Consider the following 72089-nt stretch of genomic DNA (forward strand, 5'->3'; position numbering starts at 1 on the left):
GCAGGGGGATTGGACTAGATGATCTTTTGAGGTCCCTTCCAATCTCTAACATACTGTGATACTGTGATACTGTGATCTTAAGAGTCTTTGAAAGATGCTTTGAAACTATAGGGGATGAGTATCTTTCTTGCACTGGCCATGAAGGCTTAATTCTTCAAAACAGTAATGGGGGTATGTATGTGTCCAAATGTATTTATATCTATATCACACTGGAGGTTTGGTGTTGTAAGAACTTGAGTGGAAAGCTTTTATTAAATGAGCTGGATCACATTAGGCTTGTATGGATTCCAGTGTATCAACATTTCTAAAGATGGACCAAATTACAAATTTTTGATCAAAGGTTAGGGTGCATATTTGGACCTTGGAATCTGTCTTATTGTTTTAATTTTAGAAACACAGATATGAGCAGAACAATTCATGTACCCTGCTCAATTCACATTACAAAAGTAGCCAAGTGTTTAAATAGATCCGCTATTCTTTATACTCTCGGGTAAAGAACTTTCTTCAGTTCTTGGAAAAGTAGAACTGAAAAAAAGAACCTAATTTCAAAGCAGTGTTCTCTCCTGAGCTCATTCAGCAATTTCTACCTGTCATAGCTGACCTTCAGCAGTCTTCCCTCTGCAAGTCCATTAAACAATTTCTGATATATGTTGTGAAAACCAGAACTGAGCTGGGCATATTTTGCATTCTGTCAAAGAGCTGAAAGCATGCAAGGCTTTAACTGTAAAAGTGGCACCATTCATTAGTGGAAAAGAATCTGAAGGAGCCTGATATCTTAAATAATTATAATTGTGTACCCCTTGAGTGAGGCACATCATATTTTGAAGGCTAGTAACATCAAAATAGAGGCTCATAAAGAATTGTTGCTGTCGTGTTTCAGTGACTATTAATCCAAAACAATGAATGCTTATCACAAATACTATTAGACGCATTCTGGTCAGATCTGTCATTACCTCAACCCTTCGTGCCCCACGTTGGGTGCCAAAAAGAGCTGTCATGGTTTAAGCCCAGCCCACAACCCAGAACCACGCAGCTGCTCGCTCACTCTCCCTGCATCCTCCCCCTGCTCCCAGATGGGTGGGGAGGAGAATCGAAAGAATGTAACTCCCACGGGTTGAGATAAGAACAATCTAGTGACTAAGGTATAACACAAACCACTACTGCTGCCACCAGTAGCTGGTGGGAATGAGAATGGTAAGGGAAATAACAAGGGAAGAGAATACAACTGCTTACCACCTGCCGACCAACACACAGCCAGACCGAGCAGTGATCTAGCCTTTCTGGGTAACTGCACCCAGTTTATATCGTGGGCATGATGTGCTGTGGTATGGAATACCTCTTTGGCTAGTTTGGGTCAGGTGTCCTGTCTCTGCTTCCTCCCAGCTTCTCCACCTCCCTGGCAGAGCATGAGACTCAGAAAGTCCTTGGTCAGAGTAAACATCACTGAGCAACAGCTAAAAAGTCAGTGTTATCTGCACTGTTCCCAGGCTGAAAGTCAAAAGCACACCACTGCACCAGCTACTAAGAAGGAGAAAAATGACTGCTACTGCTGAACCCAGGACAGTTGCTTATAAAACTGACAAACTTCAAGGATGCATGTGAAACAAAGCAGAAAAAATGTCTCTTTTCCTCTTTGAGCAATAATAAGTTGATGGAAGATGATGGCATGAATTTAATGTTTTGGGGTAAGGATAGAATATTCTATATAATATAAAACATAACATTTAATTATGTTCATTCAGGAAAGGTCTTAGACATGTCACTTAGTAGTCACTTAGACTACTTTATGACCATGCCAATTTAAAAAATGTAGAGAAAGTAATAGATCACATTTGATACCCATTCAAAGGCACAAACCAATGAAGACAATGTTCAGACTTGTTGAAAGGATCAGTGCTTATGGTAATAAGCACTGATCACTAATAACAGGGCAAAGTAATCCTCTCTTGACCCGACTCTAACAGCGGTGAAATAAGAAAAATGTATGAGTTGCCCATCAGTGTACTGCTGGGCAAAGTCTCCTGTGGTTGGTACAAGAGGCAATAAGTATCTCTATCTCCACTGGGTCTTTAGAAGGTCAGTCCTACGTCCTTCCCTGCCTGCCTCTTCCCTTGTTCCACAAAGGAAATTATAGGAGATAAATATCCCAGATTTCCCAGTCTCGTGTCTGAATGGCCTTGGCCATGCAGTTAGACTATGTTAGTTGTTGAAGTAGGTGCCTTGATAGCAGAGAATGGCACACACCCATACCTTTCTTGACCTCGCCTACCCTTTCTAAAAAACTTTTCTCCAGGAAATTCTACTTAGCTTAAGAGTCATTATTCCACTTTTTTTTTTTTTCTTAGCTCCATCAATAATTTTTCTTAGCTCAATCAACTAACAAAATGCAAAGGTTTGTATCAATAACACCTGAGAGAGCCATCCAGGCATCTCGTTACTAGCAGACTGGATAGCAAAGAGGAAGATCAATTATCGAGTTCAAGACTGTGTTTTAAACTAGACATAGGCTCCCTGTGTTGACAGACCAGCTACACAGCACCCCTGTCAAACAGCCACTCCAGCTCTAAGCACTAGCTTTTTTTTTGAGGCAGGATAGGCCATCTTGAACCCCACTGAAGCAGGAGAGCAAAACCCATGTCTGGTGTGAAAACTGGAGCACATTAGTACTGGAGGACTGAGTTGCTTCCCTCAACTGCTATAAGCAGTGCTGTGTGTGCTACGTTCTAACCCTTTCTATTTTTCACCTGAGCAGTCAAGAGGGGTTTTTAAATGAGACTGAGGTTCCCAAGACCCTTGAGTTCTGTGGGTGTTAGCTGAAATGGGCTAACAACTAAGCCTACTTCTTCTCCCTTTTGAACAAGGTTGGAGTACTGTTGAATTGTGAGTGGGATCAGGAGTCACAGATGCTTGGTACTTGGCATAATTCAGCCAATTAGTAAAATCTGACTGAAACAGGGGGTAAAAAAGTGTTTGAGACTTGGTCAGAACAGCTGAGCATGCAGTGCAGGAGCTTAACATGCTACCTGGTCTGTTGTATTTCTCTTACTTTTGTCTGACAGCTTTGAACAGTGTTTCACAGGGAAGTAGAGTTGACTTTTGGACACTAAGCAGAAAACTCCTGGATATTTGCAAGACTGAAGTTTGATTCTTAACTGTGGTACTTGATATTCTTTTCTGTAGCTACTGAATTTCTATGAAACAGTCACACTGAAAGATTTTAGACCAGAAAGTAATACATGCGCAGAATATTATGCAAAAGAGAACTCCTAGGCATTCTGTAACGGTGTTTCTGCATGTGTGAAAGCTTACTTTTGAGGGGGAAGAAGAGAGAAACCTGTCTTCTCTTCTAATATTATTGGAAGTTTAGCAGTGTGTGAAACCCAGTTTACAATTGTCATGGTTTAATTAAGCCCCACACAGCCACTCGTTCACTCCCCGCCAGTGGGACAGGGGAGGGAATTGGAAGAGTAAAAGAGGAAACTTGTGGGTGAGATAAAGACAGGTTAAGAGGTAAAGCAAAAGCTGCACACACCAGCAAAGCAAGACAAGGAATTAATTCATTGATTCCCATCAGCAGGCAGGTGTTCAGTCATCACCAGGATTCCATCACATGTAACTGACTTGGGAAGACAAACACCACCACTCTGGACATCCCCCCTTTCTTCTTCTTCTCCCCTCTTTTTATGCTGAGCATGATACCATATGGTATGGGATATCCTTTGGGTCAGTTGTGGTCAGCTGTCCCAGCTGTGTGCCCTCCCAGTTCCTTGTGCTTCCCCAGCCCGCTCGCTGGTGGGGTGGTGTGAGGAGCAGAAAAGGCTTTGACACTGTGTAAGCCCTCCTCAGCAACAGCTAAATCATCCCTGTGTTGTCAACAGTTTCCAGCACAAATCCAAAACATAACCATATACTATCTACTTTGCAGAAAATTAACTCTATCCCAGCCAAAATTAGAACAACAATCTCCTGTCATAGTTACTTAAATTTAAATTGTAGAAACAATACAGTTTTAATATTTCTGAAAAAAACCTTTAAGATAAGAACTTTTGATTTTTAGCTGTCGGTTTTGGACTGTCTTCTAACTTTCATACAAGACCTGTAGCCTGAACACAAAGCTTCAAACTGCTGTATGTCTCCTGTGGCAAACTAGCACTTTTATGAATGTATTCATTTGTCTTCCAAACCCCACACAGACTGTTAGGCTGTTATAGTTATGAGCAAAACTATTATGAGAAAAAACTTTGCTACTGTGAACTAGAAGGTACTGATGTGTAGATGTACCTTCTGAAAATCTGCAGTGTGTGAACATACTTGCTTATTTTGTTAAGCTCAGGTGTCTGGTGAGAATGACTTAAAAGCCTGTTGGCAAGTAGATTTCTGAAGTGGGAATAAGATGATGTCTTTGCATGACTTGCCAGTGAAAAGTTATCATCAAACTGTCCTGTAGCAATCAGAAAACCTTTTGAAATATTTCAATTTTGGTAATAACCTAAAAGGAGTTTATTCGTCATTTGGATGCTTAAACAAGACTTATTTTGAGGGAGTTCTTGGATGCCTGTTTAACCTGTTCATTCTCTTAACCAAGCTCCCTATTATCTATTCCACTCTGGGCTGGACTCAACCCTCCCATATTCTCTGCTGCTCTGTTACCTGTGATAGCCTCACAGGACTCTCTTAAAAAAAAGAAAACAGCTAAGGAGAGCTAATAAGGAGCAGCATGTTGAAAGATGGGAGGTGCACACTCTGGGAAGTGAAAGATGATGAATAAAGAGGGATTAAATTAAACCCAAATCCCATTTGGTCACACTGATGGGAGTTTTTGAGCCTTTTGATATATTGAGATGTCTTGAGAGAAACGTAAAGTGGTGAGTTGACTCCAACTAGCAGCTAAGCACGCATATATCTGCTAGCTCACTCCCCTTCCAAGTGAGATGGTGAAAGAACAGGAAAAGCAAAAGAGAAAACCTGTAGGTCAAGAGTATGTAAATTTAATAAATGAAGGAGAGAGGAAAAAGAAAAGAAATCATGCAAAGGCCTCCTACAAGCTGACTGACGTACCAAGCAATGATTACCTTGGAAGACAAAACTCTCCATCTTTTTTATTGCTGAGCACAGTGTCATGGCATAGAGCACCCCTTTAGCTAATTTGGGTCAGCTCTATTTGCTGTGCTTCCTATCAACTTCTTGCTCACTTCTGACCTATTCCCTTGGATGGGACAGACTGAGAAACAGAAAATGTCTTGATGCTGCACAACAACTGTTCAGAAATATCCAAAACCCTGCTCTGTTACCAACAGTGTTTTGGTTACAATCCAAAGCACAGCACCATACGGGCTGCTATGAACAAAGTTAACTCCATCCCAGCCAAAGCCAGTACAGCAGCAAAATGGGGTCTGCTGATAACAGAGGTTTGGTGAGCAAGTCAATGGCAGGTGGATTTGGTTTTGGTTATTTTTGTCTTTTCCAGTAGTCAGGAGGTTTCGCATGAGCTGAAACAGGCTTGTTCAGCACCCATGCCTTGTACAACACAGCATATACAGAATTGCTAGAAAACAACAGGCAAACTCCTGTTTTTCTCTAGAATTCTCACCTTTCAATTTCCCTTTTTTAAAAAAAAAAATCTCTGTCAGGGTTTCTCACTCTTTAGGTCTCTAAATTTTGTTACTCTTGATTTAAACTCTATGCTATATTTATACAAGCATGCTTTCAAAATTCCCATGTGTTCCATATCAAGTACTGATGAACAGGTCTGGCAAATAGAATTTGAATTTTCTATCTGTTTGTGTAAATGTGAAGGATCATAATACTTTCCTTTAGGAAGAGGGATAAGGCCGCCATCTCACAGTTATTTTGCATTCCTGCTGGTTGTTTTTTGTAGATTGCTGTTTAGGACAATGATGTAGTAAAATGTGATTATATTTACTGAAATCACAGTGCTGACCTCTGGCTCCTTCTGTAAACCCTGCTGCAAGGAGACTTACTTCCAGTTACTGCTTCTTGCCAAGTAGTAATGAAATTAGTTCATAATGTGATGCTCTAAAGCAGTTTGCTCCACAAAGCCATTTGGCTAATCACTATAACACAATAAAAATGAAAGCCTTTCAGTATTTAAGAGTGAATTTGGAAAGCTATTCACATTGAGGTGATTGCCCAATGTTTAGAGATGGGCGGAAGTGGAGAACCTAGGGACAGAGCACTCCTGGGGTGTGGAGGGGGTCTTCCTGCTCTCTTAAAGGCCAAAGAGGTTTCAATAAGTTTTAATGGCCAGTGTAGTACCCAGTCTTACTGCTAGCTCCAGTGCAAAGGACACAGCTTGGCTTGAAGTTGCAGGCCTGGCGGAACACACCAAGTGATTGGTGTGGTGAAAATCGAACAGGTTAATTTTGCAGAGTCTTCATTTCACAGATGAGGTCCTGGTGTCCATGAAAGTTTGCCTTTTAAAACCCACAGCTTAAAATCCATGCCAATACAGAGGCTTACACATAGCCTGAAGACTGAGAGAGGCTAAGTGGCTCATCAGGTCGGTGAGGATGACTTGTTTTCCTTGCTTTCACCTGTTCTTTTAATTTGTATTGTTGTATCTCCTGCAGTGCTACAGACAACTGCATGGCCCTTCTGCCCAGGCAAAGGCTTCTACTTGTGCTACAGAAAGTCTGGGAAAAGCAAAGGTTGGAAGGATTTACCCCCATTCAGAAGCACTGGAATCTTCCCTTAACAGTGTATGCAAATAAATGGCAAATCAACTTTGACTTTGAGCATGCCACTCTCTTTTTGTCACCTCCAAATATGAATATCCCAAAGGGACTGACACTTTCTGGACTTCCCTATGATCTCTGTCTGTTTATCACCTCTGCAATTAAATTAAATTAATTTCTTAGGAGTGTTAAGTTTTAATTCAGTGTCCAACACAACCCAGCTCCTGAAACAGCGTCTTGAGGCATGTGTACATGGCCTGTCTGTGAATAGTGCATGGAATGACTGAAAATGAAATTGCTGACCTTTCAATCCTACATTAACCCACTATAGAGGGAGCTTTCTGGGAGATGAGGAAAAAGTGTATTGGATCATTACCCCTGCCACCTTCAGAAGAGTGAACTATCCTCTGAATTACTGCCTAAGGATCTGCCAACAACTTTTCACTTTGTAGAAAGGGTTTTATAATTCCTTTTTGCAGTGTCTTTGAAGCAATGGACTTTACATGTCCCATGGTAGAAATGAGGCAGGATTTAAGACAAGGCAATTGTCTCAGCATCCTGTCATACCTACTAGTTGAGAGTGCCTATTGCTCAAATGCTGCATAAGCAGTTACCTTGTGAAAGGTATGATATCCAAGGGTGACTTTCCGCTACACATGGAAACATTTCATTGTCATTTGTATGATGCTATTTGAGCTCCAGGTTGAGTGCTTGACCTCTCCACAGCACTGTTGTTAGGACAGTGTCCAGCTGGCTATACAAAACCCAGCTATCAACTGTGTCAGTAGGCATGCTCCTCTAGCAAATATCTTGGGCATCATTTTTATGCTGAACCATAAGTAAGAGGACTTGTAACTGTACCAATTTTCAGGAAATGTATGCCTTTCCTGTGCATAATTCCTTTGAAGGTTCAAGTTCACAGGAGTTCCTAGTTCTGCAAGCCATTTTTGTCTCAGCTATTCCAAGGATACTTTTAAAGTGAGCTGGAAGTAGCCTGAAACAATGGGTAGGGCTCATGTGCCCTGGATTAGCAAGTAGGGTTTATCAGGTAGACCCCCAACACTTCTTATGGGAGATCCAGTCTAGATTAAGCCCCTTAAATACAAGAAACTACATATAAAATGTCTTAGTTCTCATTACCATTAATGAAGATCTAGTAAAAGCAATCAATGAATGATTCAGCTGACCAGCCACTAGGTACCTTCTCTATGGTAAACTGAATTGTTCTTCAGGCTCCAGTGACTGCAATGGGAGCTTATGAACCTAGAGCACCTGAAAGTACCTAAATTTAGGTGGTTGTGTCAAACTAATTCCGTACCAAATGTTCCCTAGTAAATGAATAGCAACAGGCAATTTTAAAAAAGTGCTTCATTTGACCCATGTTAGAAGTCTGCTTCAGGGAATACACAAATTTCCTCTTATGTAACAGGCAAGTAAGGCTATAGCTTTAAGATAGCTATAAAGTTAAGCAGTCCTACAACTCTCTGGTTGATTCATTCTATAACCAGAACCTAAAAAAAAAAAAGTTATACTTCTTGATATATGCCTGTTCAGAAAAAAAAAAAATGGGGGCAGGGTGGAAGAGGCAAAGAGAAGGAAGGGGAGGGGGGAAGAATATACTTTCAGGCTCAATAATCAAGGGCAGAAAAGGCTTTTTGTTTTTCTTCTATGTCCATATTTAAAATATTGGGTGGTTTGGTTTAGTTTTTTTTTTTTTTTATAAAATACATAATCAGGGTTGTGCTCATTTCTGTAAGATGTTTTCCAAAGTAAAAATTTAGTAGAACAAAAATGGTTGATTTTCTATATTGTGTATATGTAGAGTTAAAAATGTGTGTCTCACTTCTCTGTTATTAATCAAAACTGCCATGTTTAGTTCTAATATCTCGTTAATTCTTAATAGGAAAATTAATTCTTAATAGGAAAGCAAGTCATTACACAAATTAAAGCTGTGAGACCTGCATAGTACTATGAATAGCAGCTGTTAAAAAATGAAGGACTAACAAGGTGTATGTCTCTGGACAATAAGGCAATTCACCTTTAACTGAGAAATCCTTTCTTTTCTGTATAGGCATGGAATATTCTGTCTTCTCCATTTTTTCTGTGTACATTAATTTAGCATCACTTTCATTATTCTTTTTTATACAAGTAGTCTTCAAGATACTATAAAATGCCTTTTTTGTAATTCTAAACCAATCTTCATTCTTCTGAAATCATGACTGCTTGAGCAAAAAGTGTGTGATCAGTAGGACTTTAGTAAGGCAGTTAATATAAATGGAAAAGCTCTGCGTTTAATGCAAAACCTGTATCTATGTCAAGTGATGCAATGAAAATCAAACAACCTAGAGAAGTAAAAACTCTTCACAGTATATCTCTGGTGTTCACTCACGGAACTTCAGTCACTAACGAAATGATGCTGAAGAATCCTTTTAAGCAAGCTCTAGTTATTGACATCCACTTGACATTAATTCCTCTTTATTATCTATTAGATGCACAATTACTTTTACTGCTAGGCTTTTGCTTGTCCTTACAGTTTAAGGACTGTTTCTTCTGGAGTGCACATCAGAATGAATCAGTCAGTGAAAAAAACCCCACAAAAACTAATGAGCTTTATAGGAGACTAGATTTAGGGAAGCAGAAGTCAGGTCCTCTGGTAGTTGTTTCCCACTGAGGGTGCAAACTTTGTAACCAGCGACACAACACGGATACGTAAATCTTGAAGGTTTAGGCAACTCACTAAGAAGCTGCAGTGATGCTACTTGTTCTGTCTTAATCTTCATCTTCTATAACACTCCTGATTAAGAATTCTGACATTTCAAAGTGACACCCTATCTCAGACCTGACTTTCCCACATTTTAGGACCTCTTAAAAATAATTGGTTTAGAGTCATGTCAGGAATGGCAGACTTTGTTCTTAGAGAAATAACAATTTGCCCTATCCCCTTTTTTTTCTACTAAAAGGAAAGTGTTGGAAAAAGAATGCATTTTGGTGCTTGGCATGGGGGGAGGTTCTCAACTGATTCATTTATCAAGACTTGCACATTTGTATGTTGTGCACGTACACACACATGAATCTATTTTGGTATTGAAGCAAGTTCCTGATAAACATTTTTAAATTCTTATTTTTAGCTAAGATTCTATTTATATAGCACTGACAATGTGAAGATAAGCCTGTAGGCAAAATGAGACTTCCAGCAGAATAATTAGTTTATTTGGAACAGCAGGCAGTCCACTTGGTAAGAGGGTGCAAAAGGGTTGTAAACTACAGGCCTGCAAAAGAAAATGCCTCCTCGCTCAACGGGTGAGGCAACACACTCCAGTTCCCTTTGTAATTTGGATGACTCAGGAGGACATTGCACTACCACTGTGTGTTTGTCTACTATTACTTCATAGCTGTTCAGTTATGAAGGACCTCATGGATTCAAAAATCTGCTTTAGAAGAGATGTGATTGCAGATCTTTTTATAGACACGGGTTTACAGTGAGCAATCTGTGTTATCAGATGGAGACATTTTTAGTGCTTGTGCTTCTCAGGTGGGCAGTGTCACTAGCACTGATCTGTACTGTATCATGTTTTCAGAAGTGGAGAATCCTACCATTACAAGGCTCATGCAGTGTGGTGTTGGCAGAGAATGGGGATCTTTGTGAACATGTGTGTGTGCTTAAAAGTGTTTAAAGAAATTCGGAGTTTGTAAATATGGAAAGAGTAAGTCTGCATAAGCTTGGAGATGATAATGCTGCACGTTGCTGTTGTACATGTAGGTTAACTCCATGGGTTCACAGTGATTTTTAATCTGGGGCTAAGACTGAAAAACAGGAAAAAAGAACTCAGCTCTAGGCTTTGACATCATTGCCTGTACACTTCTTTCACTGATCACATCTCTGTCAGTCAGTACTGGGACCAATGCTGTTCAACATCTTTCTTGGTGACATGGACAGTGGGATTGATGCGCCCTCAGCAAGTCTGCTGATGAGACCAAGCTGTATGGTGCAATTGACACACTGTAGGGAAGGAATACCTTGACAGGCTGGAGAGGTGGCCCAGTGCAAACCTCATGAAGTTCAACAAAGTGCCTGCATTTGAGCAACCTGCTCTAGTGGAAGATGTCCCTGCCTGTGGCAGGGAGTTAGAACTAGATGATATTTAATGTCCCTTCCAACTCCAACCATTTTATGGTTCTACGATTACCCAGATAATTGTTGAAGTGCAGAAAAATATTTTAGAATAACTCTACTCTAATTAGCAATGATATTTTGTCTCAGCAAAATATTTTGTCTCTTTTGCTAAAGATCAGTGCCAAGATTTTAGATGTTAGCTTGCAGTGAACAAGCACTGATTAAAGAAATCCTTTTGTTTCCTAACTAAAAAGAATGCATGGATTTTTATGAATGTGGAAAGACTAATATTTTTCTTTCTCTGATACAATTTTACACCTACCTTAACTTCCACTTTTGCAGGCTGGATTTAGCAAGTGAGCTTTTACTCATAAACAATATTAACTTCTCGCAAAAGGCCAGGTGCCCCAGAATTGGATGTGATGCCTCTTCTCCTTCATACGGCAGCTCAACAATCAAACAATCAAAGGCTAGCTGATGTTTTTTTCTTTATACCTGATAGGAGCTGTGAGTCCACCTGGAGTCACACTGCTTCAGATATAGAGTGGCTGGAAGTAATTCTTATTAATGAAATTGCCAAGAGCTCTTGCAGCTAAACCTCACCAGAAGCATTATTTTAGCAGCTTCATTTCAGGAGCAAAAGGACATTTCTTTTACAATATGACCTTTTTCTTGCTTCAGCACGCTCTATATCTAGGAATTATTCAGTCTTTTCATTTATGAAATGTGTTACGACATGCACACAACTCTGTGCATTGAAGCTTAAGCTCAAGGCAGCTTTGCATATGTATAATTAGGAGCAATCTAATGTGGAGAAAACAACCTGCAGCTCCTATTGGCACCAACAGTTGATTTAGGAGATACCAGTTTGCTAAGCTTAAGGAGAACAGGACCTTAAATACCACCCAGTTGTAACTTCACTTGGCAGCAGCTCTTGCTGGGTTATCACACAGGAAGAAGTGGAACAGCCATTCCCATGTGCCACCTCTAAGGGTCCATGTTGCTATGCAGTGAACTGGAGTGGGAGGTGACCCTGTCCCCCTGGCATTGTAGCACATTTCCACACCTTACTTTGTCACCCAGCCAGGCAAAGCTCTGCCATCTTCAGGCACTGGTCAGAGCTGGACAGAAAAGGGCTGGGGAGATAGGAGTTCACCAGCTGGTTTTGGATTTGGACTGGTTCATGTTGTCTTAAGCAAGTTTTGAGCAGCAGCCTGAGGCTATGGCTCTTGAGAGCAGTCCTTTTTCTTCGCTGGCTCCCTAGAGGCCACAATGCAAACAAGGGCAGGGAGCAGGGAATAGAGGAGCTGAAGGTGTGTTTGTGTTTCTGCAGAGATCTGCAGCACAGCTGGGCTAGCCACATAGGGGATGGGAACAGATGGGGCAAGAGCCCTGTATGCTGGTGCTGCTGCAGGAAAGAATGAAATGTGGAGATAAACCTAAATTTTGGAAGTGCATACTCATGAGCTGTGTCCCTGGCTGAAGAGGAACTACCTGTGGGCAAAGAGATGTGACTATCAGCAACTTCTGCTTCCTTTCACAGGGTCTGGAGAGATGACAGGTTCAGGAAAGTAGCACCTTGATGACCACTACCCAAGGAGCATCTTGCCTGTGAACTCTGTTTCTGCAGAACTTTTCCTGCTTTGCAGGAAAGCTCTCCATCCAAATCACTGGAACAACTTGGCTGAGACTTTGGGACCCCTTGTCCCAAACCATGGTGAAGATGTCCTAAAGCATGGTGAAGAAGGGCTGCATCTGTGACAACTGCAGGAGCTGGTCTCTGCCTTTGATAGGGTTTTTCTATTTCCCTCTCAGATCATCCTCAGTCACATATATGGCACTATGCCTGACCACTGCTGCTGGTGTTGCCTGCAGCACTGAAGTTGAAGCAGTGTAGAGCTGCTGCAGACAGCACAAACTTTGCTAGGTGCATTCTCTTGTCACAAGGCAGGGGCAAAAGCCAGTGAATTATAGTGAGTAGCACACCACTGCAGCTTCTTTGGAATGGATCCAAAGCCCATTAAAGGCAATAGAAAGACTCAACTTCTCCACTGTGCTTTAGAAACTATAACCCTTTATTTTTTACAGAAGTCTTGTATCACAGTAGATGGCATGCACTGTCACAAATCACTCAGAAGCAGCAGCACTTACTTAATATAGGGTACCTAAAGGTGCACGTTCAAATGTATCTTATCTGGACAAAGCAAATAAAGCTATTTCTGGACAAAGTTTTCTGCTGCAGACTACTGCCCTGTGTTTCTCTCGATAGTCTACAACCTTTCCTGAATTCAAAATCTCAGACTTACTGGCACTCTGAAAAATGTCTGTTATGCTATGTATATCCTCTATCAAAGTAAAGACTAGTGTGCTGGAAAATAACCTTCATTTAAAGGTATTTCAAACAGGTCACAAGCTAATCAAGTGAGTTGTGACTCTTAAGTGTTAGTTACCTCTCAGCTAAACAGAGCACAACTGTGTATGGGGTTTAAGATGAATAAAGTTGCTTGTTGCTACATGTCTAATCACCAAAGAGAAGGATGATCCCAATCCTGTGCATACAGTCTCCCTTCCAGCTGCCCATTGAAGAGCTTTGTACAGTAAAAGTGTAAGTACTATGCATAAAGGTACTTGTTCTTTAGGAGCTCTTCAAATCATATTGTACACGTAATGGAAAACTCCAGCTACCTTAAATATAAACTGTTCTGGAACATAGAGCTAACTTTAATCAACCCAACAGATGATACTTTTAGCTAGAAGAAAGTACATAAAGCATGGGCACTAAGATGAAGCTGTCCCTGCTGCACTGAGCTGTGTGATCTTAAGGGGGCCCATTTGCCATGTGAGCAGAGGCAATGTCCTTGGTGTAAATGGCCCAAATTGTCTATTTGCTCAGTCCTCTATCTGAGTGTTAATATTCCCCCTTGTCAATTGCTCACGTGAAAGTCAACAGGACAGGCCTCCTTCTTCAAGCAAGTAGTGCCACTGGTGCTCATTCAGTGTTATCTCTCTCTCTCCCAGATTCTGTTACAGTTCCACTCAGAAGAAAATCATCTCTCTGGTTAAGTGATAATCCTGCTGGTTTTGTTAGGAGAGCAGGAAGCGTAGTTCTTGTCTGCACTGCATGCAGTCACTTTGCTGCCAGTCATGATAAAGATTAATCCAGAGGGACAGCTGAGGATGTTCTACTGATAGCACAGGAAAAAATGTATTTGCTATTTCAGACAGTGAGACCAACTGCTGGATTGGGATCCCTTCAAGCCCCCAGTCAGCTTGCTGTTTGGCCTCCAAATGCTGGTTTCTACTGTTGGGTACCCATATTTCTTCCAGGAATGCAGTTTTCTCTCACTTCTGATGAGGGAATAAAATATTGGCACAAAATTGGAGAGAGAAATGGAGAATAAGAAAACAAAACCTGTGAGAGGATGACAGATCACCTGCAGCTGGCGAAAATGTTGCAAGGCCAGTGTCCTTCCTGCTGCTCTGTGTACAAGGGAAGGGTGAAGGTCTCCCTTGTGCTGCTGGGCACAAGGGAGCGGTAGAGATCCAACTTGCTGCTTAGCCCATTGCTGGGTCCCCTGCATGAGGCAAGATGTTGCTGAAGTAATAAAATATGTCAGACTGAAGGGTCAGACCTGAGACTGGCACGGGGTGATGGCCACTCAGGCAATATGAAGTGAATAAAGTCTTCTGAGCATCTTGCTTCAAGCCTGTAACCTACCTGTACGTGATATGTTGCTGCCTGTTGCTCATAGGGAAGACAAAGCCTTATTCATATAACAGATTGATACAGTCCAGAAACACAGTTTTGAATAATTTACTTCTGTATCTTAGACTAATAATTTCATTTTGGGGTTCCCACAGTAAAAATGTAAGGAGAGAAAACCTTTGGAATAATCTTTGTAATAAATGCAGATTTTACTTTCTCCTCACAAAACAGTACCTTTTGGACTTCAGTTTTCTTCATAGTCCTTCTGGCTTTCTTGCATTCACCAAGAACCTCTCTTTACTACCATTCAGACTTTAAACCAGAAGGTTTGCATGAGGTCAAGTCAATTAGCTGAATAAATCAAGTAAGGAAATGAAGAATCATCACTCTTCAAAGCAGGCCTGTGACAGAGAACAACATTTCTCTTCATTATTTGGTTCTTATAATCAAATACACTCAAAATGCTAATCTTGAAAAAAAAAATCAATCACGTGTAAGTCAAGCTAAGTTTCTGCAGCTATTTCATTAAATGTACTTGCATGGGGTGAAGGCTGGATACATGTGGCTTTGAGTCTTTACTTAACTATATTAGCTGTGGTGGTACTTAGAGGCTGTAAACTTGCAGTGCTAACAGACAGGTCTCCAGGGGATGGAGAGCTGACATGGGTGCTTGCGATACCTTCTGAAAGAGTTGTGCACTGGCACAGAGCTCTCGGAACTGGAGGCTGTTTCTGCATGTCTCCATTCCTCTGAGAGACACAGCTGATACCTTCCACAACCCCTGGATGTGAAATAAGCAACCAGCTCTGGGATTTGTGCTGTCTCCCATGCAGAAGTGGGAGGAAAGTTGGCAGTACGCAGCTGTCCCAGTGCAGGAGCTGCAGGGTCTATCCAGCCTAGATGTTGCCTTTATATTTGAACCATAGCTGGAGAACTATCTTGACCCAGTTAATTACAGTTTTAAAATTGACAAGGTGAGATTGCCAGGAAACAGAATATAAAATGTTGGAAAATTCACTTTCACTTATACCCTGGCCATAGGGTTGGTTTCACCTTTCTCAGGCATCTGACTGGTTATAAAACTTTAATTATTTGATAAGTCAGAGACACTTCTTGTACCAAGAAACCTGAATTTTAAATTGACAGAACAGAAAATAATTAGAAACTAAGGCCCAGAGAAATTCACTGGTAAAGAAGTACAGGTGTTAGCTGAAAACTAATGACAAGAAGCTCTGTTGGCTGCTGTAAACTCTGTGTGTGCAGAAGGGAGTTTTTAGGAGGCTCTTGGAAAGAGGACTTCTCCTTCCACAGATATTATACATGTTGACATTCTTCAGGCACAAGTAAAATGTCTTTGTTGTTGGATTTCCATATGGTTGCGTCATGTTCTCATCTACTAAAACCATTGGGTTTGGAAACTAATAGTCTTATTATTTGGAAATTTTGGGATTAGTGAGATGTATCAGGTGTAGTTGCATTGCTGCTGGCAATGCTCTGCTCTAGAGCTGCCTTCTGTGAAGGAATGAGTGGTGCCGAAGAAAGGAGTTGCTGCTGTTCATCACTTTATACTGGGCATTTCAAGTGAAAAATGAATCATAACAAGAAAGGAAGCGTGAGAAATATTCATTTACCATTAGATCAATAACTTGTTAGAGTTATGGGAAATATATTGAGATGTAAAATTGAGGAGTTCCATTTGATCGTGTCTGGACTTTGTATATTTTACATTTATAAAATTTCTCAGCTGGGAGGCCACACAAGTGTTTTCCTAGTTTGAGTGATGAGTTTTTTGTATGTGACATGAAGATAAAAGTTGCATTGATCTGCACAGTCAAGGAAGTATTGAGTACTAAGCTGAGATCTCTTTCACTGTGAGCAGAAGTGGGACAAGCAGCCCAAAAGTTTCTACTTATTTCTTTTACCATAGTGCATGCACACAAGTGACAGGGCACAACAGGCTGGCCAAAACCCACCTGTTAAATCGCCTGTTCGGTAATTAGATTTTTATTGTATACTTGGACTACAGATGGCTCAAAACTGTCATCCACAATCTGGAATAATGGCAAATTTTCCCTTCCCAAAACCGTCAATACTTTGGAAATACTGTCTAAATTGTTCCCATAGCAATCAATCCTGTTTCCATTGCCCTTTTTGAAACTAACTCCATGACAAGCAGGACAGGGCTTGGCAAAAACAGTTGCATCTAAATACTGCATTCCCTGGCAGCAACAACCTCTCTGCTATGACCTTAAGGAAGCCACTTCCCTACCTCTTTGAAGAAGCCTTTGGACCCTCAAGAGTCTGTGCACTGTAGACGAGAAGTACCTGTCCTTGGCTGTTGTTGGCAAGCAGTTCACACTGGTTCCTAAAGACTAGAAATGCAATGTGTTGGAATAGTACAGCCCATCCTGTTTGATGTGTTGTTGTTATTATTATTATTATTAATTATTTCAATATGTATTATTAAATGTTCTTCATGTTGCCAATTGTATTCTCAGTAATCTTACCATCTGTTCTTATAGTCTTCTTTTGATTTACTGCTGAATGATGAGAGTTCGAGCATTTCACACAGACCTGGCACCTTGTCATTATCAAATTAGGTATCTGTTCAAGTTTAATTGTGCAACTTTTTAATATGTGAGTCCACTCCTCAAAGGTCTCTCAGGAAGAGACCTTGAGACCCCCTTTGTATCCATCACTACTCTGGCATGTCCTTTTTCTCTAGGGAACCACATTTTTCAAGTAATGTACATTTTGATGTGTAGCTGGATGATGAAGCTCCCAGCACTGCATGAGCTCACTTAAAAGGATAATAATCTTTTTAATGTTAGGTATTAAATTAAAATTTTTCCTTGACTGCATTAAATACAAAGTTTCTCTTGATTTCGATTGGCTTACTGCTAAAAGTTGATCTTGATCTCTTTTTTTTTTCATATTCTTTAGTCTCATTGTATTCTGAGTAATCAAATTTCAGGGGGTAAAAGTTTCACTTTCTCAAGTTCTGTGTGCCAACACTCATGGGTGGTTTGGTGCCAGTAGCGTGAAGCTGCCAACCACACAGAAATGCTGTATCCTCTGAGCACCTTCAAGCAGTGAAGCTTTGCTCTCCATGATGACAAGTGACATATTGCTTATTAAAGATAATATCTTGCCAGCTCCCATCCCTCACTCCCTTTTCCCCCTGCAGTTGCAGAGCTAGCGAGGCCAGGCTTGTCTCTCAGCTAGGCAGTGTTTGGGTTTGTTTGGGGTTTTATTTTTTATAATCTGCTTAGCTGTGTATCAGGAACTTTGAGGGTGCAGTTACTATGCATCAGAGGGGCAGGCCAGCCAGTCCTGCCATGCAGATAAAAACACCACCAAGACCTGGAGGCAGATGCTAAACCATGACTGCCTTTTTGGATAAACTAATGGAGCCATCCCTAGCATTTGGTACCTTTGCAAAAAGGTGGTTTGGATGCAGCCACCTTACTTTGAAGGTTAAGCCTGTTTAGTTGCATGGAGATGGCCAGACCATAGCACCAAGCCACAGAAAAGTGTCTAAGTAACCTGAGTTACAGGGGTGACTGATCTCTTGCTCAACCTTTGGTAACTCCTTAGGGCTGTGCACAAAGTTAGTCCAGCATGTGGGACCCACTCAGAGGTGAGGAAAGCAGCTGAACAGAACTCATTCATTTTAAAGCCTGCTTGACAATAACATTTGCTTTCCCATGTTGACATCAGGAAGTTTAAGACCTGGATTCAGTTTCTACTTCTTCGCAAACTGGAGAAGATCTGCATCCTACTTCCAGCTCAGCACCTGGCAAACTGGGTAGGTACAACAGAAAGCACCTTTCTTGCTTCTGAAGTAAGGTGCCTATGCACAGATCACAGCAGGAGAACTAGTGAGACAGAGGTGACACCACACCAGAGTGCTTCAGCACTAGGTTGACAGTGTGGAGAGCAGGGAGAATTGAAATCTGCTCCCCAGTCCCACCTTCTAGGAAAGAAATCATCACTAATGGCTGTGCCCTCTTTGGGCTGGAACTTAGGCTGTCAGCATGTAGACTCTGGAGGATAAACAAAGTTAAAGCAACTCCCTGCATTGTTCACAGATCCCAACACATTTCTGGCAAGAGGTGGCTTCTGGATCCTTAACTTGCATGTTCTGGGTTACACATACCAATACCAAGGTGGCCACTTCATTTTTCATGTTGTGTTTAAATACATCCACATTCTGTCTAAAGCATTGAAGTGGATTGTCTGAATGTTGCTATGAAGTAAACGGGAACTTTATGTGACTTGCTTGAAAAAACAAATGTGAAAATTATTGGGCACAAAGAAGCTCAAGTAGGACATTAAATGTCATCAAAGCAGGAAGTCCTTGAACTCACCAAACCTCATTCTTACCCCATGCAGGTCTCTGGCTGCTTCCAACATGAGTATGTTTGCTGCTGTTACAATAAGCTTCCTTAACTTAGGTGTAGGAAATATTTATTGCCTGCTACCTCTACTCCATATAGTTGTAATTTTGAAATAGAGGAATGTATTATTAATTTGGGTCATGAAAGACTCTGCTGAGACTATAAAACACAAAAGCCATTTTGGAATTGAGCTAATAAACTAAAAGAGATCCTACCAAAACAAATTGAATAATACAGAAACAAATGTCAAAGCCAAAAGTCTGCATATTATATATTGCCAAAATTACTGTACATGTTTACACAGTTGATTCATTAAGAAGTACTAGGAAAGAGTTGAAAAGAGAATTACGAATAATGTATTTTGAATTTTTTTCATAGAATCACAGATTCATAGAATCATTTAAGCTGGAAAAGACCTTCAAGATCAAGTCCAATCATTAACCTAGCACTGCCAAGTCCACCATTAAACTTAAGCACCACCAAGCCCACCATTAAACTTAAGCACCACATCTATGTGTCATTTAAATACCTCGAGGAATGGTAAATAAACCACTTCCCTGGGAAACCTGTTCCAATGCTTCACAACCCTTTTGGTGAAGAAATTTTTCCTAATATCGAAACCTAAACCTCCCATGGCACAACATGGAGCCATTTCCTCTTGTCCTATCACTTGTTACTTGGGAGAAGAGACCGATCTCCACCTCACTACAACCTCCTTTCAGGTAGTTGTAGACAGCAATAAGGTCTTCATCCTGTCTCTCTGCAATCAGACCCAGTAGCACCAGTAAGCACGAATTCAGAGATCAGAGAAGATTACACTGTGCCTCTCTCACCATCCACTTTCCTCCTCCTCCAGCCCTGTGAACTTCTAAACAACTTAAAGCATAATAAAACGTGCAAACAGAAGTCCTGGCCAGTTCTGAGCTCTGTCTAGACTGGGTTTCCTTCACAGAAATTTAAGTTCTGATACTGTCAACCTACTTATTTCTGGTGAAGAGCAGGAAAAACTTCTGTGAAAGATGTTACATATTTTCCATCAAGGAAGAATGTTTTCAAATAACAAATGAAAAGAGCACAGGATAAAACAACCCCCCCCAAAAAATGACAAAAGAAGAGCCTGTCACTAAGAATTGAAATCCAAAATGAACAGCAATTCCTATAGTTCCTGGGAAACCGATTTATGATTTAAAAATTCATTATGAGAATAGCTGTATCTGGTGAATAGTAGAGGGAAAAAGGAGACCTGTATATATGCAGCATTGGTCTTCATTCTAGGAGAAATTTTCAACACTTAGAAAATTCAGGTACATCATAGAATCATACCTAGAGAACTTGTACCTACCAAAGCGCTCTTCTAAATTTTACAGGGTTCATAGAATATTTTTCCTTATGTTGTCACTCCTTACCACTCGTAGAGCAATGAAAAGTTGTTTCTTTTCATTTTGAAGAGGTAAAACTAGGGACTGAAGGAAAACGAGGGAAGTCCAGTATTTTTATTGGTCTTGCAGTTTGACAGATCTCTCAGGAGAGAAAAAGTAAATAAATAAATAAACTAACTATATCTTTCCAAAATGTTTCAATAAAAAGGCTCCATTGTCCTACAAAATCTGTGCACAATAAAGGAAATATGTAAGGAAAACTATGCTTCTTAATTTTTATCTTCTGTATTGACTGGGGAGAGATATAAACCTTTATAGGTATCATCTACCTATCTGCTAGCTGTCTACCGTGAAACAGTGTTAGGCACCTGTTATTTGTTTAGATTTACCCTCATAAGGGGTACTTGGATGGCTTTTTAGAGGGCTGATAATTAAGAAAAATAGCTTCGTGCTTTCACTCTGGAGACGGGGAAAGTAAACAGTTCAAATGTTATATTCCTTCCTTCTAACAGGCTTGATATCATGCAGGTGTTTCCCTAACTGGCTCACAGATGAGAAAGCTGTGACTTCTTTTGTCTCTTCTGAAGTTAATGAGGCTGCTCCTCCATTTGCAAGGGTATTCACTGCTATCACTCTGTAGTTTTAAATTTAGCTGTAATTATACTTTTTGTGGTGATGGAACTATTGCTTACCTCGGGGAACAGAGAAGCATTTCCACATCAGCCTAACCTGATAAAAAAAAAAACAAAACCTCCTTCAGAGAGAAATAGTTGACAGGAAAGAAGCAAATATTTAAAATGTTGATTTTGGGACTGGTTCCATGTCTGGATAAAAGTTTGGACCATTTTCCAGTGTGGCCAGCCTGGTTTACACAGTGCTTCTTTCTTGCCTCAGGGAAGCTGATATTAGATCCTGCTAAAAGAGGGCAACTTAAATTTAATTCAGGTTTATTGTTAACTAGTAGTAGTATAATTGATATTTATCTAAGATGAGAGAGAAATGTGAAGAGTACAGAGACCAATTTATGTCTTGGCCATCATATTATTATAGCATTCTAAATAGCAAGAATTAATGATGAATCTAATGCTCTTCTCTGACAAGAGAGATGCAAGATCAGTTTATCCGAAGAAGTATAAAGGCCAAACAAGAAAATATGTTCAGTGAAAGTCCCAGGAGATATCTAATTACTCCTGGAATTAAAAACGGGTATTGCAGACTGCACAGCAAATTACTGAGACAGTTACAGTGTCATGAGGGCTCCCAAAAATTGCTTTTTTAATTATGTCAGAAAAATGTGTTTAAATCATCAGCATGCTAATATGTCTGGTGGGTTTGGGAACATTTATTTGACTTTCTATGATGAATTCATGTAGCCAGTTAATCTGTTATTTCTAAAGACCCTTATACTCAACCCCTGTTATTCCTAGAGACCCTCATATCCAAACCCCTGTTATTCCTAGAGACTCTCATATCAAAAATCCAGTCCTCCTCCTTTCCAAGGGATGAGAGAAGTCTCTGTACCATTCCATTCACATGGCATTCTGGAAACAGTAGAGAGCTAAACATTACACTCAAAAGCTCTGAGAAGATGTGGGCTTTAGTGTTTACTGTAATAATTCCTCATTAAGTTGAAATAGGGTTATGGAAGCATTGGACAAAGGAAATGCTGTGTGTGGGATGAAGTCATAAGATAAAATTAACCAAGGTAAATACTTTGTTTCCTTGGTTTCTTATGTTATTAAATTTGTATGGAACTTGGAAAATAATGCAATATGCAATGTGGATAAAAAAATATCCATCATCATTCTGTAGAAGCATGAGTGATAGTAAAAAGGGGCTGCTCCTTCCACATGTGAAGTAAATAATTTGTTTCCTCACCTACTTAGCTTTTTTATGTCTCACTAGCAAAAACGTTTAAAAGAACTGAGCATTGTTTGGTTTTTTGCATTTACACAGGCAAATATGCTGGAGAAATGAGGACAATTTGTCAAAATCATATCAGGTAAGAGTGAAAGCTGACAGAAGACAGGATTTTGGATCATGGTTATAGATATGCTTTCCAGCAGTTGTACTCACTGCTCTGTAACTGATTTTGACTTATTGACTGTAAATGCAATAACTTTCTAAAACAGCTTTAGTTGTAGGTAATACAATAGCTCTTCCTTTGGTGGAAGCAGAAAACCTGCCCAAAGCCTTTTGATATGGAGGTGGCTCAGATTAGTCAGGGCCCTGTCTCATCTTCAGCATCATGCTCTGAATGAATTTTCCCCAGACCATATTACCTAGAAATTGAATTTACTTTTTTGTTTGTGCATGATCCTATCATATGGTTCAACTCCTCCCCTTCTTTCTACAGATCTATTGATTACTATTTTTGTCCCACATCGTAATTAAGACATCTGGCTTCAAGCAGCTACTTCTTTTTTCCATCACCTGAGAGCAAAGTGGTGTAACTTTAAGAAACAGTGTATTGAGAAAAGTTGTAATGAAAGATTTTTTAATATTTCATCTAATTAATAAATTTTAATTAATACCTTGAATCAATAATTCAAGATTGAAAAAATTACACATAGCATTAAAAATATAATAACAGTGGAAATCCCATTCATCTTGTTAAACATAGGAGAACTTGGTAGCAGTAAATCACAGCTTGTTCTACCTGGGCAAGGAAGGCATTCTGAAAATTGTGGTTAAGAAGTAAACTTCTTGGCAGTGCAGTTAAAATATGTGTAATCCGTCATGAAACTGTGTGTAGAGCCACCGTCTATTTGGAAAAGATGGTTTTTTTAAATTATTGATTTTGCTAGCAGGGACAGGTCATTAACTTTGTCTTGTTGGTAACATTTTGTTGTGTCACATCACAGTCACCTTCTGGCTGTAATTTACTCTTTAGCCTGAAAATATCTCTGAGAGAGCAAGCAAGAGACTAAGGTCTAACCAAAACTCATTTAGGCATGTGGCTGCTGTCGGTCGGCAGTCAGGTACCTCTTTGCTGGCAGTGTACTTCTGCCTCTCTGATCACACCATCTCTTTGATGATGATCCCTCTTCCCAAAAGGCTGGGCTGAGGCATTGGGAATAAAAAGCAGAAATGAGAGCATTGTCCAACGGAAGGGCAAATCACAGCATTTTGTATTCTAGTTTAATAACAGTAGACATATCCGTTTGAAAGGCTTGTGTTATTTTGTCTGAGTATTTGTTTGATTTCTTTCTCTCCACTGAGACTTCTGCAGCTAAGATTTCAGCACAAAGTTATTTTTTCAGCATGACCCCTTGTTACAAAAGCAGGAGTTAGGAACTGCAGGAGCAGGCGTACAGCCAGAGGATAGATAAGTTATTGCAAGGTAAGTGGAAAGGGCTGGACACACAGAAGAAAGCAGATGTGTGGTTTCCTGCTCTGATAAGGGCTGCTAGAGGAATAGCAATGTGGATGGTGTGCACATACAAGGGAAGTTGCTTCCTGAATCAGAGTAGACATGCCAAGAAATTTTATAGTCTGTAATAAGAAGCTATGGAAATATGACTGAAGAGTCTGGCTGGAGGAAGAGACCAAAAAAATTTGATTTGTCATGGGCAAAATTTGACCTGGATTTGCTGTGGCAATTCAGCAGCTGCAAAATATCAGTGACTGTTTAAAAAATTATCTTGATGAAATCTTCAATTGAAGTTTCAGGATGATTCAAAAAAGAGGCACTATTGACCATCTCTTGAAATCTGCAGGATATTTTTCCACCTTTCCCAGGTCCTGCTCTTACTCATCAGGGAACATTTTGGAAATGGATGCTTGATTTTTAGTAGAGACAGCAATAAGAGAGGTGAAGTCAGATAAAATTAGTTTTTATCTTTTTCTCTGCTGTTGACATTGAAACTTCTGACAGTTCCTTTAACTGGTCTTTTTCTGTGTCATGCATAGGTAGAATGGGAAAAGTAGAGCTTTTCTCAGCAATGCTTTCCATGTGAATTTTATTTTTATTTTTTTTTTCAGCAAAGGATGAACACATGAAAAGGGGCTTTTTATTTCCCCACACTCATAAACTTTCACCCTCTTCCTGCTTTTTTAGAGCTGAGAAATAGTAATTGAGTCTGGAGAAGGAGAAAAATACGTTTCATTGTTAGAAGTAACAAGTTCCCTTTTACATGCTTGACAATGATTTCCAAACACATCACCTTCTCTTGAGAAGTAACACTACTAATCCGTTCCTACCATTTCACAGCTGGTAAGGCTACAGGTGAAGCCCGTGTGGAGAGTGCACATGCTTCTCAATTCTGCAACATGAAACTTTGGCAAAAATCTTCCTGACACTTTTTAACTTTTTTCTTTCCATTTTTACAAGCTGTGGCTCTGTCTGGCAAATAGCTTCTCCTTTAAAACACGGTCTTGATCCAGTTATACTTTCAGATGAAGAGTATGTCGGAAAAATGTTTGCTGTCTCTCATTGTGGATGTGATGGTATTCCCTGAAGGTTCCTATAAGAGCCTTGTTGGTTTTAAACAATTCCTCTTCCCTGGAAGAGAAGATTTAACCTCAGAACCCAAATAGCCACAAGATTAGAGAGTCGTATTATTGAATCAGTAGAAAGCACTGAAGAGCAAAAGCTAAGACTTGGGGTAAGATACAGGGTTTTGTACATGGACCTCCAGTGCATCACGGACACAGTTTGAGTGCCAGCGTTCAGGGCAGTAGTCCAGCTTCAAGCCCTAAGCCTGATTAGATTACAAAATGCTATTTAAAAAAATAGAAATATTTTAAGTGCATGAAGTTGTTGAGCTGAGTTTGCCCAGCAGTGCTTCTGCCTTGACTGGCCTGGTTTTGTAGACAAGTATCACCTACCTAAACCAGTGTGTGGTCCACAAACAACTTTTCCATGACTACATTGTCAAAGGACCCAGTATGCTGGGCTGAGAATGGTGTTTCTACGCATCATCACAGGACCGTGATCTGCTCTGAAGCTGGCAGGTGCTATTAACCACCTGATTTTGGTCCTACCCCATCTCACTGGGTAGCTGAGAAGCAGGGTAAGCCCTGCTGCTTTGAAGTGCCTGGCCATTATGCTTCCAGCTGGAACAATGCTTCCCACTAAAATAAAAAGCACATCCCATCTCCCTGATACTGGGACTGTGCATAATGCATGTGAATGTGTGAACATGTGGGCTGACCTGTGCCTGCACCTGGACACACTAGGAGTGCCTGTGGTCTTCCCGAATCATACAGCTCTCTCCTAATGCAGGTAATAACATGCATGTAATTCGTTTCCTTGTCGAAACTGACATATCATAATTGAATATGTGAAGATATCACCTGCAGATGCTGCTTTAAACTTCCTACACTGTATATTGATAGAGCATTTTGGCTGTGTTGCCTGGATATGTTAGAAAAATGCCTCCTTTTGCTTATCTGTGTAATGAATATCTTTCTTGCCAGACAATGGCAAGTGAACGTCTTTCTTCTACACTGGGTTTTACATAATAATTTCAGTATTCCATTTTAAAAAGCCCGTGTATCTATGGGTGAATCTTGGTTGTTCTCAAGTGAAATATTGTGAATCAAATCACGATGACAGAATCTTGACTATTTAATTAATGTGTTAACATGTATCTGTAATGCCTGATTCCTACAAATGCAAAATTAACAATTTCATTTAACTATGTTGTTCTCAGTGGAAAAGAGCACACTCAAATGCTCCAGGGTGCTATTTACACCTGCTTAATTACTCGTATTTACAAATTATCTAAATTACCTTGACACAGAGGAGGATGGGGACCACAGTCCATGAATAAAATTAAAACTTCAGACTTCAAAAGCCAATTTGGTATGATGTCTATGTCAGAGGTGATTTGGAGTCTGTTCCTGTGAGCGATAATCCTTGGTTGTTTACCCATTATGTTGTCTTGGACCCGAAGACACCTCAGTTTAGATCAAAACTGTCATTTTATGTCATGCCAGTAGAGAAAGGGGGAGTGTTATTATGATTATGTTTTACGGGAGTGAGTTAGAGGATTTGAAAATTAAGGTCCATTGTCATCTTTGGACTTGGCATACATGTCTCATGGTAAAATCACTCATGCCCATCTATTTCCAAGCCCAGTGCTGAAATGTGTAGTTTGTTCTACCTGTTAGGGTGAGCACTTTTATTTAAGTAAGGGCTTAATATGAATACATTTTGGACCTGTATTTTAAGTTCCTGAGTGATTCCATGTAACTGGCCAAACTAAACTGTAGCTGTACACTGCTGAATACCATGCTGGGATCCAAATTTCATGTCTAAGTTTGTGACCTGGTAACCAGGCAGCCCTGATCCCCTTTCTGCACCAAGTACAGGATTAGGTCCTATTTATTGCCTATGGAAATCAATACTTATGGCCTTTGGAAGACAGTAATTTTCTATTTGTTTTAGAGAAAGCATCAGTTTTAAGTGAGGTGCTTTGCATAGCTCACACTTGAATTTCATGGTGTGTTTTATAAAAGGCTGGATTCCCCAGTGACAGTGGGAAAGAGAGCTAGCACCTGCGAAATTGTTTCAGTGGGAAAAATGAAAAGCATATGTCAGTATTGAATGGAATGTTTTATGTACTATACGGATTTGGGAATTGGGCTAGAGGCATATAAGAGATTGACCAAATACAATGCAGACAAAAATTAAAACATTGATGCATTTGCATAGAAAGTAGTAATAAATCTCTATACAGTTTGTTATTAGTTGTCCCATTAAGTACCCCTGCTTCCTTCTTATTTCTTTCAGTAATTCTCAACTGTTTCTTAATAGCTTATCTGTAAAAGAGTGAAGAACATTGAACAAACAGGTTTCAATTACCTTGGTGAGAACAAGAGAAGTTCTTTAAAGTCAGAAGTAGAAGAATAGCTATCCTTTTATGTCCTTTGCTTAGAAATTACATAATAAACCGTATAGCTCCTCTTCGTGGCTCATTAAGAACAATTAGATTTTGTAAGTGTATTCCAAGACAAAGTTCTCATATATTTTTAAAATTTTATTAAGTCCTAGGTGAGGATACTGCTTTATTGATTGAAATCCCCACAGATACAGAAACCAACTTACGAGCTTCATGAAAGAGGAACAAAAGAGCACTAAAGGAGCAAATTATTTTCCAAATTTATTTTGTAATTATCAAAACAGAATGCATATAAATAAAATGAAATCACATAAAAACGAAATGTAAAAATCGCAGTAAAAATCTTGTACTTTATTAGATTATTTTTTTTAGGAGTTCACAGCCACGTTCAACATAGGCTGCACAGTATTGCCTTTTCTTCCCACTCTGGTGAAAAATTACAACTATAAGATCTGTGCAAATAAAAAAAAATAGTAGAATAACCAACTCTGAGGAGAATAAATGAAATGTCTTCAGATGAAGCAAACATAAAAAGCATAACTTTAGTTCCTGAAAACAGATAACCAACAGATTATAAGTTTATGAAATGGTGAAGATGATTAGAACTGGGTTATTAGCCTGTAGTCCCCAGTGCTGGAGGCAGTTCCTCCTGCACTGTTCTCTTCCAGCCAGGACCGTTATCTGCAGGAGGCAGAAAATTCTTGCTCAGTGAAAGTTTCTGGGTGCACGATAAAGAGTGAATTAGTAATGCTTAGAGCTCATGCAAGATGATGAAGCATTCAGAGTCTTTTCCGTCCCTTCATTCATCCTTGCAACAACCCTTGCAAGAGTCAGGAAGGTGTTACTGTCTACTTTTCAGCCAAGAAAATGAGGAAGCAGGGTGTTGTGGTGGAAATACAGGCAGCTCTGCGGGAGAGAGTTGGTGCCAGCTGGGTGAGACAGCCCTGTCATCCCTCTGAGCAGTCTTGGCTCCCAGCAGGAAGCTGTCCTGGTCAGGGCGTAAGTACTTAGCACTCCTGTGGTTTTGGCAGCTGGTGTCAACCAGGCAGAGCCAAATCTCCATGGACATCACTACTGATTCTTCTTTCTCTCTTTCATCTAGAACTTCATCTCTGCATGCAATGTTATTTTGGGTTTATCTTGTCAACGAAGTACCACATTCAAAAAAATAACAATAGAGGTGTCTTACTCTAAGATGAGGGAGTCTGTTGTAATTACCTGTGTAATTTTGCTGGTTTTATTCCACATCTCTTCCTTGTACAAACAAACTCGTAGGTGCTTGTGAAAGCGCTGTGGCACAACGCTTAGGACCTGAGCTCTGGGACTGCTTCTTTTTTGTTTCTTTCCCACTGAAGCTTTTCTATTTTGTATAAAGCAATTAATATTTGTTGGACCAGCATGGAATACTGTTTTGGAATAAGAGACTGACTTGATACCTACATGGTAGACTGGGTTGTACAAAGCACAGCAGCTCTTGGCCCCTAAACAAGCGAAGTGCCACTCTCAGAACTGATGCTTCTTGTGCTGAAAAAGTTCCTCAGGACAAAGACAGATCAAAAGCAGAGAAACCTGCCTTGACATAGCCTGTAGCAAAGTGGTTGAAGTAAGGGTGTGAGTTTGAACCTGGATCTTCTACAAGCCTAAGTACCTGGCTGGTTCTTGGATTTAACCCTCCTGTATCCAAGGTCCTGATGAAAGATTTTGCTTTCTATTGGCATACTTGTCCCAACAATTTTGGCAAAGTACAATTCAGAATGAAAAATATTTCAGCAAGAACTCTCAGATCAGGTCATCTTTAAACCCCCTCACTGAGGTTTATGGCATTTGGGTTAGGATGTCCTACAGTAGGTCATTTTTGCTTCCATACTTACAGTTAATTGTGCAGTGCTTTTAAAATATTACCACCCAGAAAACAATCATAATAAATATGTGCTTCATCACAAGCTCCAGAAATTACCTGCTTTCAAATGAAAGTATTTTTAGAGGCCTTCATGTAGATGACAGGTGGCAGTACTTGGCAGAGCAGGCAGCATTCAGCACGAACAAGCAAGGTCACAGCAGAAGACATGGTTGGTGGCATGAAAGAGAATGAGGCATAAAATAGCTTGATTTCACCTTCAAAGTCTCTGCCCAGCTTCACTGACACTTTTTTTTCTGACAAGCCTCTAAACTAATAAGCTATGAGGAGTAAAATAAGGCTAAAAGTGTATAAAAAGTAGGTGTCCTGCCCTGGCACACAAGGTAATCCCTGCGGACAAGTCCCTGGAGGGTTTCATGTACAAGAAAGTACACAACATGGTGCAGGCATGACGTAGCCTGGCAACTCTAAGCAGAAGCCTGTTGCTGCTTCAGGCAGTCACAGTAAAAAAAGCCAGCAGCAGAATAAATTACTTACTGATGTGGAAAATGATCGTGAAATTACATGATATTAAAGCCCCAGGTCTGGCTCCAAGCATGATATGGTGCTTGTGCTTCACTGTTTTCTCTCTGAAAGCCAAACTGTGATCTATAATAATATTCTGAGAAGGAACAGAGCAGACAGATTATTGCCAGCCCCATTTAATTCCCCCAGCCATTAGCATGAGGGGAGTCCCTCCAGACTCCCCTCTTTAGAAGTATGTTGGATTTCCATCAGCAGCAGATGAACTGTGCAAACCACTTACATAGAAGATGTCTATAAATGAGCTAAAATAATTTCAAATCCTGTGAAGAGGTGGTAAATGACAGAAAAACATTTCTGATAAACAAATGGAAATCCTGCAGTGTATCTCATGTGTTTCTGAACTCCGACTTTCTTTAATATTCCTGTAGAAACACTGTCTTTGTATTAGTATTAACTGAAGGTTTAGAGTATGAATCAAATTATCCTGAAAACCAAATAAAATTGTTTGTGGAAAGAACTATAGTGGTGCATTGGCCATCTAGGAATGCTGGGCTGGAGGTTTGATCAAATAGAAGATGACAAGTAGAGGACCATGTACCAGGTCGGGGAGAATATTCTGGCACCTTAATCATTAAGAATTGTAAGCTGAGGACAAGTAAATACAAATTTGATCTGTGCATTTTCTTTGTACACAATATTATGGGAAAAGCTGGATCTAAGCAAACTGTTTTCCCTCCTTGCTTGCTTTCTACATAAACATTCTAATTAACAAAAGTGGACATCGCCATGTATCAACTCCGCTGTGTATTTTTTCCTGACAAAGTGAGTTAGTTTATGTAATTAGTTAAAACTCTTCTCTGATATGCAAACAAGGGCATTGGCTGTGTTTAAAAACAGTAGCTTAATTATATCTTTTAAAAGTGCTAATTCATATTTGGGTATTAAACCTTGCTGCTAGATGCAGTGTAATTACATTTATCAAAAGCTTTCTGGGAGCCAGCATAGCTCTCCAAGGCCAGGTCTGTTGTTTTTTTCTGTCTCAAATTTAGGGCCTTCCTGGTTAATTAGCTTTTCTGTTCCTTGTTGGGGGTTTCATTTTCATTTTGGACACTCCTAACTGATCCTTCATCTCTGCCATTATTACCTTATATCAGGATCTTTACGTAGTCTGAAATTTATTTCTGGACATTCATATCACTTGGAATGGACATTCTTGGTGCTCCCGCTTTGACACTTCATGGGAAATGCATGTATGGAGCCTATTTTTTCTCCATAGACCATATGATTTGGCAGCCAGGCTTTTGGGGTGCACAGCAGCTGCTCATGCATCTGTTTTGTCCTTGTTTTCACTGGAATGCAGAAGGATTTCTCCTTTTGCAATCCTTTGAAGTGAAGCCTGACTATTTCCCCTCCCATGTTCCAGTTCTTAGATAAGTAAGCAGTTTGTATCATGGATTTAAAGACCCGAGGATGAAGTGGGAAAAGAGAAAGGAAGGGAAAGAGGAAGGGGAGAGAAAAGGGGAGGGAAATGGGAAAGGAAATGGGAAAAAGGAAGGGAAATGGGGAGGGAAATGGAAAATGGAAGGGGTAAATGACCATCCCAAGTGTTTGTACAAAGAGCCTGAGTGAATAAAAATTACTCTCTCTATACATGGGACTCTTCATGCTGGTTTTGAGTACTGTGAAGGTCCAGGTGCCACCCCTGTGCCACTTTGAACCTGGCTTAGCAGCTAGTTTTATAATAATCACTCCAGAAGTGCTCCTTTGCTGGATCCTGAAACTGCACATGGTAAGTGACATTCTGTGTCCCCCTTCCTGCAAAACCCCTGTGGTCTCAATAGGTAAGGCAGGTGAAAAAAGCACAGTGCTCCTAATTTTGCTTTCTGAGGGCAGTCAGGAAAGAGAGTCCTAAATTATGCCTCCTCCTTCCTTGTGCGTACCTAAACACCCCAATTCTATTCCCTTTTCTTTAATAAGGAAAGACATTCCCCATGGAAGAGCAAATGAAGCAATAATTAGCATTGAAGGTTGGTTAAGTGCCAAGCTTCTGTCAAAAATAATCACGTCACTGCTTAAAAGCCGTTTAACAATGATCAAACTACTTTAGTCCAGCTATTAAGCACATTTTAAACAGCTTTTAAAAAGTTATAAATAACTTAAAACCAGGCAAGTAAATGCAGAAAATGGGAGTAGAAATCAGGATAAGGCCATTGTCTTCCACATATTACTGTAGAAGAATCAAGCTGCAAGTGTTTAACTTCACATCCTAAATTCTTTTAATAAGAAGCATGGCAGGCTTCTTTAGCTTCACTGTTTTCTGCTAACTTTAAATAGGGTTAGCTTTTTTGATTAAGTTGTATTTCAAACAGCCATTTAACTTTATTTTTCTATCAATCAGTTTTCATTAAAATACAAAAAAAAAAAAAAACAAAAACAGAGAAGATCAAACTAATAAATAACAGTTGGCTGTCCAAATTTTAAAATTTTTGTTACCAAATTGTTGCTTTTAGCCTCATTCAGGTGCCTGCACTCCCATATGATTGAAAACTGGCATTGCTGTTGCTACCTTTACAGTGCTGGTTTTATACCAATGAATCCTCCTACATAATAAATACGCATGTTGTGTACATTGTGACACAGAAACAGCACACTTGCGGGAGTGAGCTGTGGGAGCAGACCAGCTCTTCAATCCACTGGCCAACCAAGAGTCATCACTTTTCAGTGTCAGTCTCTCTTTTTTTTTAGTAGTTGTACATTCCTGGCTCCTTTATGTTAACATGACATTTTAGTCATAGGTACCATTTCATTAGTCATGGCTATAATAAGCTACAACTGGAGTTGTCTGAAGATGCAGGGTAAGCCTTGCACCTGGGATAGCCTGCAAAATAAAATTATAGTATCATAGAACAGTTTTTACCAAGCACACGTCCAGCAATGTGGCCATTCCCAGACAAGCAAGTTCTTTTTTTTTTTCACATTCATACATTTTCTGCATTCAGAAAATATTTAGCTGATAGTCTGTTCTGAATACCCTAGAAAGTCAAAGAATGATATATTTGTGTATATCTTGAAGGTGCTGATGTACTGCCTTGATTTAGACTGGTCCGACCTTACTGAGGTCTCCGGAAAGAAACTCATTTTTGTCACTGGGGCTTCATCTTGTTATCGAGGCATTATTCTGCTGCCTGTAATCTGTCAGCTAAGCAAATAGAAATACTGGATTCATAGTGAAAAACATATTTCCATAAAAGATGGGGGTGTCTGTGAAGATTTTCTTTGCGTCCTCCAGTTGAAATCCTTATTATTGTCACTAATTTCCAAAAATTTCCGCAGCAAGGTTTGACTTCGGTGATTAGGAGGGAATAAGGGGGAATGGCTTTAAACTGAAAGGACGTAGATTTAGATTAAACATTAGGAAGAAGCTCTTCCCTGTGAAGGTGGTGAGGCGTTGGCACAGGTTGCCCAGAGAAGCTGTGGCTGCCCCATCCCTGGCAGTGTTCAAGGCCAGGCTGGATGGAGCTTGGAGCAACCTGGTCTAGAGGAAGGTGCCTCTGCCCTTGGTGGGGAGATTGGAACTGGATGAGCTTTAAGGTCCCTTCCAACCTGAACCATTCTATGCTTCTATGATAGTCAGTGCCAAATAATTCCCCAGCTCACTGCCAGGTTCTATTCCCCAGTTCTCTGTACCATGTGACAGGCTTTTCAGTTCAGGGTTTGGTGGAGTTTGTACGTTCCCTAATACCACATGAGAACAAGCTGTGGATGGTTTGGGGACAGTTCATAACGACTGAGCCCACACAAGATCTTCCTATATTGTCCTGGCAGGCCCTGTAGCTTCATGTATCTCAAATCTCTATCAGACTGTGCCTTAATCCATGTATCACACACTTTCAGCATTACAGTATTCGGTTTTGCACACAAGAATTCAGTTTTGCACACAAGAGCTATCAAGTCATCTGCACAGATCCCTTCTTTCAAGGAGTTTCACTGATATAAACACCTACTGCTGGAAGTATAGCAGCTTCATAGCAACGTTTTTTCCCCACATACAGCTATCATCCAAGTGTATCTCTAATTCATAGTTTCAAATCCCTGCTGATGTTCTGTCACTCCCTGATCCAAAGGTGAAAGAAGCAGAGATCACAAGCTTAGTACCAAACTCTCTTCTTCCTCATATGTCTTCTTAAAGAAATCCCCACAATTTATTACCTCTGCTCAATACTACTGATAAACACTACAGATTTATGGCTGTGTGGTACTGTTTCCAGAGGAATTTAGGAACATTCTGTTAACTTTACTGTGTAAGTACTCACCGGTGATTATACAGTGATCATTCATCAATTTAGCAAGCACACTCATTTCTTGGAGAGAATGCAGGAGCTCACATTATGTACAACAAAGCAATTTGAGATAGGAAATAGACTGTACCCAATTGAAATTAAAAACATACTTAGTCAGGAAGAATGCAATTACCTAAGATGGAATTTGGCCAGGAGATGAAAGCTAATCTCATTCTACCCAGTGTCTACTTAACCTTACATCTTTATAGAGAGATATGTAAAGAGATACAAAACATTTATGAAAAAATAGGATACTATTCCCACCCCTCCCCACATGCACACACACAATTTACTCTGTGATATAACGATTTGCTTTTTTTGACATTGCAAGTTGCTTTGCAAGGTAAGATCAGGAAACTTGCAGATATAAAAGATACAGTGGGTACACCATCCAAGACTGCGGAGGCTGAAGCAAGAGTGAAATGCAGGAGACAGTGCAGAAATATGCTACAGTCTGGTAGAACTATTAATCACAGACTCCTCTGCTAGAAAAAAGGTTACAGCTTTTCACCCTTTCCTCATTTCCACATCTTTCTGCATCTCCTAACCCCTTGAACGTTCATAGACATTCCCAAGGCAGCTGGGCTTACCAGCTTACAACTCCTCACCTCTGTACAAGTTACCACTTGACAGGAAATGGGACTCTTCATCTCACCATGGACATAGACGTCCTTCTGTTAGGAGAGCTAAGGTGCTAGTTCAGCTTTGCTCACACCAAACTTTTTTTGTATTTCCTTTGAAGTTAAAACACTGCTTTCCACAGCACTTTCACAAAGGATTTAGAACTTTGAAATTTTACTCCCCTCTACAGCACTGAGTGCCTCAGTTTCCTTACAGGGTGAGACAACAATATGTACCATGTTGTTAAAACACAGTTCTAGCTACTAGCCTTTAATTCTTAAAGTTTTGCAACAGTTTTGAACTGAGTTTTCAGAAAATAAGTTCCTTTTATAATTGTCAAATAGATGTGCATGAGAAATTTTCATATATAAACAAATTCATTTATTTCAACCTTCCTGACTTCACAGCAGCCAGAATCAAGGTGAAGAAAAGAACCTAATATCATGCAAAACCATTTCCAGTAGAGAAATAGACCAAAATTTGAATAATTAATTAATTTTTCCTTAGATACTTATGGTTACAATAAGGAATAGTGAAAGAATATGGAAGTATTAATAGCTTTACCTAAGGCAAATGAGTGACTAAGATGCTTATTGTTATGTTAAGTAGTCAGAAGTAGCTGCAGTCTTAAAAGAGTGGCAGATCAGTCCTATTTAGGCATACATTTTAAAATGGGTGTTCATCAGCTGTTTTTTTGTAGGAGGAATCAATTTGTAGAACCAAGTTGTAGCACTGAATAGTACATCAACAAAAATAGATGAAATGATCACAGCGTCAGCAACTGTCATCTCCATGGAGAAACAAAGGCACTTTTTAGCATCTTCATGGGCTGCAAGTGACAGTGGGGAATGGACTGATAAATGTATTTTTCTATATGTCTTTTAGCCTTTTCATATTAGCACAGCAGAACTGAAATCTGATAGTAAATTGTTCTTGCACCACTGGTTTTCTCACTGATTACAGAGTATCACTCAAAGTTTTCTGCAATCAGAGCATTGTCAAAGAGTATTGACTACACAGTAAGATATATTTTTATCATGCCAGTAATATACCCCTGCTTAATTAAGGTGAATTTCTGAGGGACATCAACTCTTTCTTTTGGAGACATGAATTTATGAAACTTGAAGTGATTTGTCAGAACATCTTACTGTGGATTTCAGTCTGACAGTAGGAGCCTGCTCCACTTTCACTGTTATCTCCTCTTCATCAGGAGCAGGCGAATCGGGAGTTTCCCAGTATTAGGCTCCATTGGAACACAAGTTCAGGTTCTAAAGAGATTAGGAAAAACTAATTTAGGCCATCACAGTCCCAAGACAGAAACAAATGCTATCTTATTTTTCTCTACTCCTTTATGCAATGCAGTTTTAAACCCTGCAGGCAATGAAATTTCTTCACTTCATCTCTGATCCTACATTTTAATTTTCCATTGTCTCCCCCAAACCCAGCCTAAAATCCCACTTCTAATGCCCCTTCCTCTCTTGGCTTCCTACTAAAAACCTCCAAACCCTTCACAGGTTTGAGCAGATCCCTGCCATAAGACCTTCCTTATTTTCTTGTACTATAGCTACTGCATAGTAGAGTCTTTCATAAAGGGGGGAGAGTATGGCACCCCAAGGGCACTCTTATACACCCAAATACTGACTGCTGCCCCAGGGAGTGGAGCACACATCTCTTGACCTCTGATAAGCTTTATGGAAGGACCACACTTGAACATGGAGAAAGAACTATAGGTGTGTATGATGATAACATGCCCTCATATCTGCTTGTTATTTATTTTAACATAGGCATTGCTCTGTGTTACAGTTAGACAGAGGTAAGGAGCAAAGCAGTGACAGTGCAGACCATGTCCTCCAGATCTCTTACCAAACATAGCAAATGCAGTCAGGGTGAAGTTTATTCTTATATGCCACTCAAGTTTATTGAAGACATATCGAGAGCACGTGAACCAGTGAATGTGAAATGTATGTTTTAATTTGTAATTAATCAAAGTATCAGCTTATGATTTCCCATACCATGTGTAAAAGTGCAGTCTTTGATATGCAAAGATGCTGTTTAAGTGTAAATCCATTACTGGATAGATTTAGAAAGCCATTATTATTATTATTATTAATTATTATTTTAACATGAATTTGCCCCTTTTTTCTGAGAAAGTTTTGACACTACAGGTTCACATGGGCTGTAATGTCCTTAGACAAGTTTTACAGCATGCAATTGTTTTGCAGCATGCAATTTGGAAACCATTCATTATACAACTATCAATGTTGGAACAAGGGAAAGACAGGCTTTTACTAGCTTTTGCTAAATAGCTAGATGCAACGAGCAATGAGACAGTCTGGAGGACAGTGATATGCCTGATAAAATCATACTCTTATCACAGGTCTCTGGATTTAGGGCAACCCACCACAGATGATTATAAGGTGAGCTGCTGGGATGAGCACAGAAGAAAGATAACAGTAGCTAAGCTTGATGTAAATGTACCCCAAGTTACCTGTTCAGCAACATGTATCTCTATGTGTTCTTCCCCATGGCAATGTAAACTAGATTAACTTTATTTTATTGAAAGATGAGTAATCTCACATTCATTGTGAGACAGGAACATAACAAGGACAGCTACTGAAAAAAGACTTGTCTGCCTCATTGTGTGGGTCCATTGTATTTCCACTGGTCAACAGTAATCTCTTTTATTAAAAGCTGATGATAATAGGATAATGCAAAGATCAACTTTTATAAATGTTTATCTTGGTGCTGAAAACACTGCAATGCCAGTACAAACAGCAAAAGATAATGAAATATTTGTAGTGTGTTTATTTAGGTAGCTCAAACAAAATTGATAAAGTGAACTTGTGCAAGGAAGATGGCTTTGTTTTGATAAACTAGTCACAGAAGCCTTGTTCTCTAAAGGTTGTCTGATCAGTCAAGGCTCTCTGAATTATGTTGTGTGTGCTGTGCATTGATACATATACAGTCACATAAGAGCTACCTCAATAGCCAAAGCATGCTTGCTCTTTGGTGTCACTGCTTTTTGCACACTCTTCCCCTAAATCCTCCAAAAAGTTTAGAACAATAATTGCTCTAACGCCAGGTTTCCCCACTGCCAGCTTTGCATTTTGTAATTAATTTACTATCAGTTCATATAAATACAAAAAAGGGCCAGCTCTTTTCCCCAAACTCTGCTCATAGAAAGAGTCTGCGCTTTATGAGACTCATTGTTCCTCCTGGCTAGAATGCTCCAGACACAGGGACCTTCCCTGGGCTCTGTGAAGGCCTGGGATGTGTAACCACTAGAGAAATAAGTCAGAGCTGGCAGAGGAGTGTAGAGGGACCTATTCAAAGCACCTTCTAAGTACCTAAGATAAGCAGTATGACTTCCACGGCATCTAAATTCAAGCAAACGTTAAGAAATTGAGAGGATCTGCTCTGAGACATCAGCTCCTGTCTCCTTGCAGATGCAATGGAAAGAAACGGTTGTAATCAAGTTGTAAATCAAGTCTATGACAGACTGAGCTGTCTACGCTCTCTTGAGCTCAGACACCGTAGCAGTCACAGTGGCTCAGAGAGCTGCCTGCAGATGGAAAGGTGCCTGCATTTGGGCCAAAATCTCCAAGAAGAGCTCTCTAATTCTTTTTTTCTGTTTTCTTAAATCCTATTTGTGAACCAGGAGCCTGTGCACTGCTGGTGTGAATGGGTTGTGCTGTTGTATTTATAACTCAGTGAAGAAAGTTTGAGGTGTCTCTGGGTGGAATCTTGCAAGAAGGTAACCTCCTAAAATCTGTGAAGGTGATAGACAAATAGCAGCTCAAACCATCTTTTATTCTTGAAACCGAAGAGAGCTGTCAGGAGGAAAAGCTGATGCCTTGGGGACTGCAAATGGCAAGCAGATGCAGTGCTTCACTAATTGTCAACTGGTTCAACTTTTTCTGTCAATCTCCTAAGTGCCAGTCTCATCTTTGTAACCCATACACCATAGGAAATACTTTTCTGCATAACAAACAATTGAGAAAATTGATCCAAATTTAATTATGAGTCTCCAGTTGAGCTCTTGTTTTTGACTACTGCTTTATCACTCACAATTCACATATGAAGACAGGCTGAGAGAGTTGGGGCTGTTCAGCCTGGAGAAGAGAAGGCTGCGTGGAGACCTCATAGCAGCCTTCCAGTATCTGAAGGGGGCCTATAGGGATGCTGGGGAGGGACTCTTCATTAGGGACTGTAGTGATAGGAGAAGGGGTAATGGGTTAAATCTTAAACAGGGGAAGTTTAGATTGGATATAAGCAGGAAATTCTTTCCTGTTAGGGTGGTGAGGCACTGGAATAGGTTGTCCAGGGAGGTTGTGAATGTTTCATTCCTGGCATTGTTCAAGGCCAGGTTGGACGAGGCCTTGGGTGATACGGTTTAGAGCGAGGTGTCCCTGCCCATGGCGGGGGGGTTGGAACTTGATGATCTTGAGGTCCTTTCCAACCCTAACTATTCTATGATTCTACGATTCTATAAATTGGTATATTCATTTAGGGCCTGCACTATTCAGGTCTGAGTATTTTATTCTGTTGACTATGTTCTGATCTGTGATTTGTATTCACAAGACGGGCCCAGAAATATCTGAGTCATAGCATGGTAAAACGTTTCTTTACAATTACTGTAGGGTTACATTTTTTTATAATACTCTCCAAAGTGAGGAAATGAAAATTATACTCTTATTAATGTTGGTAACTGTACATACAACATTTGGAAACACAAATGCATGTATAGTACATGCAAGGTGCAAAACAGGCTGGAAAAAAAAACTATAGGTAGTGTAAACCCTATTATGGATTCTTAATGGGAGGTGTCCCTGCCCATGGAAATAGTACAAATAGTACAAATCTCAGAGAATAAGTAAAAAGCCCAATAGCCAGTTAGTTACTGGTCATTAGGCAAATTAATTGTGTTATCAGTGTTCTGGATACTACAATTGCTTGTCCCATAGTAAATGTTCTGCAGGAGTGGCAAGGATTTTTCTAGCAGGTGAGAGATTTTTAGAAGATCAAACTTTCCCTAAGCCAGGTAGACTGTTTGCTGTTTCTGCTGAGCTGGAAAGCTCACAGCAAGGACGACATGCTGCTTTTTTCAGATGTGTTGGGCAACGCTCTGTATATTTACTGCACAGAATCCGTCTGCAGGGTGCTGCAGTCAGCCAGTATACCATCCTCAACAATGTCCCTCCATCACAGATACTTGCGTGTGACAGGCGAACTCTTTAAACTTAGGTATGTCATCTTACATTTCTGCTCTAATAAACACTAAAATGACTAAAATTGAAAAAATAAAAAATTCTCCCCTTCAGGAAGTTAATTTCTGAGCAGTAGATACTTTTTCAGACTTGCTTTACTGTAACTTCCCCTGCAGGAAGATCTCTAAAGGCCAAAATAATGTATAAAATCTTACATTAAAAAAAACCAACCACTATTGCCTTCAAAGCAAAAGCAACAGCAAAACAGACTGTTACCTCTCATTTCTAAAATCTAAACATTTCTTGAACACTTAAAGCCTGGGATTTAAGGCTCTTACCCTGCACTAGCGTCAAACATTGACACTGTATCCAGTGGAAATATCCCAGGCTTGCTCTGAGTTACTTATGATCAGAATCTCACCTGTGATACCTCCAGATTCTTTAAGCCTCTATTAGTTTGTGAGAAACGGTTTGAACTTCAGAAGTTACTATGTGCAACCAGTGCATCCCCCAGTTTCCCCTGACTAAATGCTGAAATGTGTTTATGTGGAAACTCAGATGTGTTTGTTAGCTTATGAGTTTTGTACAAGCAGATACTGGGATTTATGTTGCCCGTCTAAGCCAAAGAAGTTCAGCACATTCTACACTGTGCAGGATTGGGTCCTTACACCGCATTCTTTCCTGTGCATGTCATCTAAAGAGAAAGAGTACTGCAAACAACCTGAGATTTCCCTGAGCATTTTGATCAAATCCAGAGGAAAGACATTAAAATAAGTATAATATTATACAGTATTGTATACTGTATGTATACTGATTGTATATTTATTTTATAATTTTATAATTTAAAAAAAAAACCAAACAAACAGATTTGTATTTGTAGCAACCCGGTAACAATGACAATTTAAGTTTACTATCATTCAGTAAAAACAAAACCAAAATGAAAACAAAACAAACAAGGAAGATGAAAAAGACCTACTACTTATTTGAATATGGAGTACTGGAAACTATTTAGGCAACCCTTCCTTCATGCTTGTGGAGCCAGGCTCCCTCAACATCTCTGCACCTTAACAGCTCAGCTGCAGAGATGGCTTGGGCAAATCTGCTGGCTGTGGGTGGAGTGTGGGATAACTCTGCTCCCAACAGCAATAACATGGAGACAAAACTTGGACTCCTTCCCTCCTTCTAGGATGAGGAGTCCCTTTCCATGGCAGGTGGGTTGGAACTAGATGATCTTTAAGGCTCTTTCTAACCCAAATCGATGATTCTAAGATTCTATGCCTGTAAGCATTTAGTAGTCTGCTTACAACTTCCCAAAATTATAGAGGTCTCTCTGGCTGCTGGGGAAGTATAAATGGGAAAAGACTCAGATTTTGGGTGTTATTCACAGACTTTTCCTGTCACCAGCTCATACAAGGGGAAGGTACTTCGGTGCTAAACTTCTTTGCATCAGAAATATCAATTGGAAGGATTGTAGTTCTTTGTATCCACTTGATTACATCTTGGGGTAGTGTTTTGCCAATTTTCTGTATGGCTTTGCAGGTTTTTCAATGTGTTGGGCAACTCATATGCTTGTTGAAGGGTAAATACGGGAAGCAACTTAGTGCCCCTGTCCCCTACATGGGGGGCCTAAGGCTCAGCCCAGGCTCCAGGGGTCAGAGGCAGCACAGCAGAGCTCCTGAACCACTGTGGCAATGAAGGACCAGATTTAACATTAACATTAAAATCACTCAATTCTGCATGTACATTTGAGGTTCTTCCAACTTTATGTGTATGCCTCAGGGGATTCTGCAGAATTAAGACAACAAAATAAATATAGGGAATGAGGGTCTAAAATTGCTAAAAAAAACTTCACTATAAAACAGATGAAAACTTAAAAAAAAAAAAAGGTCAATAAAACCCTAGTATAAAATTGCTATTTATTTAATTCTTTCTTCCTCCCCTCCTCACAACTAGGCTGAGAAAACTCCCTTACAGCTGTGGCAGAGAATTATAGCAATTTAGTTCCATCTATTTTGTCCCCTAAATTAATTCCTTAATTACCTTCACCAAAGGTCCTAAAGGTTGTTTGCATCGGTTCACTGATCTCATGAAACTGTGCTCATCTATGTCGACAGAGTATTTGCTTTTCTCTCTTTGCACCTGAGGCTGTATTTACAAAACATCATGAAATTTCCAGGTAAAAATGGCTCTTTTGAATGCAAATTCAAATAGCAAGCATGAGGGATAGATGAAATTCTAATATAAAGGCAAATGATTGAGAAAGAACTACTGACACTGAGGATTGTTTTAAACCAAACATTTAATCAGATTAATTAGTCAGGATTAGTTTTTACTGCAAATTTATGCAGTGCCTTGATCATTGAACTTCACTGATAATTACTCACTTGCATCCTCATAAAAAGAGGAAATAAATCATAGTTGATGAAAGGCTCCAATTTATTGTTGCTGTAGAAATAAAAACAAAATTACTGCTTTATACAGAATGGTCACACAGAGAATTTCTAGTTTCTTTGAAAATAAGATTGTTATTAACTGAAAGGCATTATTTAATACAAAAACTGTTCTCCCATACTGGGATCAAACTACTCACTATTGCTTTGATAAACATTTTTAATAAAATGAAAAGGACTTGTTCTCTTTAAACATTAAATGTTTAAAGATGACATTAAAGTAAGCTTTAAAGAATAGCAGAAGGGAAATTCTGGTTCTTTCTTTCTTCCTTTCTTTCTTTCTGGCTGAGAGCCTACTCTAATCATTGGGAATATTTTATTGACTTCTCTGGATTTTTAACTGAATCCTAGATCTTTTGCGAAAAAAATAAAAAGAAATAAAGGGCATGGTTTTAAAATGACAGCTTCAAGGTTGGCAGAGCTGTCTCTGCGCCCATCTTCTTCAGTGTTTTCTTGTGGATTGTAAGCTTTCTGGCATTGGGAATATTGTTTGTTTGCATGTACAACAGCTAATGCAATAGATGTTCAACTCAGTTTGTCTCCAGGCATTTCCATGTTTTGTCTGTTATTTAATAATGCAGCTGACCAGCCACGCAGATTTAATGATCACAAGAGGGAAGGGAAGGACTCCATTAGGCTTCTTTTCTATACAACTCCATAGGAAAATAAGCTTCATTAATTCTGTTAATGGAAGAAAAGATGTTTTAAATTGACAAACTCTCCTTCCCAATTCTTTTCAAATCAGGGTAAACAAGTCATACCTAAATTTCCAGTAACTTCTTACAATTTATATTGGCCTGCTTCAATACATCTGATGGATTACACAGCACAATCTGTTTTGAAACACTTATCTGAATTCATGGAGCAGTTACTTCGCTGAAAGTACTGGACATTTTTTGCTTTGGCTAGGATCTAGCTGTGGAAGACAAGTGTGGAGGTTTTGTACCTGCATTGTGCTGGGGACATTTAAAGTGCACACTGATTAAGTTACAAGATGTAAGCTGGAAAATATAGTTTAACTAAAATCTCAGTTAAATTCAATATTAATGAACCACATGTGATCCCTAAGAACATAACTGATAGAATATAATTAAACTTCCACACTGATTCTCGCACTGTTTGCAGAACACATGGAACAGCACTGCTCAATCTAACTGTATTCTGATTTACAGGGGAAGGTAATACTTATGTTTGCCTCTTTGTAAAGTCCTTACTCCAGCCATTTTAAGGGAAATTTAAATATATCTACCATGCTCCTTTTATTTTTCAATACAGAAGATACATCTTCACCATTCTCTCCATTCTCTTAGGATGGCTGAGGTGCCTGGAGGTGCTTGTTAAGGGCCAGCCTACAGCTTTTAAAATAACTGAAGGGAAGGAGAGGGATCTCAGTTTTACAGCACCTTTCCCAGACACCCTCCACTTTCAGAGCCCTCTGGATGATGATTATGAATCTTTAGGAAATCATAAACTCAATGCTCATTTGGGGGAACAGGAGAACATTTCTGCACATTTCTTTGAAAAGTCATTTACCATTTGCAATGCAGGAGAGCCCAGGAGCTGTGACTGGCTGTATCCACAACAAAAGGTATTACACAGATGCATGGTAAAAAAACCAGAAGCTTTTAGTCTTTCCTCCAGAGAATTTCATTTCGTGTTCAATGGCACCAGTGGAACAAAACAAGCAAAGCAGAAGGTGAGAGAGGCAACTCCCGCAGGCATGGTTTGCGTAGCATATACTATATAAATGTAATGAGTAGTGGTGGAAGTGGTAACTGTATTTGCCTCCAGCATGGTTAATTTTTGTTACAGCCTATGCTTCTGTGAGGCAATACCAATTTTTAAGGCCTGATCATGAGCCATTTATTTAGTCAGGTTTTCTTTTGTTTTCTTACTTGTGAATTTATGCTTTTGGACCCTTTAAACATACAATCATGGCATGAATTTTCCCTCCTGTTCCAGATGAAAGAGAGAAAAAATCCATTTTGAAACCTCCTTGGTAGCTGAATTGAGCTCAGCACATTTTCAGCAAACACTCTTTCCCTTAAATGTCCTGGTTTAATTTTTCAAGCATGTATTACTGCTGCTTGTATATAAAATCTCAAATTATGTTGCCCCAGTTAATCACCTCCAAGTGGAAGGGGTGACAAAAAAATTGCCATGCTGCCAGGGCAGCACGCAGAGCTTGAATCCTCCTGGATGGGAGACAGAATACGGAGCCAGGATAAAAAACTTCAAGCAATTTCTGGGAACAGATTTTGTCATTTTCAATTAATTTTTTTTTAAACAATAAACCTCTGAATGCAGTGGAGGAATGGAATATCTTGTTTGTCAATTAATGTAGAGTGCTTTACAAAGGATGTTATGACATTTGCCTCACTCTGCCTACATCAATATGACAATCCTGTTAATAGTTCAATTTATTTTTCCTCATGTTTTTACCATGAGGACAGGATGGAATCACCATTCTTTCTGTGATACATATTTATTTTCTCCCATGCAATATTTGTCTGGCCTCTTGTGATTTATTTTCAAACATTGCTCAATGTCCGGCTGAGGACCTGTAACAAGTGGTGTCCCCTCAGGGATCGATGCTGGGACCGGTCTTGTTTAACATCTTCGTTGCTGACATGGACAGTGGGATTGAGTGTGCCCTCAGCAAGTGTGCCAATGACACCAAGCTGTGTGGTTCGGTTGATACGCTGGAGGGAAGGAATGCCATCCAGAGGGACCTTGACACGCTTGTGAGGTGGGCTGATGCCAACCTCATGAATTTTAACCATGACAAGTGCAAGGTCCTACACCTGGGTCGGAGCAATCCCAGGCACAACTACAGGCTGGGCAGAGAAGAGATTCAGAGCAGCCCTGCGGAGAAGGACTTGGGGTACTGGTCAATGTTGAAACTTAACATGAACTCGCTTCAGTGTGCACTTGCAGCCCAGAAAGCCAACTGTATCCTGGGCTGCATCAAAAGGAGTGTGAGCAGCAGGTTGAAGGAGGTGATCCTGCCCCTCTGCTCTGCTCTCGTGAGACTTCACCTGGAGTACTGTGTGCAGTTCTGGTGTCCTCAACATTAAAAGGACATGGATCTGTTGGAACAAGTCCAGAGGAGGGCCACGAGGATGATCAGGGGACTGGAGCACCTCCTGTATGAAGACAGGCTGAGAAAATTGGGGCTGTTCAGGCTGGAGAAGAGAAGGCTGCGTGGAGACCTCATAGCAGCCTTCCAGTATCTGAAGGGGGCTTCCAGGGATGCTGGGGTGGGAACTCTTCATTAGGGACTCTAGTGGTAGGACAAGGCGTAATGGGTTAAAACTTAAACTGGGGAAGTTTTAATTGGGTATAAGCAGGAAATTCTTTCCTGTTAGGGTGGTGAGGCACTGGAATAGGTTGCCCAGGGAGGTTGTGAATGCTCCATCCCTGGCAGTGTTGAAGGCCAGGTTGGACAAAGCTTTGGGTGGCATGGTTTAGTGTGAGGTGTCTGTGCCCATGGCATGGGGGTTGGAACTGGATTATCTTAAAGTCCTTTCTAACCCTAACTATTCTATGATTACTTTAGATTTCTGTTTGCCGCAGAGAGTCGTAAATATGGATTTGTGTAACTTACTGTTTATTTAATGAATCCAGTGCTCATTACACTGGAAGTTAACTGTTAACTGACTTTTCTGAAATGATGTTTAAAATAAGAGCCTGAGTTAGCAAATAGCTTCATGTCTTTCAGTTTTGGGGTAGCTGAAAATGAATCTATAAGACATAGGTACTAGTGAATATGCTCTGCACGTCACACCAGCATACATGCAAACATGAATATTCAATATCACTATTATTTTTTAGGTAATAAGAAGCAAAAAATTTTCTCTTGATATGACCTTCCCTGCTACAAATGGAGGAGAAGACAAACATCAGAAGGACTGAGGTTTCGCCTCCTGTGAAAGGCTGTGTAAGACAAATGCCTTGAACAGTAGAAAGTGCCTGTGTATGTGTCAGCTCTCATGGGAGATGGAAATGCTGTGCATTGCAGAGGAGACTGAGCACTTTGTCTAAGAAGTTAGAAAAAGAAACAACTGGGATGATTTGGTTAGAGAAACATGTTAGGAATTATTTTAGAATAACAATAATGTTTGTAGGCTCCTAAGCGCTAGAATAGGAAAAGATTTATATGCTGTTAGGTTTAGTCTTGGACTGTATTGCTTATATGCCTTATTGAATGGACTTCACCTCTATCTGCTTATTTAGTACAATAAAACCAAAGCAATAATTCTACGAAATAGTTAACTATCAGAGAGAACTGGATTTAAGTCCATGTTTACTGCTCCATAGCAGAGTGGAAAACATTTAAAATTTCCAGTAGGAAGAAAGAGAATTTATTTGCACAACAAAAATGTGATCTGAGATAAATGCCAAGAAATCTGTGCAAACTGTATTTTAGGGATGAAATGGCAGTGCTACGGTTAGTATGCACAAAACCTCTTTCCCAATATTTTCTTCAGCTGCAGGATTTGCATTTGACTATTGAATGCTTTAACTGATTTTGTGAGAGTTCCTAGGCTGCTTATTTTCCTACTTTTTATAGAAGACCTCCTTTGATCTGATTCCTGAAGAATTTCAGGGTCTATTACAGTGTTACAATGTCCATTGCCAGCTGTGCCTTCACGTACTGTTTCCCTGAGACACTCCCAAACTTAGCAGGGAATGGAGCCTGAATCTGAATACCCAGATCCTCCTGCTGCTGAGGAAGTTGGTCTGGCAAAGACCTCCTATGACTGATTTGGCCAGTATAGGACCTGGCCTGTGAATTGCAAAGGATGCATGAGTGTATGTGAGTTCAGAGTTTCTCCTCAGCATTGCCTAAGGAGGGAAAATTTGCCAGCTCTAGATTTACCAGGGGCACTAAATAGGGCTGTTACAAGGTGCAACCCCTGCCAGTTTGTTCAAAGTGACAATGAACAGAGATCCATAACGCTCTTCTAGTCCTGCCTGCAGGGAAGAATAGGCTCTGAGCAACTTGAGAGCATCCTACAGCTGCTCTTTAATGCTCTCATTGACGTCCCCCTTGTTCCAACTGAGATGAGCAAACCACCACCAGAAAAAAAAATAAAATCATAGATTTTTCTTTTTAATGTCTTCTCTGTCTTTGCGTAGAAGTTCAGACAACACAGACTTGAATGAAACGGGTTCAGCCACTGAAGAAGAGAGAAGCAAGAACAGATCTCTGTGATTTCAGGAGAAAATTTCTGTCTGTGCTCACTTGAATTTGGGAGAAATCACTCACCAAGAGATTAGTTGGTGCCTGCAATCAGTGTAAGAGCAATACAGATAAAGAAAATGCACATTTTCAGCCAGGAGGTGATGGATAGTTAACACCAAAATACACTTCAATATGAAATACCCTCACATTACTTAATAGCGGATCTGGGTGTGAACTTTGATGCTTCGATCTCTGGTGGTGCAAACTGAACTCTGGCTTTTCTGACCCATACAGGCACTTGTAGTTTGCCTGAGAATACAATCATATAAAAGCCTTGGGATTTACATAATCAACTGGATGTAGTAAGAAAAGGTCCGGATTCACATTGCACTAATTCAGAGCTTGTAAAATGCTGACGGCCCTGCAGGCAGGCCAGTGATTTCAAGCTGTCTTTGAGAGGCAGAAGCTCCCTGTGGGGCTGATTTCCTGTTCCACTGAAGTCTCCACAGATGGTTCACTGCCTGTTCTCTGCCTAGTAAGAGGTAATGCCCTGCTATTCCTCAGGAGAGCACTGAAAACTGCAGCTCTGGGTTCTCCTAGCTGGTTTAGACACAGCTCCATAAGCACAGCCATAATCAGTTGTACTGCTCAAAGGCTGAAATAGTCCAAGCCTGGGGTTTTTTTCCACACTAAAAGTGTCTGTAAATCAACTTTATTTAGCACAAACACTAGCTGAACTATTTTTGTGCTCTCTCACAGCTGTCTTTAGGGCAAAGCATAGCTCCATGTTATCTGTTGTGACTGCCTCCTCATCAGACTATGTGGCAGAAAAAATAATGCTAAAATCAAAGCCATCCTAGTGGAAATAGCAATTTTCTTGAGCCCCCTTCTGTGAGGAGAACCGAACTTTCCACACATTTGTGCATTGCTTTTCCACATGCAGCCTTACACTGCAAGAAAGAAAACTGAGTTTTTCCTTCTGCAGCATAATATTTGAGAAGGATACAGCTATGCAATATTGAGATTACCTCAGGAAAAAAAACCTTCCAATTATTATGCAGAACATTAGATAATAATTAGAAACTAATATCTATCTATCAGAAGGGACTATTTAGCCTGACTTCTATGTCAGTGAGGACTGGTAGAGTCAGTTCAAAATGGCTCATGCCAAACCCCCTTGAAGTCAATTCTACCCATCTTTTCCTTCTCCAGGTGCAACACAGAAACACACATCAGGTCACCTGGACCACCTGTTGAGATTTTGCAGTCTTTGAAGCTTTAAAAATCTGAATATAGATGTAGCTCATATTCCTTTGTAAGATAACCTTTTCAGGGGACAGGACAATGATACATAGATCCAAAAGTATGATAGCAGGTTCATTCCACAAACTGGGCACAAATACAACTATGAAATGATTCTCCCTTACCCAGTAAAATAGCAAGAAGGCAGAAAAGACTTGTGCTGATTCTGAAGATGTTAGAATGGTAAACTTTATTGTTGTTATTGTTGTTACCGTTATTATTGGGAAAAAAAAAGAGATAGGAATAGACCCCCAAGACAGACAAGTGATGCACAATACAATTGCTCACCACCTGCTCATGAATGCCCGGCCCAACCTGAGCACTGATCAGTTCCTTCCAGCCAGCTCCCCCAGTTTATATACTGGTCATGATGTGCTGTGGTATGGAATACCCCATTGGCTAGTTTGGGTAAGGTGTCATGTCTCTGCTCCCTCCCAGCTTCCCATGCCCCTCCTCAAGGGCAGAGCATGAGACTGGAAAGTCCTTGATCAGAGTAAGCACTACTGAGCTAAAAACATTGCCGTGTTATCAATGTTAGACTAAATCCAAAACACAGTGCTGTACCAGCCACTAGGAAGAAAAGTAACTCACCTTATTCAAGCTTAAACCAAGACTATCCAAGCTTACACCAGGATAGGATGACTCTGCTTTAAGTTGCGTCATTAGCTTACCTGTAAAGGCAGGTAATTGTAACTAAAATCTTCATTGCATCTGGCCCCAGATTTCTAAATTTCTTGGCTGATACATGTGATAGAAGTAATCTTCTTTTGTCCCTATCTGGTGGTAGACTCTACAAGCATGCTTTGCTGTGTGCTGTCCCACAGCATCCTTCATCCTTCTACATCCATAGCAAAGCTTCAGCAAGCTTGGCTTGTTTCCAAAAACTATTCTTTGTGACAATTAAAAGAGACAATTCAGAACAGCATATAATAAAAGCAAACAGAATACAGCAGAAATAATTTCCGATCTGAGGCAAGAGCTGAGAATGAAAATAAAAAATGACCAAATGCTGTTTACTGAACTTTGTTTGCAGTGAGCACAGAACAGAAAACGAAATCATTTTGTTGGTTCTGTTAACATTCTTGCAAGCACAACACAAAGCACTGCTGATATGGTACAGGTCCATCTGCCAGCCAGGGGAGAAGAAAAGAAAAAGCAATTAAGAACATTATGAATTAGGTTTGTTGCTCTGGGCTGGAAAGATCCAGTTAAGCATGCTGTGATTCTGAACAAAGAATAGCAGATGAGCTAAGAGAGAATTTCTCATGGTTTCATTTTTTTATTACTATTATTTATTTTTTATGTATTTATTTATTTTTATTTGTCTTGACCTGTTTACCCTGTCTTCCCCAGCTCCCCCAGTCAAGGATATATCTGTAGCCAAACTACCTTTGGCTCTCAAAGCTAAAATCAGCTACTCTGTGTAGAAATCCACATTCCTAGGGTGTGGGGCTAACTACTAGTACGTACAACTTATTGTTCCAGTATGACCGTGTGACAGAAGGATACCCATCTGTGCACCTGAGTGAGGCCACCCAGCCCTGATTGCCAGAGCAAGGAACTAGGTAGCCATTTCAACTTGCCCTCTTCCTGCTCCCATCAGTCCCCTAACCCAAATTTGCTTGATGTCTGAAACTGAGGCAGCAAAAGTAATCCATGCTTTATGCAGACAGTGAGAAATTTCTACCTCCTGAACAAAGAGGGTTCAGAATGAACTATCTTACTGGTGGCCCTATGCATTTTGCACATTTGTCACACATTTGTCAAATGCAAAGCCTACACTGTCTTTGCATTTGGGGACAACACTGGGAAAGAGCTGTTTTTGTTATGCCTCTCATACTTTTGTTTTGGCAGCCTCAGGATCCTTTCTTGATGATTCTGCACAGGACTCCTCTGGTATGCATGTAAAACAGTAATGGGAAATGAGTCTCTGAGAAGTGAATCTAGACCACATTACTATCTTAAGTAAGTACATCAGGCAGCTGGTAGAGGTCCAGCCAGACACAGTTCCCATGAAACTGAGTCTTATCTTTATGTTTCACTGTAATCTGAAGGAAACGAACACAGAGCCCTAACGTTATGTTTGCTTTATAGCATGTGTTCTTGCAAACCGAGGGTGCAGGATAGACAATTTTTTTTCTGGTTCCCTTGTTTCCACAGATATTGAGACCTGTTGCCCAGCATGCGTCTGGGAAGCACATGCTCATAAACCTGCCGCTACTGCCCCAAAATCGTTCCTGTGCCATGTGCAAGGCACTCCTGAGCCTGCACTAGATATACTAAAGCTCCAGTTATTTTTATAGGCAGCATCACATGTTTTTCCATCCCCTTCACATCTCACACCTGCTTGACTTGCAGCCAAGCTGCCTCCTGCCAGCAGCTTGCACATGGTCAGCTGTCCTATGCCAGGGAAGCAGATCAGCCACATCTGCCAGACTGTCAGCAGGCACAATTGTCCCACTGATGATGGGTCACAGTTTTGGACAGGAGCAAAGCGATCACTTGTTCATATTTAAATAGCTCAGGTCCTTGGAATAATGTCAGGCCACTGTGGGCTTGGTGGTGGTTTCACAGTTGGACTCCAGGATCTGCCATGGGCTGACTACTAAGTCTTTCTTGTTTACATCATTATGTACATTACAGAGAGGCCAGCAATGGGTTTACATGTGCCAGCAGTGATGGCAACACTGCAGTGAAGATGCAGGAGATGAGTGACCACCTTCATCACCCATCAGCCACCCAAATCAACGACTGCTGGGAGAACATCATGGGCTAGGGGCTGAGGATTCATATGCCAGCACTCAACTGAGCAGCTGTGGGCTGGGCACAGACTTTGGGACTGATACTGCTGCAACCTGATGCAAAAAATGTGCCAGATTATCCCCATTCATCAAGTGAGAGAATAGAAAAAATTGCCATTTTAATACAGTCAGAATTAAACTTGAATAGAAAAAATGAAACTAGCTGTCTAAACAGAATAAATTTTTTATAACTTTCACAGTGATTTATAAATCATCCCCAGCTAGTTCATGTCTGAGTGGAAGCTTTTTGTGGAAAGCTGATCTTATCTTAATGCAAACATTTTGCTCCTGTTCTCTGGAAAAATGTTTGATTCCGTTTGTAGAAAGAAATACAATCTTGTTGAGAAACTGTGAGATTTATGAGACAGTCCAGGAATAAAAAAAAAAAAAACCACAGAAAAATAAGGTGGAAAAAGTGTTATTAGCTCTCTGGTAAAGGATCAATTCACTGTTTGAAAATGTTGCAGGAATTTGCTCTTGTTTTGCATGGCACATGTGAAATAAGGATTGACTTTTAAATATAATGTTATAAATTGGAAATAAGTTTCAAGGGCAGACTTAGAAATGGATATTTAAACAGTAATGTTACCCCTTTATACTGATGAGTACAATTACGAGGCAAGTAGACCCATAAACATTGTAAAAGAGCAAAGCCCTGCCTGGTGAGCACTCATGTACTGACTTTGTGTGGCCTGGTAGTGAGGTGGCTACAGTGGTGATAGCACCTCAGGGATAACATATTTAAGAAACAGGAAAAGAAACCATGGGGTGGAGAGAGGAGTGAGAATGTGTGAGAGCAACAGCCCTGCACACTCCCAGGTCAGCGAAGCAGGAGAGGAGGAGCTGCTCCAGGTGATGGAGCAGAGATTCCCCTGCAGCCCATGGTGTAGTCCATGGTGAGGCAGCTGTGCCCATGCAGCCCATGGAGGTCCATGGAGGCGCAGATCTCCAACACAAGGCTGGGGAGGACCCCATGCTAGAGCAGGGAAGAGTGTGAGGAGTCCTCCCCTGAGGGGGAAGGAGCAGCAGAGGCCAAGTGTGATGAACTGACCACAAGCTCCACCCCCCTGTGGCATTGGTGGGGAGGAGGTAGAGAAGTTTGGAGTGAAATTGAGCCTGTGAAGAAGGGAGGGGTGAGGGGAAAGTGTTTAAAGATTTGTGTTTTTTCTCATTATCTGACTCTGCTTTGATTGGTAATACATTAATTTTCCCAATTCTGTTTTGCCAGTGATGGTTATCTCTCCCTGTTCTTATTTCGACACATGAGCCTTTTGGGTTGTTTTTCATTCTGTCCAGATGAGGAAGGGAGTGATAGACTGTCTTTGATGGGCATCTGGGATCCACCCAGGCTCAACGCACCAAAACTCACAATGTCCCTCAATTTTGATTTATTCCTGACACTAGAATAGGTGAGCTTTTCCCATAAAAGTCTTGCTCCTACTCTTTTCTTTCCAGAGCTTCCTGTTTTCTGGGAGCCTGGGGAAACCTATCTCAACATTTATAATTAAAACACTTTAAATGATGCAAACAGAATTGTGGCAGGATTTTATTTCACGGTCTGTTTTGTAATTTTGCCTATTCATCCCATTTTGAATTTAAAACTTGTTTAAACACACCATTAAACATTTCAGTTTACTTACAGGAGGAATGCCACTATTTCTCACTTAGCAAATTAATGAAATGAAGCACATAGAAACTGGGTCAAATCACCACTGTCATGGATTTTCCCTTGTGTACTCTATGACTGAGTTCATCCCATGTAATAATGGGTAGCTGAGACAGGTGATGTACCTAACATGCAGGTGATGCATGAAATAACCTGTGATATTAGCTCCTGAGTTAGAGACAACCTGACCTATGGCTGGTACTGTCTTCAGAGGATGAGAATCACATTAAGAACAGGTCACCAGAGTAGGTGGGAATGATCTCACAAGCTTATGTGTTGGGTTAAGGGCTTGATCTGAAGGCATCTGAAGAGAATACAAATATTCCAGTGGCCTGAGTGCATTGCTTGCGGTCCTCACAATTTCAGCCTTTTCATCAGTTCATAATTTAATAGTTTCTAGTGCAGTTATCTGAACGGAAACAAAAGGATTCTCTTACAGCAGAAATCCCTAAAATAATAAGCTTAACAAACCAATGCTTCAGCTAACTTGCCATCCAGTCTTGAATAATATTTCACCTGGAAACAAATGAGATGATTTCTGAAAGATTGTTTGTGTGGAAAAAATCAGACTATTTAGGATGATGTAAGAAAATTGTGCTAACTGATGCAAAGATACAATTTTGTCTCGAGATTGTGAATATACTTCTCCTTCTGTTGCTTTATTAACTCTCATTAGATGTTGGTCTAAAACATGGTGCTGATTTAGCTCTTGGAATTTAGCACAATGAAGAACAAAATAAAACACCCCAGTTTTGTTGTCTCCCATGTTAACATTACATTGGTTACTTGAGAGTTTGTTGTTTGAACAGGTTGTTACAGTGCATCACTTCGGTTACTTTAATGTTTTGATTCTGATGGGATTTGTATTCCAAGAACACTTCTATTTTACCCAAATCTGTGGATTTTTAAAAATTATTACATTCAAAATGGTGTCTCAGTTGAACAAGAGATCAGTGACTAGAGAGCGAATGAAAATCAGTTACTGAATACACAGGTATTCACATCCACATTAAAAACCTAAGAGTATATAACAAAGTAAAATGTTCCAATATAGCTGTGAATATTGTGAGTAGCTACAGAGTTTTTCATTGTTTTTAATCTCATATGATTATTTCAAACATGAGCTTCTTATCTCCTTTATCCTTTTCCAAAATCCAGTAAGTGAAATAAATTCATGTTCTAAAAAGATATTAGAAAAAAATGGCCAGAGATATTAGTGGATGCTTATTTACACAGGTGATGCTATTTTCATATTGCCACAATGTTGGTCCAGATGCTCAAGTGTTAGGTTTAGGCATTGAGTAAGTGTGTTTGGAGGCTCTAGCAATCCAGAAGCAATTGCTTTTGGCAGGCTCTGGAGTGACTATAGATCCATGAGATTATTTATGACCTATAACAGCATCTCTACTGTCTATTCCTGCTATGCACTAAATCCCACCCCCACTTGCTGTCTGAATGTGATCCTCTGCGCAAATGGGCTATGTGGGCCTCATTAGGGATTTATACAGACTAAGGAAACATCACTTGAAACTTTGCTGTTTAATTTAAATGTGATCTAATATCGCAGATTGAGTGTATACAAAATTTCATTAATTTTGAGGATTGATGCTTTCCATGTGTGGTAAATCACTCTTGCTCAGAGATGGGTGTATTAAAGTGCTTGGTTGATTTAGGATGTGGATGTAAATGGCAAAGCTTAGTTTATGAGCTTCATTATTTCTGGAGTGAGGCTTCCCATACAGTCCATTAATCTACCTGATTTTTATTATCTCTTTCTCAACAACAGCCACTTTCTTAATAGATATTTTGACATTGAGGTTTAATGGCATTGAACAAGATGACAGACTCATGCACAAAAGTTATAAAATTGTTCAGTCATGAGCAGATCATTCAACCCCAGAAATGGTATCTCTACTTTTTTCATTTAGGTTTTAGGATTTGCTCTGGTAGTTTAAACATAATACTCTGTATAAAATAATTTACTTCTGCTTTCAGGTGAGGTTTCTTTCTCCATGCTTGTGTACAGACTAGAAGAATGAGAGAGACAGCAACTAAAGGATCCCAACTACACTTACATTTTTTGAGCATTTACAAAATCAGTATAGAGTAATTTGATAAAGCAAAGATCTCCAGCATCCATGTGCCTAATCTTAGCCACTCTATGGGCTGCTCTTCCCTTATTTGTACAAGTCACTCTGCCTTTGGAAACACATTGCGCCTCTATACTTCTTTAATTCAACAAGCTGACCTTTGGAATCACACTGCATCTCCATACCAGCATAAAATTTGAGTAGGCGGCCTTCCAATTCTGAGGCAAAACTAGGTCAAATTTCTTATTGACAAGATTCTTCCGGCTAATATGGTTCTTTGTCTCAGCAGCCTGGGTCAACAATTCAGATAAGAGTTTCTTCTGTGGATTTATAACAGACCATTTTATCTTTAAAATTCTATTCATTATACTTTGCATTTGCAAAAAGCTCTCTATATTTTAAATGTATGCATATATTTAATCTGCCACTAATTTTCATGATGAACATGAAAATTAATATACATAGCCAGCTCAAGCCCATTACTTCACTATTTTAATAGCCTTCATAAGCATATTTGTGCTAAAATAGGAGGCTTTTTTTTTTTAAACAACCTGCATTACTTACAGGCAGCAATATGCTTTTTCTGCAGGCAAAGGAAGCACCACCTTTTCTGATGGCCTGAAGCTCTCACCCTGTAGATTTACTTGCAAAAGGTTTAAAGATGTGGTCCTGCAGAGAACATAGATTTTTCCGCTGTGTACAGAGCAGTTTAAACTTCATGCATGTGTTCTTGGAACTGTCTATATGGTTTAGCACACGTTTTTAGCTCTGAAACGCAGTACTTGTTCAATATGTTCTCAACATAATTCTGGACCAGTGCCTGTGTGAATGGAGGCACCCGCAGTGAAGGAGTAATGTGATCTTTGGAATAGATTAGTATGAATGGGAGTGCTTCAACAGCAGAGATCGGACAGACGTGTGTGGGATTTTCATTCCACTTGCAGGAATTGTTAGGAATTGTTGTTTGTAGCCATTACTGTACTTACAGGGTGTTGCACCTCTTAATGTGAAAACCTGTCTTTATGATAGGGGACAGACTCCAAGAAGATTTAGTTTTATGCAGGAGGTAGCGCGCCTTGCTTTCATTGCTTGGTGGTTTTATGGTTGTCTCTGGGTTCTTATCATCTGTATTTATGAATATGGATGGGCAATTTAGCTTGTTTCATTTTAAAGACAGATGTGGTTAAAGTGAAGCTGAAGTGGAGATAAAATATTTATCTTTAAAGTGATGATCTCCTTTAGAATTCTTAGCAAATTCCTATACAAAGGAAAGAAGAATCACAGAACCAGACATCTTGGAATGACCCCCAGGTACCCCCAGTCCAAACCCCTGCTCAAAGCAAGGTCATCTGTGAGATCAGACCAGCTGCTCAGGGCTTTATCCAGTTCGGTCTTGAACCCTCCAAGGATGGAGACTGCACAGGCTCTCTGGGTAGCCTGGCTGGTCTCAGTGACATTTCTTTCCTTATATCCACCTAGGATGTGTCCTTTCAATTTATAACTCCTGACTCTTGTTCTCCCGCTGTGCACTGCTCTGAAGAGTTCAGATCCCTAATAATCCTCCAGGCAGGAAGGGCCAGGTTGCTGTGAGTCCCTCCTGAGGCTGTCCTTCATCTAGCTCCCTCCAACCCTGCTTGCAGAGCAAGGGCTCCATCATTGACCATCTTTGTGCCACCCACTGGACTTCCCCAAATTTGTCAATGTCTTAATATCAGGCCCAGACTTCTGGAGGAATAACTGTAGAAACAAGGTCTTAAACTTGTGTTTCTCTTGTGCATTTTTATACCATTATACCTTTCTCTTGCTATTCATCGAGCTAACCTCAGCACTGTTAAGAAAGCAAAATCTATTGTCATTCCTAAGATGCATTTCTCATAATAGCTATCCTCTTGGGATTTCATTAAGAACATTATACTCGGTTTTCCTACAGGGTCTTCCTTTCATTTTCTTTGCTAAACTCCATGGATGGATGACAGTCATTTTTCAGGATTAATTAATTCTTTAGTGATAACATCGTTAGTCACTATCTGAAGATCCAATAATCCTTTAAAGGAGTGATGTGAAAGTCAATAGGTGGATGAAAAAAGGCACTGAAATCGTTTCCTGTTTCTAGCAAGTCAATAAAGGCCCTCGGTGGGAGGCTGAACATCTCAGTATCCCAGTGTAATGGCAGATGGCTTCGCCATCCCTGCAAGTGTTCAGAAACCATGTAGGTGGGTCCCTTAGGGACATGGTTTAGTGGTGGACTTGGCAATCCTGGGGTAAAGGCTGGACTTGGTGATCAAAATGGTCTTTTCCATATTATTTGATTCTATGATTTTCAGCACAGGACACAAGCATGCATGCAAAACAAGAATGTTTAAAACTACTTTCAGGCTCATCTGCAAAAAAGGTCTCTTTCTGAGGCCCTCAGGGTGGCAATATGCAGGAAAAGGATACCGTTTTCTCTGTCTTTATTTCAAAATGGCATTTTAAAAGTTACCTGTAAGCTCTACTTTCCCTTCATCATTGAAGGAGGAATTGCAGATGATAACACACTGGGAGGAACAGTCTGCACCGGAGGACAGGGCTGCTGTTCAACGAGACCTTGACCAGCCAGAGAAATAGGCTGGGAGGAACCCCTTGGTGTCCAGCTAAGGCTTTTTGATACTTCACAATCCTAGTTCATCTCCTTCAAAAATGGGGTGAATGAGACTCACCACTGTGAGAAGAGGTGGGCAATAGGTGTATGAGTTGAAAAGCTGAGCTGGTATTAGGCAATTATTCCAGCAGTATGCATGAGCTCTCCTCATTGTGGTTCTATAAGTGCTGTATCAAGTAGGACTAAAACATCATAAAAAAGAAAAATACCTTGATGGCATAAAGAAATATTTCTTCTTGTTTAGAGGCAAGGAAGGTTTCTCACAAGCATCTCTCTCTCCAGGGCCTTCCTTTAACAGTTTGAAGCAGGATAGCTCCATTATCCCATGCTGCTGTGGGTAGTGCCATATCACACCCAGGGCTCTCTCCTTACAGGAAAACTTGCCTTTAATTTCTGTCTGTGTCTAAAGTGAGAAAAGTTAATTAATAACCATCTTTTTCACAAATGACTGCCAGAGTTGAATTAGCAGGACAGAGTGTCAGGATAGTTTTTTCCTCATCTTCTTGTCTAGGGTTTCTGTTTTGACTCAGTGTTTAGCTTTTCTGGAGTTGCCCAAAAGTAGCTGTGCAGCAGAAAAGCTGAGACATCCCTGAGTCCAGCTTGAAATGCAGTATGTGTCAGTGCAGCTGGAAGAATAGCTGAACAGGGGGCTGACCCCCTTTGTAAAACAGAGATATGCTGGTGCAAGTGAGGAGGCTGGATTTAGCTAGGACAAATCTGCTAGGCATATGCCTTTGCTTAGGGAAAGGAGATAAAAGCTTTTACAGCAGCTTATGTAGCCAAGTAGCCACTTGCCACCTCCTTTGCTTGCGCAAGGCCAGGCATCATGCGCAGGTACCAGCACATGCATGCCCATGACAAGGCAGGGAAGGGAAAGCTTGGATCCCCCTTCCAGAACAGGGACAGTCAGACATCAGAGCATTTTCAACACTTATTTGTGAAAATAAATGATGTGTTTATATCAAAGATGGAGAAGCTGCACTTTTCTTCAAGAGAAAGAAATAATGCTTATACCTAACTCTTCCTTAGCATTACATCCATGCATTTCAGAGCACTTGGGATCAATAGCTTTTTTTTTATTACTGATTAAATAAATGAACAGAGGTTCCTCTACATTTATTACACAGTTCTTTTAAAACAAACAATTCTTCTCTCAGCTGCTTAAGATCAGAAGCCAGAGGTCAGTTGCTATTTCACAGAGATTTTAAAGTGGACATATTTACTGTAGAGATTTATACTGCCATCCCAGACCTTGGATTCCTTGGATTCCTTGGTAAAAACAAAGTGTTTAAGTTGCAGGAGAATTAGGAAATACTTTAGAATGGAAGAGAACTTTTTCACCATGCCCTGTACAGAAGTATTCTTTTGATTCACAACCCACAGTCTTGCTGCTCTTTCTTTGGTTTTCCTGCAGGTACCTATCAGAAGCAATCAGAGGAAGAACAGTATATCAATGAGAATAACACGATTTTATTTCATTACAAATTATTCATGTATTCAGTTTCATTGAGACTTTTCCTGTAGGACTCACTAGAAAGAATTACCAACTGGAAATAAAAGGGACAAGACATACAGCCATTAATTTTCAGAAACATTCAATATCTTTTTTGTGCTGTATTTTTTCCTATTAAGTGAGTCAGTTCTGTGCTGGTTGTGGAAAAATAAAGTAATAGCAAGTTCATTCGCAGGGAAATGTGAATAGGTTGAAGCTTGTTACTGAGTTGATTTAATAAATTCCTATTTGTCAGCCTCTGGATTGCAAACGGGTGGCACTGTGCAGAAGGACCTTTTCAGCACCATGCAAAAACCAACTATTAATAAAAATATTTTGTACATAAACACAAACACAATATATATATGAATATGTGTTAGTTTATAGATATACCCCATAGTAAATCTGTTTATTCAAAGATTTTCTGTTATGATTGCAGCAAAATTTTCTGACACTGCTTACAAATATTTTTTATTAACTATGCAAGTCTGACTGTATTTATACATATATATGTGTATGTACAGGCATACTCATACATGCACTCCTGAATGCACCATCCCTGTTCTGACTGGATTTGTCTTTAGCAAATGGCTGACAGTGTGAAGAGTACTAAAGGGACTTTCGTCATATTGAATTAAAGTCACTCAAAGGAAATTGAAAAACAGAGCTTTGTGTGAAGATGGAAAAGTGTAAAAATGGAAAAGGTCTCTCATCCCCTTCCCTTTTGCCTCTCTCTTCTGTAGTTTTTCTCTCTGTACTGCCTGTTATTCTTCTGCTCCCTATTACCCTTCTAAACCCTGTGCTACTCCCACTTATTCTGTTCTTTTGCTTTTATACTAACTAGCAATACATCCTTTCATGTTCTTGCCAAGCCTGGCCACGTGGCAATTGCTCGCTCTCTCATGCACATTAACTTTTCTCATTGTCCTTAGCTGAAAAGGTGCAACTGTGCTGGATCTTCAAGATCGTTTCATTTTAGATGGGATTTTTCAGGGTGATGAATCAGGTTCATTTTGTTCCTCAGTCATTGCACTGCAGCTTTGATGTTTCTGTTCTTCCCTCTAACATGTCAATGACAGTATCTTTTCTGCAATATAACACCATACCAGGCAGTCTGATGGAGGGATAAGTTCATAGGATTTTAGTATCCAACTACTACCAAGTGTTAATGCTATTTTGACAGTAGTAAAATCTGTGTCTGTCACTCCATCTGTAATAAACGGGAGATGAAGTCACACTGTTTCTATGCAGGGGCACAGTGAGAACTAGAGAATGTGATGCTAAGCTTATGTGTGGCACTAAACATCATGGAACTACACCATTAGCTGAGCTTCATCTGATCCATCTTATGATGAAAATGAACATACAATAGTGGAATAAGTGTTTGCAAATATTTTGCCACAAATTTAAATCACAGATATATTTCAATAATAAACATAGGAGTGTATCTTTATAGGTTGTTACTTGAGTTGTATGCGTGGCTAGTCTTTTTATTCAGATGATTTAGTGAAATCACATGATTTAGTTATTTTGCCTTTAGTAAGAATACTGAACTCAATCATCAGCTATGCCAAGTGATCTTCACTCCTATTTAAATCATAGGCCAGTAACATTAATATTACACAGAGTTTTGTTTGTTCAATTTGAATATGCATGAGAAGCTGTCCAGAGAATGCAAGGCAAGACAGCACTTTTGTTAAAATGTTAAGGAAAAAGGACTTTGCTGAGTTTGAAGCAATCTTCAGGTATCGTAACGCAATAAAATTTGGTGCTGAGTTAGTTTCTGAAAATACCTTTTACACTTTCTCATTCAGGAGTCAACAGGAAAACCTGAAAGCTAGATCTTGTTGCAGACTGTAAGAAAAAAAATACTAACAATTTCTGAAAGTGTAGCCTCATCAGCTGGAAAGCACTAACCACAGTATTCCCAGTCATTGTGGAAAGAGCCTTGAATTTACATTTCCAGAATGACAGAACAGTTTATAATGCCATCTCCTTCCATATGAAAGACTGAGGATCTGAAGCTGCAAGCTCTTCAGGGTGGCAGAACAAAAAGGGGACCTGCGCTGAGGAATGATTGCTTTGTGAGGATTACAGGCTGCAGTTAAGGCTGGAGGAGCTGCCAGAGTGTCTTGCATTTTGGAAAATGGTCTCCATTCTGTTCCCATGGTTGTTTCTATTCCCATACAAGGCCCAGTTCTGATTTTTGTCTCATTTCCTGACCCAACTGGCACAAGTGGTTTTTTGATCTGAGATCAGAAACAGGTGTTGGGTATATTGGCTTGATGATCTGGGGAAAGGATTTGTGGGTCTGGCTCCAGCAGCAGATCCAGGCACCCACTGATGGAACAGGGAAGCCTGAAAGGTCGTGACATCATGCCTGTGTTGCAGACTGAGGGACCACCTGTTTAAGGCATCTTTGTTTATGTGTAATACATTTTTTTTTAACCAATCAGCAAGAGAAAAACTTGTTCTATGACTTTTGTAAAAGTGGACTACTGACCTGTGGGGTTTTTTGGTAAAAGAAGACCATTCACTGTGTTTGTCCTCAGCAAAATCCTCTGTACCTTACCACATGACTTACAAAGTCAGGAAGCAGACAGGCACACAGCAGACGTAAGGTTTAAGATCAGGTTTAAGACACCCAAGTACTGCAAGTACATGTGTGCTCTCAGTTACCTCTACAGTCAGTGGAGATCTAGTCTATGTCAACAGTGGAGCCTAGCATGCAACTTATGTTGCATGGACAATGCTCAAGCAGACACAAAGGGTAGGATTCAGTTGCACAAACATAGAAGTAGTGTGGTTTGGGTGCTGTGAGGCACCTTTCTTGGCCTTCTGCAGGCACTTCAGAAAGGTTCATGTATCCCTAGGGTATGTTTGCCATTCCTTGCAGATGTCTCAGATACCTTCTCCTGTACAGGCACAGGCCTGGACAGCCTGCTCTAACTGACCCTTCTTGAGCAGAGGGATTGGACTAAGTGATTTCAAAAGGTCTATTCCAACCTCAATGATACTGTGGCCTCAGCTGGAAATACATCCATGTTGTACACCATGGATTGGGCACCTGGAAGCTGCAGCTCTGCCAAAATTCCTGTAGGCTCCAGTGACAGTGCTCACTCCAGCTTGATTCATTTGAGGATGCTTAGGAGTCTAGTACACCCATGAGATGCCTTACATCTGCCTGTGACGGGCAGATACAGAACAGCACTTACAGGAAATACAGACTCTTTCTGTGCCAGGCCAGGCAGGACACCCTCAGCATCTCAGGTACACTGCATACTGAGGTTTGAGTGACCGACTTCTCAATGGTCATGTAGTATTATGCCAGTAACACTGGAATATGCAACCAGGAGTCCAGATAGCAAAGCCTGCACATCCAAAACGAGTTGCTTCCATGGTAAGATAACTCCTTGCTATTATGTTATGCATCTACTTTGAGTGTGCTACGTTTCTGCATTTTATGCTTTTGCCTCTTACGTTAATAAGCCCTCAGCTACCTGGAGCTTCCTTGGTATGCTGGTATTTGATCAAGCCACCTCTAAACCATTCACTGGGCAAACTAAAAGACTGCTATATTTTTTTTTAATTTATTTTTTCATTTAAGGCGGATTTCTCAGGCCTTAATCCATTCCTGCAGCCCTTACTATGACAGTTGTTGAGTTTCTTGAACCATGCATTATGGTAGATCTCCTTGCCACACTGATACTCAGTAACTGTAGCATTGCAGCAGCCATCTCACACCACCTTGTGTGGAAATTGTCCTTCTTCAACTATCCTGTCCAGTACCTCATCTTAACTCTTAAGTGTTTTTCACCACAACATATCCAGGCTCTCATTCTGTAGGCATAAACAGCCTGTGTGCAAACCTTGCATTCAAATGTGCTCAAAGGGATGATGGTTAAATGAGACCAATTCACCCACCACTTGTCTCTTGTTCTGCCTTTATTAGTTTTCACCAGAAAATAATTTACTTTGATTTGTCTTTGCATTTGTGTTGCAGTCTCTGCCAGCAACAATGGTTTTTGTTTTTTCCAGTGCATTGGTAGACACTGATTAGCAAAACAGGACAGTGAAAAGCCTTAAAGAGTTTTAGTAGCATTTTGTGAACAAAAAAAATAAATCCCAAATCCAAATGGGTTTGAGTTGTTTTTTGATCATCTGTGAGTTATATTAAGGGATTCTTCATTAAGAACTAAAGATTTGAAAGATCCCTCTCATGCTGGAGGATGTGGTTTACTGGGATGATGTGTTCCTTTTCTTACCTGGATCAGAACAGGGCAAATGAGCTGGCAGTTGAATGCTGGTGATCTTTCACTGAAGTAACTATGGTTTCCTATTAAATCATAACAGTGCTATTATCTGAAGAGGAGAGAAAGCAGTAGAATCAAATGAAGGATTAAAAGAGCTGTTTCCATTTTAGTCTCTGTTTAAAAATCAAGCTGTACCCGGGGACGCTCATCCCAAATATCCATTACCCTCCCTATTTGGCTATTCAAGGGGACTCAACCTCATTTGCTTGTATAAAACACTTTCTCACACACCGACAGTGCAGCACAACGAAGTCCCTTATACGTTCCCTGAGCAGAACTGAAGCTGCAGCACTGAGCTGCAGGGGGGGGTCCTGGTGCAAAACCTTGCTGTAAGGCATGTTTCCAGTCTTGCAGCCTACTGCCAAGGTCCTTTCCTTCCCACCACTGCTGCAAGTGATCTCTTCACACTTTGTTGCAGCTGACCTTAATATAGAGCAGTCTGGGTTTTGAACTGATAAAAGAGTGAATTGGGTTGAAATCTGGGATTTCAGGGAAGTTTGTTGCAATCCACTTCTAACTGCAGACTTCCCAAGAATCAGCAGTGCTTGAGTCCTCCATAATCCCTCTGCCTTGCTGCTCAAAATCCAATTTTTTAGTCAACAAAATGTACTAACTTGGATGAACAAGCTAAGACCAGAAATATCAGAGGGGAGTATATCAGCAAATTATCTCCCTCTCTCCCACCTCTCTGTCATCGCTATAATCTCATTTACCCTGGAACAGTAAGAGACATAGAGGAATCCAGTTAGCTTGCTTTATTTCCCTTGGTGGATGCGACGGAGCTGCTTGTGACCTATTGAGCTACTCTAGCCTATGGGGGGATTTCAGAAGCCAGTTTGCTTATATCTAGTTATACTTTCTTCAGTCATATTGAAAAGGCTTTATTATTTTCCCTCTGAAAATCCAGGAAACCAAGAGCAATTAGCTTTTCAGGGTGGCACATGATATTATATGACAGGTTATTATTTGCCAGCATAGGCACATGTTATTGTTACATCTACCGTCACCTGCATATCTCAGTCATGGACCCAAACATTGTCACACTGGGACTGTCTGCAACCCTATGATTAAAACAGTATTCCTCTGAAAAAAAACCAAACCCACCTTTTTGTATGCCTTGGATTTAGCTGAGGGAAATATGTCGTTTTTCCCTAAGCTGGTCTATTCAGCTCTTATAATGCCTCTTGTCCTTGGAGCCTCATGGTATTGGGCAATGGTGGTTTTCTGTACAGGGAGTAGGAAAGGACAGACCTCTTTTGGGGGAATGTCAGACACAACAACCCTTTGCAACCCACCTGGCCCACTGCAAATCAGGGCTTAGAGGGCAGCCAGATGAGTGGCAGGAAGAAGAGAGACATGGGTGCCTCACCTGGCTGCCCTTGCTTGGCTGGGTCAAGAACTGCTCTGGCAGCCTTGCATGCACACCCCAGGCAGCTCCTCACTGTTCACTGAGGACCTTTATACTCTCTTTATGCTCTTTTTTCCCAACTCAGAAACATTTTGCAGTCACTGTGCAGACAAGTCATATCAGATATGAGAGCAGCTTATTTTAATGTATTTTCAAGTTGTTCAGTTCTCATGTGAACAGTCTTGATGGTAAGAGCCCCAACATGAGGCAGACAGTAACAGCTCTGGTACGCAAAAATGAAGTCCAGCTGGCAACTCGTGTTCACTCCTCCAGCCAAGGCACATACGAATGTGACCTGTGTGAGGCACAGCAGGGATGATGACGTCCAGCAGCCATTAATTTGCCCTAAGGCAAATGGGCCCAAATGGTAAAGGCTTTTGCAAATGGAATTTACTGTTCCAATGCAAATAACTAACTGGCGAACAATAACCACTCCAGCCTGAAAGCGCAGCCAGCAACTGGTTGACATTTATGCCGCAGAGAGTTTACAGATTCCCCATGAGTTGGACAGGAGCTGTGTTTTGAAGCAACAATTGATTTATTACTGTGACAACCAGTAGAAATAGAAGGACCTGCTGGCAGGCATGGGTGTGATTTGTTCCTCTGCAAACAAGCAAGAGGTGTCCAGCTGGCCCGTGGCCATTCCCAAGCAGAAGTCCAGGGGGGGGATGCAGGTTTTGTCTTCTCTCTGCTTGAATTTTGCCTGCTAATAGTAAAGGAATTACTTTGGGGGTTGGGGGGGTGTGGGGTGTGTGTGTTTGTTTTTGGTTTGTTTTTTTTAAGCATTGTACCAAAACATGTTTTTGAACTTAGCATTGTTTCTACAAAGTAAGTCAGGGGATTCAAAGGTCAGGTTAGGTATTTCAGTTCTCAAGCAGTAGTATGATACTTTATCTGTTATTCATGAACAGAAAATCATTCTTATTTATATTGCAGCAGCCCCTGGAGAGACCAATCAAGGTTCCATTGTGCTGATGCCTGATTGGTGGCCATGAGCAGAAACTTGCTGGTGCCTGCTTGGATGCAGTTCAGAAACATCCTTTTTTTGCCATGTAAGGTTTAACATGAGTACATTCTATTCAGCAAAGCATGTAAGTGCATGTTTAAAGCAATCTCTTCCCAGAAAAATGTTTCAGAGTGTTTTGGTACTGTCAAAAAGAAGGGAATTTAAACGTGTGAAAATGTTTTGTTAAATCAAACAGGGCTGTTGCACACAGACCTTGCATCTTTTGAGCCTTCCACATATAAGAGAGTTTTCTTTTGATGCATTGAAGGGGTTTGGGAGGTGGTTGGCCAACATGTTCAAATGAGGTCTTGTGGCAGTGTTCTCTCCTAGGCATGTTCTAAGCCTGCTCCAGTGAATTGATATGGTGCAGAGCTGCGACTAGTAGGAGTACACTATTCATCTGCAAGCATATCAGGGGTGTGAGCAGCAAGACAGATGAATCATTTCCATTTTATGAAAGAAAATAATGAAGTGTAATAGACTGAATTTAAGGTATGAAAAATCAGGCTGAATGAAAAGAAAAATATGCCAGTGACAGGAGCTGTCTGATTATAAAGCAATCTTGATAGAACACGGGAAGAAACCAAAACGGCACATACTATTTCACAGTGGTTTATCTGGTATAGCCTAAGACAGAAGGGTCAATTCTTCACTGGTTGATAATGAACAAGCTGAGACTTCAGGGGTATGAGAAGCTGAAAGCAACATATGACAATGAATACTTCATTTATGTGAATAAGGCAAAGAATATTTCTGCTGCATCATTTTTGATGTAAAAATAATACAAAATATTCAATGTTGACCAACAGTTAGCTACAGCTGTTTCATAGTCTGTGTATCGCATAAAATTGTTGTATCTTACTACGCTAGTAAGCCTGGAAAACACCGACTTTGTAAAGCTGGTAAGTGTGATGCAGGGGAAACAGTATTTGGGATCAGTGGAGTGCATCGTAGCAAGAAAGAATTTCTCTGTCATGCTGTTATAGTAATCGAAGCTGCAGTTTGTCTCCTGCACACCAAAGCAGGCTGAGGCTGCCAGAAGGTTTTCTAAAACTTCCCTTTGCAGTGCCGAGCAACTTGCTGCTTTTGTCTCACCTGAGTTTCCACCACTTTGTGAGCAATAACACAGAATTTGTGAGCTTTAGCACAGGCTCTAATGAATACAGATAACTTTCATTTCTGGAGACTTCTACCTGCTGCAGAGTGTATAGGTTACTTTCTTATAGAATAGGGAATTACAATATTTCATGCTTAAACCGAAAAACGAAGCACTAGAGCCTTTGTGTGCCTCCTTTTCACTGAAATCAGTAGTGATGCACTGAAAATAACAGCATTTTCTACGCATGCACAGCACAGCATTCAGTCTTCTTTTCCATTTTGAGATTTTATTTTTAAAGACAGTCCTCTACCTAGATTCCTTTTAAGATTTCTCTTCCTTTGTGCTTATATTGTATAGCTTTAACTGAGCAGGATGATTTAGCAGTACTTGACTCTTAGCATGTTAAAAAGATATTCAAGGCTCCCCTCACACCAGAAGACAAAAAGCAGCTTTAAGACACTGGCAGCTTTCTCATCTACATATGAAAGCAACAAGAAAATAAACAATTAAATGGCACGGCCTCTCCTGGAGCCCTCAGACCTTTCTACCATCCTTATTTTCCCCTTAGTGATATACATGAGCCTGCTTCGTGCATTAGCCTGGCTCACTTGGCAGCATTATTCTCCCCAGACACTCCTAAGACAGGCAAAACCCCCACTGCATTGTAGCCTAATATGGTTCAGTGCAGAAAGAGTTTAGTGGGTTTCAGTGTAATTTCGGGTTTAGTGGGGTATATACATTACCCTGAGTTGACTTTCATTAGTGCTATGTTGCTGCAAGTCTTGGAGAAGTTTGATTTACACCAGGCAGTGCAGAACTTATTCCTCCCATCACTAAGGAACATCTGTGTCAAAGCGAAAGTGTCTCATGAAAGCTGGTGTGGAAGGAGATGTTGATATTCATGAATCATTACTATGGACATAGTAACAGCATTGGGGAAGAGGGTGGCAGGTCTAGCCAAAATGCAGTAATTTTGAATGGAAAGATCCTTAGAAACCTGGTTGGGTAGCAACATGTATTCACCTGTGTGCGTGCTCAGTAACTGTCCTACCTGTGTGAATAAGTTGTAAGGTTTGTCAGTGGATATGGGGCCGATGACTGTGTTGACAGGGAGGAAGAAGGAAGCACTTCTGCCTAGCATAATTCACAATGGACATGATTCTATTTGTTTTAACATATCTGACAATGAAAATGTGGCTGGAAGAGGGTTGGGGGGGGGTATGTCTTTCAGTATGGTTAATTGTTCACCAGTTGGCCCTTGCTTTAAGGATATTTGAATGCTCTGTTTCAACAAGCCCTTGTTTGTCACTCATTCAGTCTCAGGTGAGCTTTTGGGGTAGTTAGTTTAAAAATCAGTATAGATTGAGAGAATACCTGAGATTGAAAACGACACGGTCTTGGTTTCACCTCTTAAATAATTTTATGATTTTTTATTTTGATTCAAATAGCACTATAGGCAAAAGGAAAGTTGCCTAAAGGGTTACTGAAACAGCATTTCTGCCAGCTTCAACTGAAAAAAGGACTTTAGCAATGAGTGCACTTAGCACAGGCAGGGACACACGGGCTGTGTTGCATAGTCCTCAGCCCTCCTTCTGTCTGATAGGAGCTGGTTCTGCCTCCACAGCTTCAGATTCCACTGACCCATGCACAGACCAGAGAGGACATTTTAATTAACCTTGTGTGTCAGGTGCCATACCTGCAAGGGGCAGCAATCCCTCAGGTGTGACAGCAGCCAATAGTGAAATCCTTGCATTTCTCATAATTTTTCTTAAGCGTCTTCAAATCATATATATAGGCAGTCTAGCAATAAAAACCTAGGTGTAGATGGCTGTTTCTGCCTGCACCTGAAGCTGTTTCCAAAGGTGGCTGTGACACACCAGCCAGAGTGTGGCATGAGTTGACGTGTTACATGCCTATTGCTTTCCTGAGACTAATGCTGTGTGTCACTAACTACTGCAGCCATCTCCTATACATCTAAAAGCAATTTCAACTCTATTATAAAGTTCTACCCTTTATGGTGTTCAGGAAGCTAAAAACAGGCTTCAATTTAGGTACAGTCTTATCAGTTGCCACCAATCTACCGTTGGCTCTTGAATCAATTCTGCAGTGTCAAACCTGTACTAACCCCAGATTTACAGCTGAAGTTGATGTTAGTTAAGAACTAAGAGCTGGTCCCTTCAAGTTTTAACTCTGTATGTTGCAGATTGTATTAAAGATTCAAAGTTTCTTAGAAGCACCAGGGCTGGCTGCATGGGGCAGATGTCCTGTGGGATAACTTCTCAAGAGGATAGTTTCACTTGCTCACTGTCCTCTGAAATTTTCTGCACAGTGAACTGGGGAGCTTCTGTATAAGAAGGGATGTCAACTAAAATGATGATAGCTGCTTTATTTCTCCTAATTCTTCTCAGTGGATTTTCTCTACAAAAGTAGTACATTTTCTTCCCAGAGCTCACCATTTCTTATTGGAAGGGTGACCTACTCCTTTCCTAAGCCTTGGAGTCCAAAGAGTAGCAGGAGTAGCATTTGGGTAGCAGGGGTCTCAGGAGAGATCCAGGCAGTTAGTGCACATTTCTTGTACTTCTTTTTTTTTTAGATTAACTTAGAATAAAGGAAAATCAGCTCTGCTGGCTTGTGCAGAGTATTAAATAAAAGGAAAACAAACATCCCCTAGCTCACTCCATCCAGAAGGGGCAGAAGCTTCCCTCCAGCCCTGATTTCAAAGCCAGTGTTTTACAGTAGTTTCTTGGTCTGTGACAGGTGTCTCCCCTGAGGCCCCAGAAAGCCTCTTGCTTCCTACTATATGGATTGCAGCTACGTGAGACTTCCATCTCCAGTCCCACCATGTGCTGCAAGCTGCCAGCCTGCCCTGTCCCTCCATCACTGCCCACATCTCCCCCTTGCTCCTGCAGGGTACCCACACCATGGGCCAGGCAAACAGGCAGCAATCCATCCTGCCCACCCACAGCCTTTTAACAACATATAACTTACAGAAATGAACCCAACAAACTTGGTCCTTAGTGCAGCAAAACACATGGAGCCTGGCTTGAGACCAGCCTGGGCTGGAGTGGCACCAAGGTTGCTTCAAAGTTCTTTCCATACTGACATGGCATAGGCAGACCTCTGTGCCAAAAAGGCATAAAAGAAATGTTGGAGAAATCAGCAGAAATAAAATTATTTCTGATGAAAAAGGCTTATTTTTTATTTAATGCCACATTAAATAAATTGCAAAGTGCAGCAGTGAGGATTTAGTGCTTCTGGTGCTAACCATATTACTTAGTATATATACAGTGCTTTCCTCATTCAGGAAAGAGCTTTTGCTAACTTAATTCACCCTCAGTCACCCTCTGCATGTCACAAGGGAAGTTAGGAACATTTAATATCCCTGCTGATAGATAAAGTATATGGCTGGGACTGGCACAGCTTTGTTGCTTTTCCTCCCTCTTCTCCCGGTCTCACCATCCCACCCAAGTCAATTTGTGATGGATGCAGCCCATACTTGTGTCCTGGAAATCTTCAGCAGTGCAAGGGGCAGGATCCTGTCCCTTTGGTGACAGCCACCTATGGTCCTGTCCAGGCAGCCAGCAGGAGCAGAGCTGCAACTGGTGGTAAGTTAACAGACAGGTCTCAGCAGATCAGAAGATTGAGAGAGCAGGTCCTAGAGGCTGAGAGCTGGGAGCTGGGATGCAGAGGGGAGGATGGAGGTGAAGGGATGGTGGTGATGGGCTCAGGGCACTTGGGTGTGGTGTTGGCCTTATTCAGGAGAAAATTTGGGACAAAGGGTGGTATAGGAGTCTGGTACAGAAAGGCTTAAAGGTTGCTTTGAATTATCTTGCTTGATGGAGGTATGTAAGGCAAGGCATAGTAACAGGGCTGGGGAAGAGGATAGTAGGTAGGTCTGGCATGGGTCTGGGGCACAGGTATACAGAGTAGGTGTCCCTGGAGGTGAGCAACTTGGGGTGTGAGGGGTAATGCTGGGAAAGGGCTTCAGCCTGGGGGAGCCAGGGGCTGATTTTCATGTCAGGATACTTGCAGAGCTGGCAGTGTTCCTGGCAAGCACAACTGCCCAGCCCCTATACACTACCACTACTCCTTGCTCCCAGCAGGACAGGGCTCTTCCCAGCAGTGGACGTATACCCCTTTGCCAGTGGCCAGGGGAAAACGAGGTGTCAGGAGAGAGCACAAACACCACACTGCAGCAATGTTGCCCCACCAGTCACTGTTCCTGTGAGGTGGATGCCACAGCCCTGTCAGTTGCCCATATCCCAGGAAAGGGTTACAAGGACCTGTGTGAGGGTCTCAAGCACAAGGTGCCCAGGGGTGGGTCATGGCTTATGCTGCTGCTTTTCACCTAGGCAAGGGTCTGCTCAGCACAAAAGGGAACAAATAATGACAGCTACTCTAGCCCTTTAATTATTTGGGATCCTACTTTTAATGTATGTAATTATATCCGTGTGCCAGTTCTCCGCTCTCCTTTGAGCTGGTGTAACTCCTAGTTTCAATGGGTGTCTCTGGTAGAGATCAGATCCATATATTGCAGTTATCACATGAGCCAAATTAATGCTCACAGATGGCACTTGCTTTTGGCAAGGATAGTAGGTACACACAGGTTTTGATTAATCTGGTGGCTGATGAACCAGCCACTGATTAGTACCTACTACCTCTGTAAACTAACATTTACAAAACCATACAGTTATTGTAGGGGTGGGATGTGCTTTTTCTAAAAAAAACCCAAATCCTAGTGATGTGTTCATTCACACAGATATTTTTACCATAAAGGAACTGGAGATTATACTATTTTGATTGAAACAGTTTTTACACTTACTTTCAAAGAGTTAAAGTTTCTGATTTAGAAGTGCTCAGTTTAACTCCTCTATAAACTTCTTTTGCTTTCATAGTGATTGAAAAAGCAGTGAGCTAACTTAACGTTTTAAAAATTACTT

Source organism: Neopsephotus bourkii, unplaced genomic scaffold, assembly GCF_033783945.1.
Source record: "Neopsephotus bourkii isolate Nb327-2 ecotype Australia unplaced genomic scaffold, CSIRO-AGI_Nbou_v1 NB_595, whole genome shotgun sequence".
In the NCBI taxonomy this organism is placed as follows: domain Eukaryota; kingdom Metazoa; phylum Chordata; class Aves; order Psittaciformes; family Psittacidae; genus Neopsephotus; species Neopsephotus bourkii.